Genomic DNA, 72089 nt, shown 5'->3' with positions numbered 1-72089 from the left:
GGCAATGAGCCACGTTAAGAGTCACGTTAACTTAGTTAACGTGAACTCTAACGTGGAAGAGAGGAACAATGCCAACGTTAGTGACACTCACCTTTGTCACTAACGTTGGATCAACTAGCATTGCCCACATTAGTGGTCACGTTAAGACCACTAACGTGAAAGTTAACGTAGAGCTGAGATTGATGAGCCAACGTTAGTGACACTCACCTTTGTCACTAACGTTGGAAGATGGCATTACTACCACGTTAACTTATTTAACGTGAGCTCTAACGTGGAGAGTAGGGGCACTTTGAGCGTTAGTTACAAAGGTAAGTGTCACTAACGCTCTCGACGGTAAGGCAATAACGTGAACTCTAACGTAGGGACAAAGGGTTATAAGCCAACGTTATTGGGAAAGGTGAGTCCCAATAACGCTAGCGAAAATTTACAAAGGCAACGTTAGTGGTCACGTTAGTGCCACTAACGTTGGAGTTAACGTTGGGGTTGGAACGTGAGTGAAAATTGTGATTGCCACTAACGTTCTTGAATCCATAATTTCACTAACGCCCATGCCTAATTCATACTTCTCTGCAAGCTGGGCCCACTAAAGATTGGAACTGCTTCAACTCAAGATCAAAAGCCCACATCCAAGACTTGAAGAACTCACTAGAAGATCAAGAGGAGTAGTATATATAGGAGTAGTTTTGAACTATAGGGAAGCTTGGCACTTTGGAGAACTACTCTCTGTATATTTACTTTTCTGCACTTTTAGCTGGGATGTATTATTTTCTGCCACTTTCCATTTCTAGAGCTATGAACAACTAAACCCCTTTCATTGGGTTAGGGAGCTCTGTTGTAATTTGATGGATCAATTATAGTTTTCATTCTCTTCTTCCTTCTTCTCTTTTGAATTACTAGAAAGCTTTCGATCTTAATTCAATTGGTTAGTTGTCTTGGAAAAGAAACTCTCCATAATTGGATCTCCTCTGAGCCTTGGAAAAGGGATGAGGAGATCATGCTAGAAATGCTTTCTCATGTTGGACCAAATTGGGGTCTGGGCGGATATAGTGACATGTAATCCTCCCAACACTTTGATTTGGAAATACATGTGGTATAATCAGTGACCATACTTCATCTCTTCCCATGAGAAATTAAATCAAGGAATTGGGCAATTTTTCAAGCTTAGAGAGTTTGGATTACTGGTGGACGAAATTGTGATCACATCAATGTAGTATTCTTTGTTGTTGTATGGAATCATTATTATGGCACCTATGTGTGGACACAACTCCGTTCAACTAACCAGCAAGTGTACTGGGTCGTCCAAGTAATACCTTACGTGAGTAAGGGTCGATCCCACAGAGATTGTTGGTATGAAGCAAGCTATGGTCACCTTGTAAATCTCAGTTAGGCAGATTCCATGGTTATGGGTTTCGAAAATCAATAATAAATAGAAAATAAAAAGGGATAGAAATACTTATGTAAATTAATAGTGGGAATTTCAGATAGGCATGTGGAGATGCTAGAATCCTTTCGAATCTCTACTTTCTTATTGCTTTCATCCAATCCTTCTTACTCCTTTCCATGGCAAGCTGTATGTAGGGCATTACCATCATCAATGGCTACTTTTAATCCTCTCGGGAAAATGGTCCTATGCGCTGTCACTGCACGGCTAATCGTCTGGAGGCATCACCCTTGTTGATAGCTACATCCCATCCTCTCAGTGAAAATGGTCCAAATACTCTGTCACAGCACGGCTAATCATCTGTCGGTTCTCAATCAGGTTGGAGTAGAATCCCTTGATTCTTTTGCGTCTGTCATCACGCCCAGCCTTCAGGAGTTTGAAGCTCGTCACAGTCATTCAATACCGGAATCCTACTCGGAATACCACAGACAAGGTTAGACTTTCTGGATTCCCAGGATCCTACTCGGAATACCATAGACAAGGTTAGACTTTCCGGATCCCCATGAATGCTGCCATCTATCTAGCTTATACCACGAAGATTCTGTTGAGGAATCTAAGAGATATGCGCCCGGCCTAAGGTAGAACGGAAGTGGTTGTCAATCACGCACGTTCATAGGTGAGAATGATGATGAGTGTCACGGATCATCACATTCATCAAAGTGTTGTGCAACGTATATCTTGGAATAAGAATAAAAGTGAATTGAATAGAAAGTAATAATAATTGTATTGAAACTTGAGGTACAGCAGAGCTCCACACCCTTAATCTATGGTGTGCAGAAACTCCACCGTTGAAAATACATAAGTGAAAGCTTCAGGCATGGCCGAATGGCCAGCCCCCTGAATGATCAAAGGACCGAATAATCAAAGGCTAAACAGTCAAAAGATTAAACTGTCAAAAGATAAGACGTCTAATACAATAGTAACTTATCCTATTTATACTAGACTAGCTACTAGGGTTTACATGAGTAAGTAATTGATGCATAAATCCACTTCCGGGGCCCACTTGGTGTATGTTTGGGCTGAGCTTGATCTATCCACGAGCTGAGGCTTCTCTTGGAGTTGAACTCCAAGTTATAACGTGTTTTGGGCGTTCAACTCCGGATCATGACGTGTTTCTAGCGTTTAACTCTAGACAGCAGCATGTACTTGGCGTTCAACGCCAAGTTACGTCGTCAAATTCCGAATAAAGTATGGACTATTATATATTGCTGGAAAGCTCTGGATGTCTTCTTTCCAAGGCCGTTGAGAGCGCGCCATTTGGAGTTCTGTTGCTCTAGAAAATCCATTTCGAGTGCAGGGAGGTCAGATTCCAACAGCATTAGCAGTCCTTTTGTCAGCCTTTTTCAGAGTTTTGCTCAAGTCCCTCAATTTCAGCCAGAAATTACCTGAAATCACAGAAAAATACACAAACTCTTAGTAAAGTCCAGAAATGTGAATTTAACATAAAAACTAATGAAAATATCCCTAAAAGTAGCTTGAACTTACTAAAAACTACCTAAAAACAATGCCAAAAAGCGAATAAATTATCCGCTCATCACAACACCAAACTTAAATTGTTGCTTGTCTCCAAGCAACTGAAAATCAAATAGGATAAAAAGAAGAGAATATACTATGAACTCCAAAATATCAATGAATATTAATTCTAATTAGATGAGCGGGACTTGTAGCTTTTTGCTTCTGAACAGTTTTGGCATCTCACTTTTTCCTTTGAAGTTCAGAATGATTGGCTTCTCTAGGAACTTAGAATTTTGGATAGTGTTATTGACTTTCCTAGTTAAGCATGCTGATTCTTGAACACAGCTACTTATGAGTCTTGGCCGTGGCCCTAAGCATTTTGTTTTCCAGTATTACCACCGGATACATAAATGCCACAGACACATAACTGGGTGAACCTTTTCAGATTGTGACCCAGCTTTGCTAGAGTCCCCAGTTAGTGGTGTCCAGAGCTCTTAAGTACACTCTTTTTGCTTTGGATCATGACTTTAACCACTCAGTCTCAAGCTTTTCACTTGGACCTTCATGACACAAGCACATGGTTAAGGACAACTTGATTTAGCCGCTTAGGCCTGGATTTTATTTCCTTGGGCCCTCCTATCCATTGATGCTCAAAGCCTTGGATCCTTTTTACCCTTGCCTTTTGGTTTTAAGGGCTATTGGCTTTTTCTGCTTGCTTTTTCTTTTTCTTATATATTTTTTTTCGCCATTTTTTTTCGCAAGCTTCTTCTTTTTCACTGCTTTTTCTTGCTTCAAGAATCAATTTCATGATTTTTCAGATCATCAATAACATTTCTCTTTGTTCATCATTCTTTCAAGAGCCAACAGTTTTAACATTCATAAACAACAAGATCAAAAATATGCACTGTTCAAGCATTCATTCAGAAAACAAAAAGTATTGTCACCACATAAATTTAATTAAATTAAATTCAAGGACAATTTTCAAAATTTATGTACTTCTTGTTCTTTTGAATTAAAAACATTTTTCATTTAAGAGAGGTGAAGGATTAATGGATTTTATTCATAGCTTTAAGACATGGTTACTACATACTAATGATCATGAAGTAGAGACACTAAACATAGATAAACATAACATAGAAACCGAAAAACAGAAAGAAATAAGAACAAGGAATGAATCCACCTTAGTGGCGTCTTCTTCTTGAAGGACCAACAATGTCCTTAAGCTCTTCTATGTCCCTTCCTTGCCTTTGTTGCTCCTCCCTCATTGCTCTTTAATCTTCTCTTATTTCATGGAGAATGATGGAGTGCTCATGATGTTCCACCCTTAATTGTTCCACATTGTGGCTCAAATCTTCTAAGGAAGTGTTGAGTTGTTCCCAATAGTTGTTGGGAGGAAAGTGCATCCCTTGAGGCATCTCAGGGATTTCTTGATGATGAGCTTCCTCATGCATCTCTTGAGAACCGTGGAGGGTCTCTCTTGCTTGCTCCATCCTCTTCTTGGTGATGGGCTTATCCTCTTCAATGGAGATGTCTCCTTCTATGATAACTCCAGCTGAGTAACATAGATGGCAAATAAGGTAAGGAAAAGCTAGCCTTGCCATGGTGGAGGGCTTTTCGGCTATTTTATAGATTTCATTGGAGATGACTTCATGAACTTCTACTTCCTCTCCAATCATGATGCTATGAATCATGATGGCCTGATCCACAGTAACTTCAGATCGGTTGCTAGTGGGAATGATGGAGCATTGAATAAACTCCAACCATCCTCTTACCACAGGCTTGAGGTCCAGTCTTCTTAGTTGGACTGGCTTGCCTTTGGAGTCTCTCTTCCATTGAGCTCCTTCCACACATATGTCCGTAAGGACTTGGTCAAACCTTTGATTAAAGTTGACCCTTCTAGTGTAGGGGCGTGCATCTCCTTGCATCATGGGCAAGTGGAACGCCAATCTTACATTCTCCAGACTAAAATCTAAGTATTTCCCCCGAACCATTGTGAGATAATTCTTTGGACTCGGGTTCATACTTTGATCATGGTTCTTAGTGATCCATGCATTGGCATAGAACTCTTGAACCATTAAGATTTCGACTTGTTGCATGGGGTTGGTTAGGACTTCCCAACCTTTTCTTCGGATTTCATGTCGAATCTCCGGATACTCATTTTTCTTGAGCTTGAAAGGGACCTCATGGATCACCTTCTTCTTTGCCACAACATCATAGAAGTGGTCTTGATGGCTTTTGGAGATGAATCTTTCCATCTCCTATGACTCGGAGGTGGAAGCTTTTGTCTTCCCTTTTCCTTTTCTAAAGGATTCTCCGGCCTTAGGTGCCATTGATGGTAATGGAAAACAAAAAGCTTATGCTTTTACCACACCAAACTTAAAATATTGCTCGCCCTCGAGCAAGAGAAGAAAGAAGAGAAGAAGAAGAAGAAGAAAATGGAGGAGAGTGAGGGGAGATGGATTCGGCCAAGGTATAGTAGAGGGGGTAGTGTTGTGTGAAAATGAAGTAGAATGGAAGGGTATATATAGGGAGAGGGGAGAGGGTAGGTTCGGCCATTTAGGGTGGGATTGGGTGGGAAAATGTTTTTGAATTTTGAAGGTAGGTGGGGTTTATGGGGAAGAGTGGGTGGATGTGAGTGGTGAATAAGTGATTGGGAAGAGAGATTGAGGTGATTGGTGAAGGGTTTTTGGGAAGTGTGACATGGGGAAGAGTAAAATAGGATTAGGAGGTAAGGTGGGAATATAGTAGGTGGGGATCCTGTGGGGTTCACAGATCCTGAGGTGATCCTGTGGGGTCCACAGATCCTGAGGTGTCAAGGAATTCCATCTCTGCACCAAATAGGCATGTAAAATGCCTTTGCACACCATTATGGCGTTTAAACGCCGAGTGGTGCACGTTCTGGGCGTTCAACGCCCATGTAAAGCATGTTTCTGGCGTTGAACGCCAGTTTCCTGCTTGTTACTGGCGTTCAGCGCCAGTTTTTTCTCTAGGCACATTCCTGACGTTTAAACGCCAAGATGTTGCTTGTTTCTGGCATTCAGCGCCAGATTCATGCTCTGTTCTGGCATTGAACGCCAGCCAGATGCTCCTTACTGGCGTTGAACGCCAGTCTGTGCTTCCTCCAGGGTGTGATTTTTCTTCTGCTGTTTTTGATTCTGTTTTTAATTTTTATATTTTTTTCGTGACTCCACATGATCATGTACCTAATAAAACAAAAAATAAAAATAAAATAACATAAAATAAAAATTAGATAAATAAAATTGGGTTGCCTCTCAACAAGCGCTTCTTTAATGTCAATAGCTTGACAGTGGCTCTCATGGAGCCACAAGGTGATCAGGTCAATGTTGTATAGTCCCAACACCAAACTTAGAGTTTGGATATGGGGCCTTAACACCAAACTTAGAGTTTGGTTGTGGCCTCCCAACACCAAACTCAGAGTTTGACTGTGGGGGCTCTTCTTGACTCTGAATTGAGAGAAGCTCTTCATGCTTACTCTCTTTTGTCACAGAGGAATGGCCATGTGCCTTAAACACAAGGTAGTCCCCATTCAATTGAAGGACTGATTCACCTCTGTTGACATCTATCACAGCTCCTGCTGTGGCTAGGAAATCTTGATGTGCGGAAAACAATCCGACACAAAACTCACCGGCAAGTGCACCGGGTCGCATCAAGTAATAATAACTCACGGGAGTGAGGTCGATCCCACAGGGATTGAAGGATTAAGCAATTTTAGTTTAGTGGTTGATTTAGTCAAGCGAATCAAGATTTGGTTGAGTGATTTGTGATTTGCAGAATTTAAATTGCATGGAAAGTAAAAGGAATGGGTAAATTGCATGAAATTAAAGGGAACTAAAATTTAAAGTGCTGAATCTTAAAGAGCAAGAAATTAAATGGCAGAAACTTAGAACACAAGAAATGTAAATTGCAGAATCTTAAATTGCAAGAAATGTAAATGGCTTGAATTGTAAAGGGAATTGGGAATTGGATTTGCAGAAATTAAACAAGGAAAAGTAAATTGCAACAAACAGAGAAAATAGAAGATGACTTGGATTGAATCGAATCTTAAAACGGAAATGTAAATGAGATTTAAAAGCATTAAACAGGGAATGTAAAATTGAAATTCAGATCTCAGGACCCAAGAGACTAGATAACCAAGTCTAGATCTCAATGCCTTCCTAGATCCAACAAAAACAATTGCAAAGGAAATGAGGAATTGTAAATTGCAAAGAAAGTAGAAGAAGAAGCACTTAGCCGAAACTGAAATTCAATTAAGCAGTAAAATGAAACAGAGAGATCTTAGGATGAGATTGAAACAGAATTCCTTCAATTCTCCAACCCAAGATCCAAGCAAATGTAATTGAAATTGAAAGCAAGAAAACTAAGAGGAAGAGAAGTGAATTCTCCTTCCCCGAGACTAAGAAATTAAAGATCACTCAATACCAAAAGCTCTCCGAAAACTATTCTAAAAATTAAAAGGGAAAGCTCCCTATGAAAACTAAAAAGAAAAGCCTCTCTATGAAAACTAAAGGGAAAGCTCCCTATGAAAACTAAAAAGAAAGCTTTTTGAACGACTTGAATTCTATCCTATTTATACACTTTCTTCAAATGATCTTCAAGCCTTGAGTTGGGCCTTTGCTCTTGGTGGAATTGGGTTGAGAGAGGCCTTGGTTGATTGCTCTTGGAGTTTGGAGAGGAACCGAAGTGAACCAAGTGAACCGGGTTTGAATGTTGCAAAAGTTTGAGTAAAAGTTTGAGTAAAAGTTTGAGTAAAAGTTTGAGGCTAACTTTTACTCCAACTTTTCACCTCAGCTTCCTCATTTTGCTGATACCAACGTTGGTGCAAAAGTTAGGGATCTAACTTTTGCTCCAACGTTGGCCTCCTTATGTGCACTTATGGCGCCAACGTTAGCCCAAAAGTTAGAGGCTAACGTTGGCGCAAACTTTTGGTGCCCAGGGAGTGATTTTCATGTGCCAACGTTAGCCTAAAAGTTAGGGGCTAACGTTGGCGCAAACTTTTTACCCAAAAGTTTGTGCAAAAGTTTGAGGCTAACTTTTGGTCCAGCTTTTTGCTTCCTGGTTCATTTTCACTTATTCCAAAAGTTTGAGCTAAAGTTTGAGGCAAACTTTTGCTCAAACTTTTTGTCCTCTCTTCCTCCTAGCCATTCCTTCTTGCTTCAACCTTTCTCCAAGCTTTCTTCACCTATCATTAATCAACCAAACACATCAAAGCTATGCTCAAAATCATGAGATATTCATTCTTTCATAATATGTGACATTATAGCATAAAACCTCATGAAATTGTATTAATTCATCTATGGTTGATTAAATCAAAGGAAACATGAAAATCTACCCAATTTGGCTTGCTTAGAGCTCAAGAAAGTACATAATTCAATTGAAAACAAAAGAAAAAGGCTAGTGAAACTAGGCTAAGATGACCTGTCATCACAACACCAAACTTAAATCTTGCTTGTCCCCAAGCAAGTAGTAAAACATAAGAAAAATTACTAAAAGCAGAGAAGTGTATAAGCCTTTTATTGGAAGACATTGAATACTGGTAAATGGAGTTTTTATGCATGGTATCTTAGGGATTTTTATTCTGGGGCTGAGACATCAACATTCCTTTGGATCCTTACTTGAATTACAAAAAAAAATGAGACTTGTTATTAGCTTGGTCCTTAGCTTTTCTTGTTCTTTTCTTGGCTGAGGCTTAATGCTATGTGGTAAGGCAACTTTTTAGAGTAAGCTTTCAGCCAGCATTCCCGCCCCAGTTGGTTCAAGATGCTAGGTGTTGAAACACCCCTATGGACTTATTTGCTCAAGCCTCTCCTTAGCACACACACATCACAGGCATTTAGCTTGTTTTGTTCATCTCTGTTTGTTCTTTGGAAATTGATGCCCAGCACCTCTTTGGGTTACTAAATGCTTTGTCTCAAAGTAGCTCTTGATGGTGGACTTTTGGTTGGCAATCCCGGGTTAGTTAACCCAAGTTGCCGGGTGATGAAGCACCCCTTAGAACCTAGTTATCCAAGCTTATCTTTGTACAAAAAGCATCACATGCATATATCCAAATCTCAAGCTATTGATGCCCAGCCTTGTTTATTTCTTTTTGCTTCTTTTTCTTGCATTTTCTTTCTTTTATTTTGGACTTTTTTCTTTTGTCAAGTATCATGAAATGTAACTCAAGTTCATATCACAAAGTCATGCTAACATTCAGCCTTATTCATAAATCAACTAATGAACCAGCACATACCACCACATAACCTCATTTTGTCTCATATCATGCTAGACTTTTACTCTTTCTCTATTTCACAGTTATTTTTCTTTTATTCAAGCATGAGGAACAAAGCATATAATTCAAGTAAGATGAAAGTGAATCAATCACTTAGACTAGTAAGCCATAATAGCATGAAACCAAACAAACTCGCAGACAGTAAATGTATCTAAGAAGACACTAATCAACAGGGGACATTTGCACTTTCAATTAACATACTTGAACTAGAATCAGTCAGAGAACAATACAACCTCTTGGAGTCTATTTGTTTTCTCTGTGTCATCATTATTGTTGGGTTCTATATCCTTCCTCTGTCCATGATGATGTACTTTTTCCTCCAAGAGATTGAATGACTTCCTACAAAAGATATTGAAAGTTGCTTGTTCCCCAAGCACTTGAGAGGCAGTTAGCATGCATGTATGCTTGTGATTCTGTGAACCTAAGTTGGTGTGGGAACACCAAACTTAGTTCCTTGCCTACTTCTATATGTAGCAAAATAAATACATGCATGAAACATCAAGTACTTTTATTAAGGAAATAAACTATGAACTGAGAAACAAACTATGAACCAGAAAACAACCAAAAACTAGAAACATGACGATTGTTAAGCAGTTTCTCTGATGGTTTGGAGCCGATACTGATCATGCTGAGGGTGCAATGTGTTCTTAATGAAATTTTTGGTGGAACACCAAACTTAGCATCCAACATTCACCCCTTAACTATTTTGGTGTGCAACACCAAACTTAGCTCTTTGCAATACAGAGAAATCTACTCAACTCTTTTATTAAATTAGCTGTGAAGAGAAAATTACCTCAGGTTGGGTTGCCTCCCAACAAGCGTTTCTTTATTGTCACTAGCTTGACATGTTGTTCTTCACTTTCTTCCTCTTCTTCCAGTTGGTTAAGAGGAATGACCTCAAGGGGGGGAAAGTTTCAGCTGTTGTCCCCTTTCTTAGTCTCTTCTCAGCAAGCCTCCTTTTGTACACAGCTTGATTGAGCTTGCTTGCTAGTTCAGGGGAAGGATTGTTTGCAGTTGACCTTCTCTTGAATGTTGTCCTTTGTAGCTTGGTCACAATCCTCTTCTCGGTGCTTTTGTTAATTGCCTTCACTTTCTTGAATCCAAGTCTTGGTGGATGTGTGATTGTAGGAGTCTTCTTTTCATTAAGAGCCTCTTGTGTTAGTGGTTCCTTGAGCTTTTCCTCTGTGCACTTCTCTACTTCACTTGAGTGTGAACGTCCGTGATTATCCTCCTCACTTTCTTGTTCTTCCACTTCCTCTTTTACACTCAACATTTGTTTTAATAGCTCTATCATGGAGGAGGTTTGTTGATCTTCCCAACATTTCTTCATCTCCTCTTCATATCTTTCAATCATGGATTCAATTGTTGAGCCATTTTGTTTCAAGGAGGTTTGAGAGAGTTGTGAGTTTTCATTTTCCCTTGTCATCTCAAGTGGCTTCTGTGAATATGCAAGGTCAGGTTCAAATGTTTCCTCTACCTCATTTTTCATTGAAATTTCTCTTGACACAGAGGCTTCCTCATCTTGCTTTTCCACTTCCTCACCCACAAATTTGTCTTCATCCTTACTGTTTGATGGTTCTAAGTTCCTCTTTGTTTGCTCTAAGGGTCCATTCATCTCCTTAAGGATGGTTTCTTCCCAAGATTGGGGTTGTGTGAAGCTTTCCACGACTTTTCTGTGTATTTCAATGGCTTTGAGTTGGCGTTCTAAGGGTTCTTTGGACCATTGAAGGTAATCCTCAACTGCTAATTCAAGAGATGAAGGTTGAGAGTAATTTTGGTGACGTGAATGTGTTATGGTGAAGTTGTGTTGAGGGGTGTGGAATGAGTTGTGTGATTGATGGGATTACTGGTATGGATTTTGGAGGAAACTTTGTGTTGAGGCATAATCAAGTGATGAAGAACTTTTAAATGAGAAACTGGGACGTGAGGGTGGATGCTCTTTCATTCTATGGTGATACTCCCATCTACTATGAGGATAATAATATGAATTATTTTGTAGTGGTGGTTGGTATCCCATATGATTCTCCTGCTCATCTTGTGTCTCTGAAGTAAATCTCCATGGATTGGAGTACTTATAATTTGTATTTTCTTGGTGATATTCTCAGCCACCATTAGAGATTGGTGATGGTAGGTAATATCCCCTAAAAATTGTTTGATCATAAGATGAGTTGAACTCCATTTGAACTTTGGAAAACACAACACCATTGAAAATTGAAATTACTCATATCAGAGATGAGAATTTCTTAATGAGGCATAAACTCAAACACCTTGGTTTCAATCTAAAACAGAGAACAAAAATAAAGAAAATGCTTGATCTAGACCACCACCTCACTTAATCATTGTCAATCTATTCAATCCCCGGCAACGGCGCCAAAAACTTGATGTGCGGAAAACAATCCGACACAAAACTCACCGGCAAGTGCACCGGGTCGCATCAAGTAATAATAACTCACGGGAGTGAGGTCGATCCCACAGGGATTGAAGGATTGAGCAATTTTAGTTTAGTGGTTGATTTAGTCAAGCGAATCAAGATTTGGTTGAGTGATTTGTGATTTGCAGAATTTAAATTGCATGGAAAGTAAAGGGAATGGGTAAATTGCATGAAATTAAAGGGAACTGAAATTTAAAGTGCTGAATCTTAAAGAGCAAGAAATTAAATGGCAGAAACTTAGAACACAAGAAATGTAAATTGCAGAATCTTAAATTGCAAGAAATGTAAATGGCTTGAATTGTAAAGGGAATTGGGAATTGGATTTGCAGAAATTAAACAAGGAAAAGTAAATTGCAACAAACAGAGAAAATAGAAGATGACTTGGATTGAATCGGATCTTAAAACGGAAATGTAAATGAGATTTAAAAGCATTAAACAGGGAATGTAAAATTGGAATTCAGATCTCAGGACCCAAGAGACTAGATAACCAAGTCTAGATCTCAATGCCTTCCTAGATCCAACAAAAACAATTGCAAAGGAAATGAGGAATTGTAAATTGCAAAGAAAGTAGAAGAAGAAGCACTTAGCCGAAACTGAAATTCAATTAAGCAGTAAAATGAAACAGAGAGATCTTAGGATGAGATTGAAACAGAATTCCTTCAATTCTCCAACCCAAGATCCAAGCAAATGTAATTGAAATTGAAAGCAAGAAAACTAAGAGGAAGAGAAGTGAATTCTCCTTCCCCGAGACTAAGAAATTAAAGATCACTCAATACCAAAAGCTCTCCGAAAACTATTCTAAAAACTAAAAGGGAAAGCTCCCTATGAAAACTAAAAAGAAAAGCCTCTCTATGAAAACTAAAGGGAAAGCTCCCTATGAAAACTAAAAAGAAAGCTTTTTGAACGACTTGAATTCTATCCTATTTATACACTTTCTTCAAATGATCTTCAAGCCTTGAGTTGGGCCTTTGCTCTTGGTGGAATTGGGTTGAGAGAGACCTTGGTTGATTGCTCTTGGATTTTGGAGAGGAACCGAAGTGAACCAAGTGAACTGGGTTTGAATGTTGCAAAAGTTTGAGTAAAAGTTTGAGTAAAAGTTTGAGGCTAACTTTTACTCCAACTTTTCACCTCAGCTTCCTCATTTTGCTGATACCAACGTTGGTGCAAAAGTTAGGGATCTAACTTTTGCTCCAACGTTGGCCTCCTTATGTGCACTTATGGCGCCAACGTTAGCCCAAAAGTTAGAGGCTAACGTTGGCGCAAACTTTTGCTCCCCCTATGTGTTTTTCATGCACCAACGTTAGCCCAAAAGTTAGGGGCTAACGTTGGCACAAACTTTTGGTGGCCAGAGGGTGTTTTTCATGTGCCAACATTAGCCAAAAAGTTAGGGGCTAACGTTGGCGCAAACTTTTTGTCCTCTCTTCCTCCTAGCCATTCCTTCTTGCTTCAACCTTTCTCCAAGCTTTCTTCACCTATCATTAATCAACCAAACACATCAAAGCTATGCTCAAAATCATGAGATATTCATTCTTTCATAATATGTGACAATTATAGCATAAAACCTCATGAAATTGCATTAATTCATCTATGGTTGATTAAATCAAAAGAAACATGAAAATCTACCCAATTTGGCTTGCTTAGAGCTCAAGAAAGTACATAATTCAATTGAAAACAAAAGAAAAAGGCTAGTGAAACTAGGCTAAGATGACCTGTCATCACAGGTCTTCCAAGGATGATGCAATCATCCTCTTCCTTCCTAGTGTCTAAGATTATGAAATCAGCAGGGATGTAAAGGCCTTCAACCTTTACTAACACGTCCTCCACTATTCCATAAGCTTGTCTTAATGACTTGTCTGCCAATTGTAATAAGAACAAGGCAGGTTGTACCTCAATGATCCCCAGCTTCTCCATTACAGAGAGTGGCATAAGATTTATCCCTGACCCCAGATCACATAGAGCTTTTTCAAAGGTCATGGTGCCTATGGTACAAGGTATTAAGAACTTGCCAAGATCTTGTTTCTTTTGAGGTAAAATTTGCTGAATCCAGGTATCTAGTTCACTAATGAGCAAGGGAGGTTTACTTTCCCAAGTCTCATTACCAAACAACTTGGCATTCAGCTTCATGATAGCTTCTAAATATTGAGCAACTTGCTCTCCAGTCACATCTCCATCCTCTTCAGAGGAAGAATAGTCTTCAGAGCTCATGAATGGTAGAAGAAGATTTAATGGAATCTCTATGGTCTTTATATGAGCCTCAGATTCCTTTGGATCCTTAATAGGAAACTCCTTCTTGCTTGAAGGAAGTCCCAGGAGGTCTTCCTCACTAGGATTTTCGTCCTCCTCCTCCCTTGTGCATTCGGCCATATTGATTACATCAATGGCCTTGCACTCTCCTTTTGGATTCTCTTCTGTATTGCTTGGGAGAATACTGGGAGGAATTTCAATGACTTTCTTACTCAGCTGGCCCACTTGTGCCTCCAGATTTCTAATGGAGGATCTTGTTTCACTCATGAAACTGAAAGTGGCCTTTGATAGATCAGAGACTAGATTGGCTAAATTAGAGGTATTTTGTTCAGAATTCTCTATCTGTTGCTGAGAAGATGATGGAAAAGGCTTGCCATTGCTCAGTCTATTGCGTCCACCATTGTTAAAGCCTTGTTGAGGCTTTTGTTGATCCTTCCATGAGAAATTTGGATGATTTCTCCATGATGGATTATAGGTGTTTCCATAAGGTTCACCCATGTAATTGACCTCTGCCATGGCAGGGTTCTCAGGATCATAAGCTTCTTCAGAAGCTGCCTCTTTAGTGCTGTTGGATGCATGTTGCCATCCATTCAGATTTTGAGAGATCATGTTGACCTGTTGAGTCAACACTTTGTTCTGAGCCAATATGGCATTCAGAGCATCAATTTTAAGAACTCCTTTCTTCTGAGGTATCCCATTATTCACGGAATTCCTCTCAGAAGTGTACATGAATTGGTTGTTTGCAACCATGTCAATGAGTTCTTGAGCCTCTTCAGGCGTTTTCTTTAGGTGAATAGATCCACCTGCAGAATGGTCCAATGACATTTTCAAAAATTCAGATAGACCATAATAGAATATATCTAATATGGTCCATTCTAAAAACATGTCAGATGGACATCTTTTGGTCAGCTGCTTGTATCTTTTCCAAGCTTTATAGAGGGATTCACCCTCTTTTTGTTTGAAGGTTTGAACATCCACTCTCAGCTTGCTCAGCTTTTGAGGAGGAAAGAATTTATCCAAGAAGGCAGTGACCAGCTTATCCCAGGAATCCAGGCTATCCTTAGGTTGTGAATCCAACCATATTCTAGCTCTGTCTCTTACAGAAAAAGGGAAAAGCATGAGTCTGTAGACTTCAGGATCAACTCCATTCGTCTTTACAGTCTCACAGATCTGCAAGAACTCAGTTAAAAACTGATAAGGATCTTCAGATGGAAGTCCATAAAACTTACAGTTTTGTTGCATTAAGGCAACTAGCTGAGGTTTCAGCTCAAAGTTGTTGGCTCCAATGGCAGGAATGGAGATGCTTCTTCCATCAAACTTGGACGTTGGCTTTGTGAAGTCACCAAGCATTCTCCTTGCATTATTATTATTTTCGGCTGCCATCTCCTTCTCTTGTTCGAAAATTTCTGAAAGGTTGTTTCTGGATTGTTGTAATTTAATTTCTCTTAGTTTCCTTTTCAGAGTCCTTTCAGGTTCAGGATCAATTTCAACAAGAGTGCCTTTTTCCCTATTCCTGCTCATATGAAAGATAAGAAAACAAGAAAAAGAAGAGGAATCCTCTATGTCACAGTATAGAGATTCCTTTATGTTAGTAGAAGAAGAAAGGGGAGAAGAATGTAGAAGAGTGGGTTCGGATATTTAGATGGAGAGAGGTGAAGAGAAGTGTTAGTAATTAAATAATTAAATAGAATAAGAAAAGAGAGGGAGAATTTCGAAAATAATTTTTTTTTAAAAAAAGGGTTAGTGATTTTCGAAAATTAGAGATAAAATGTAATTAAAATTAAAACATGAAACAATTAGTTAATTAAAAAGAATTTTTGGAAAAGGGGTGAGATATTTTCGAAAATTAGAGAGGAAGAAGTAGTTAGGTGGTTTTGAAAAAGATAAGAAACAAACAAAAAGTCAAATAGTTAGTTGAAAAAGATAATAAAGTCAAATTTGAAAAGATAAGAAGATAAGAAGTTAGATAAGATATTTTGAAATCAAATTTTGAAAAAGATAAAATTTTTGAAAAAGATAAGATAAATAGATAAGATAAAAAGATATGGTTGAAAAAGATTTTAATTTTAAAATTAAAATTAATTACTTAACTAACAAGAAACTACAAGATAAGATTCTAGAACTTAAAGATTGAACCTTTCTTAACAAGAAAGTAACAAACTTCAAATTTTTGAATCAATCACATTAATTGTTAGTGTAATTTCGAAAATATGATATAAAGATAAGAAAAAGATTTTGAAAATAATTTGAAAAATATTTTTTGAAATTTTCGAAAAATAGAAAAAATTGAAAAGGATATAATTTTTGAAAAAGATTTTGAAAAGATAAGATTTTTAAAATTGAAAATTTGACTTGACTTGTAAGAAACAACTAATTTTGAAAATTTTTGGCTAAGTCAACTCAAATTTTCGAAAATTATGAGAAAAATAAGGAAAAGATATTTTTTTATTTTTGAATTTTTAATTATGAGAGAGAAAAACACAAACATGACCCAAAACATGAAAATTTTGGATCAAAACACAAGATGCATGCAAGAACACTATGAATGTCAAGATGAACACCAAGAACACTTTGAAGATCATGATGAACATCAAGAACATAATTTTGAAAAATTTTTGATGCAAAGAAAACATGCAAGATACCAAACTTAGAAATCTTTAATGCATGGATTCTAACAAACGAAAAATGCACATGAAAAACAACAAACAACACAAACAAGAAAACATCAAGATCAAACAAGAAGACTTACCAAGAACAACTTGAAGATCATGAAGAACACTATGAATGCATGAAATTTTCGAAAAAAAATAATGCATAAATTTTAAAAACATGCAATTGACACCAAACTTAAAATTTGACTCAAGACTCAAACAAGAAACACAAAATATTTTTGGTTTTTATGATTTATTAATTTTTTTGAATTTTTATTAATTTTTTTTTCGAAAATATTTTTGAACAAAAACAAAAAAGAAAAGAAAAATTTTGAAAAAGTTTTTGAAAAGAAAATTACCTAATCTGAGCAACAAGATGAACCTTCAGTTGTCCAAACTCGAACAATCCCCGGCAACGGCGCCAAAAACTTGGTGGACGAAATTGTGATCACATCAATGTAGTATTCTTTGTTGTTGTATAGAATCATTATTATGGCACCTATGTGTGGACACAACTCCGTTCAACTAACCAGCAAGTGTACTGGGTCGTCCAAGTAATACCTTACGTGAGTAAGGGTCGATCCCACAGAGATTGTTGGTATGAAGCAAGCTATGGTCACCTCGTAAATCTTAGTTAGGCAGATTCAATGGTTATGGGTTTCGAAAATCAATAATAAATAGAAAATAAAAAGGGATAGAAATACTTATGTAAATCAATAGTGGGAATTTCAGATAGGCGTGTGGAGATGCTAGAATCCTTTCGAATCTCTACTTTCTTATTGCTTTCATCCAATCCTTCTTACTCCTTTCCATGGCAAGCTGTATGTAGGGCATCACCATCATCAATGGCTACTTTTAATCCTCTCGGGAAAATGGTCCTATGCGCTGTCACTGCACGGCTAATCGTCTGGAGGCATCACCCTTGTTGATAGCTACATCCCATCCTCTCAGTAAAAATGGTCCAAATGCTCTGTCACAGCACGGCTAATCATCTGTCGGTTCTCAATCAGGTTGGAGTAGAATCCCTTGATTCTTTTGCGTCTGTCATCACGCCCAGCCTTCAGGAGTTTGAAGCTCGTCACAGTCATTCAATACCGGAATCCTACTCGGAATACCACAGACAAGGTTAGACTTTCCGGATTCCCAGGATCCTACTCGGAATACCACAGACAAGGTTAGACTTTCCGGATCCCCATGAATGCCGCCATCTATCTAGCTTATACCATGAAAATTCTATTGAGGAATCTAAGAGATATGCGTCCGGCCTAAGGTAGAACGGAAGTGGTTGTCAGTCACGCACGTTCATAGGTGAGAATGATGATGAGTGTCACGGATCATCACATTCATCAAAGTGTTGTGCAACGTATATCTTGGAATAAGAATAAAAGAGAATTGAATAGAAAGTAATAATAATTGTATTGAAACTTGAGGTACAGCAGAGCTCCACACCCTTAATCTATGGTGTGCAGAAACTCCACCGTTGAAAATACATAAGTGAAAGCTTCAGGCATGGCCGAATGGCCAGCCCCCTGAATGATCAAAGGACCAAATAATCAAAGGCTAAACAGTCAAAAGATTAAACTGTCAAAAGATAAGACGTCTAATACAATAGTAACTTATCCTATTTATACTAGACTAGCTACTAGGGTTTACATGAGTAAGTAATTGATGCATAAATCCACTTCCGGGGCCCACTTGGTGTATGTTTGGGCTGAGCTTGATCTATCCACTAGCTGAAGCTTCTCTTGGAGTTGAACTCCAAGTTATAACGTGTTTTGGGCGTTCAACTCCGGATCATGACGTGTTTCTGGCGTTTAACTCCAAACAGCAGTATGTACTTGGCGTTCAACGCCAAGTTACGTCGTCAAATTCCGAATAAAGTATGGACTATCATATATTGCTGGAAAGCTCTGGATGTCTTCTTTCCAACGCCGTTGAGAGCGCGCCATTTGGAGTTCTGTAGCTCCAGAAAATCCATTTCGAGTGTAGGGAGGTCAGATTCCAACAGCATCAGTAGTCCTTTTGTCATCCTTTTTCAGAGTTTTGCTCAAGTCCCTCAATTTTAGCCAGAAATTACCTGAAATCACAAAAAAACACACAAACTCATAGTAAAGTCCAGAAATGTGAATTTAACATAAAAACTAATGAAAACATCCCTAAAAGTAGCTTGAACTTACTAAAAACTTCCTAAAAACAATGCCAAAAAGCGTATAAATTATCCGCTCATCAATTACCAAGGAATTGGAATCTAATCACCTAAGATTGCCAAGGAGATCAATAGATGCATTGATTGAGGAAGAGATGAAAATGAACTTGATCTGGAGAATACAACATCTCCTGAGCCCAATGAATTCCCCATTTCTGATCTTACCCATTCTCTTTTTTTTCTGTCATTTATTTTCATGCTCATTACCCCAAATCCCCATTTAAAATTCTGCACTTTATTTTCTACTATTTACTTTTCCGTCATTTAATTTTCTGCAATTCTCAAACTACACTCTGTTTAGCTCAACTAGCATACTCTTCCAACTAAAGTTGCTTGACCAATCAATCCCTGTGGGATTCGACCTCACTCTATTGTGAGTTTTTACTTGATGACAAATTCAGTATACTTGCCGAAGGAAAATTTGTTGAGAGACAAGTTTTCGTGCATCAAGTTTATGGTGCCGTTGCCGGGGATTGATTTTGTCTCAACAATGATTAAGTTGGAAGCTCACTAAATTGAGCATTTTTCCTTTGTTTGTTTACTTTATTCAGTCATTTATTTTCACTTTGTTTAACTTCTTCCTCATCCTCTATACCCTCTCTGTTTTTCTTTCTTTCTTTTTTATTATCTACAATTCTTCTCACTAACCCGCTAACTGTTTGATAATTTGCATCACTCACACTAACAATCACTCTAACAAGAATAACCTCTTCATTTTATCTCTTGCTGTGTGTTTTGTTAGTTGTATGACAGGGAAAAGAGGGGGAACCTCAACTTCCTTCGATTCAGAACTTGAGAGAACCCTTTGGAGATTAAGGAGGGAAGCAAGAGGGAAACGAGTTGTTGGTGCTGAGGAAGAGGAAGAGTACTTTGAACACAACATGGAACAGAACTTGAAAAACAATCATGAAGAAGAAGCTCACAACCATGCTAGAGAAGGCCCTGCAAATCATGCTGGGCAAGAAAGGAGAGTTCTAGGCTCCTACATCAATCCAAATCCAGGAAATTGTGGAAGTAGCATCTAGAAGCCCACCATACATGCCAACAACTTTGAACTAAAACCCCAGCTCATCACCCTTGTTCAGAACAACTGCTCATTTGGAGGAAGTGCTCAAAAAGACCCCAATCAACATCTAACCACCTACCTGAGAATTTATGACACTGTGAAGTCTAATGGAGTCCACCCGGATGTCTATAGGCTGCTATTGTTCCCTTTTTCACTCAGGGACAAGGCATCCAAGTGGCTCAAATCCTTTCCAAAGGAGAGCTTGACAAATTGGGAAGATGTGGTGAACAAATTTTTGGCAAGATTTTATCCTCCTCAAAGAATTAACAGGCTGAGAGCTGAGGTGCAGACTTTCAGGCAACAAGATGGTGAGACTCTCTATGAGGCATGGGAGTGGTTCAAGGACTTAACAAGAAGATGCCCACCAGATATGTTCAATGAATGGGTTCAACTTCACATTTTCTGTGAAGGCCTTTCCTATGAGTCAAAGAAGGATGTAGATCATTCATCAGGGGGCTCTCTAAACAAGAAGAAAACCATTGAAGAAGCCATAGATGTCATTGAAACAATAGCTGAGAATGACTACTTCTATGCCTCTGAAAGAAGTAACACTCGAGGAGTAATGGAGTTGAACCACATGGATGCATTGCTAGCTCAAAATAAGATGATCACCAAGCAGCTAGCAGATCTCACCAAGAAGGTGGAGGAAAACCAAGTTGCAGCACTCATTACTTCATCACCAACTCAAGAAGGAGTGAATATAGGAGAAGAAGGTGACTGGGAACAAGTTAACTATGTTGGAAACTCACCTAAACAAATCCATGACCCATACTCCAAAACCTACAACTCTAGATGGAAAAATTACCCCAACTTTGGTTGGGGAAATCAATAAGACCAAGGTCAAAACCAGAGACGCCACAACCTCAACTCCAACAACAATGCAACTCACCAACATACCTCACAGAGATCCTATCAACAACCACCTAACCACCCTTCTCAACCACCTAATCTCAACCCACCATCACTAACAGAGGATAGACTTTCAAAAATTGAGACTCTACTTGAAGATATATGTAGAGAAGTCCAAGTTAACAAGGTGTTTAAGGAAGAAGTGCGAGCCAATATCAAAAACCAAGGAGAAAACATCAAGAGACTGGAGTCCTAAGTAGGGTATCTATCTCAACAAATTCCCAAACCCACTGATGGATTTCCCAGTGATACTGAGAAGAACCCAAGAGGAGAAACAAAGAAAGTAAGGTGGGAAGAATGTAAGATGATCACCACAAGTGATGAGAGGAGTATGAATGAAGTAGAACACCTCCAAGAAAATCAAAAGGGAAATCAGGAAGAAAGGAGCCATGCACCTCAACCCACACTCAAGGAAGAGCTGAAGAAGAAGGAGACACTTAACCCATATGCACCCTTCCCCCAAAGGCTTAAAGGTGGTGTAGCAGGGAGAATGTATTCAAGATTCCTCGACATGTTTGCATCTCTTGATGTAAATATACCATTTATTAAAGCCCTCCAGCAATTACCTTCCTACATAAAGTATATAAAGGAGCTGTTAGCCAGAAAGAGTTCATTGAAAGGTGGACAAACAATAAAGATGAATATGGATTGCAGTGCTCTCATTCAACCAGGGCCACCCACAAAAAGGAAGGATCCAGGGAGTTTCCATATTCCCTGTGCTATAGGAGAAACAATGATTGATAAAGGACTCTGTGACCTGGGAGCGAGCATCAACTTAATGCCTCTATCCCTCATGAAAAAGCTTCAAATCAATGAGCTAACACCCACAGATGTAATCATTAAGTTGGCTGACAAAACTCAAAAATAGGCAATAGGAGTGGTTGAGAATGTGCTAGTGAAGGTTGGGAACTACTTCCTCCCCACAGACTTTGTTGTCCTGGAAATGGCTGAGAACCCTGATGTGGGTGAAAATTGGTGAATTAAAAATTATTAAAATGGTTGTGTTGTAAGTATAGTTCTTAACTCACCAAAATCTGCCTATCAATTTAAAATGTGTCACAGAAAATTTAAATTAAAAATTACTAGGAGTATGAATCCCAGGTTGTCTCCCAACGAGTTGCAGAAAGTGTGCTATTTTATTAATCAGAGGTTTTCAAAGAAGTGAATTTTGTAACAGGAAAATTTAAAGTTAATAGAATTGAATAATGTAAATAAAAAGCCTTGACTGGGAGTAGATCAGTTAGAATCTCTAATGTTGCTGGAATTTTCTCAGTGTAATTGATAATTAAAGATTGGTTTGTTTAATTATCCTTTACTAAGTAAGGGAAAGTCAAACAAATTGGAATGCTATGTCTGTTCACAAGTTGCAATTCAATTAATAAAAATGAGTTGCTATTAGTGACTAGAGAGCAATCTAATAATTATCCCAATTACAAATTCTCTTTCAATCCTTCCAACTCAAGAGTTCCTTTCAATCAACTCCCCATCAAGTGAGGGGGACTACTCGCTCATTGTAAATAACAAATCCATAACATATGAAAAGGAATTAAAAGAAGACATGATTATTGGAATGTAAAATGGATTAAAATGAAAGGAATAATTCTCGTATTAAGTAATCATAAAAATATTTAAATGATAAAATTGAACAAAGCAAAGAACATGGAAGAATAAAACCAAGTTAAGAAAACGAACTAGAGTGACGAAGTCTTGATGAGGCAATGACTCTTCTCAATATCCCAATGCCAAAAATAGTAGAAAAATAAAATCCTAAAAGTATCAATTGTTTTTAGAGAAGGAAAACCTAGAGGAGGAGTAAAACTAGATCTAAAAACTCCAAACTGTGTAGAATGAATGTTGTGTTTGTTTCTGCATATTCTCTGGTTCTAGTCTGCTGTTCTGGGCCGAAAACTGGGTCGAAATAGGGTCTAACATTGCCCCCAACGAATTTTGCAGATTATACAGATCGCACATGTCACGCGATCGCGTCACTCATGCGGACGCGTCACTCGCGCTTTTCCATGCCACGCGTTCGCGTCGTCCACGCTACCGCGTCGCTTGAGCTTTTCCAATCCGTGCGGCCGCGCGATCCATGCGGCCGCGTCACTGTGATTTGCTCTCCTTCGCGCGGTCGCGTGAGCCATGCGACCGCGTCACTTCTCGCTGGTTATCTCCTCAAATTCTTGTGTTCCTTCCATTTTTCGCTAGCTTCCTTTCCAATCTCTAACTCATTCATGCCCTGTAAAGTCTGAAACACTCAACACACAGATCACGGCATCGAATGGGATAAAGGAGAATTAAAAGTACATAATTAAAGTCTTTAGGAAGCAGTTTTCAAACATGTAATGAATTCAGGAAGGAAATCTAAATGCATGCTATTTTAATGAATAAGTGGGTAAGGATCACGATAAAACCACACAATTAAACATAATATAAACCAAAAAATAGTGGTTTATCAAACCCCATTTACCCTATCATTCTGGGAAGACCATTCTTAGCCACAGCCAGAGCACTCATAGATGTGGAACAAGGAGAGCTAGTGTTGAGAATACATGATGATCAGCTCACTTTCAATGTTTTCAACCTCTCACAAGAAGCAGATCATGATAACAAAGAGCTGATGGAGGAGCCAAACAAGGAAGCACAAGCACCACACATAAGGACTCCTATGGTTAATAACCAATGTAATCAGAAGGAACAACAGCCAAGTGTAATCCAAAAGGAACCAGACCTACTAGAATCACATGAAATAGACAACAAAACCATTCTCAAAAAGGAAACCACAAGGAACAAGTTGGCATCAACAGACACAAGAAAAAAGGTCCCAAGGGGATGGAAAAAGAAGAAAATCCCTACAAAAGATTTCTCACCATGAGATGAAGTGGTCTCTACATACTTCCCATCTATACCACCTCACCTCCCCACTATTCCATTCCAGCTTCCTCCAGTGTACACCATCAACAAAATCTTGTCCCTAGAGCATATGGAGCTTATCAATAAGGCCAATGGACATAGGTTCATTGCAAGGGGGGAAGATTTCAAGCACTATCAGCCACCTTGACAAGGACCAAACGTCAAGCTAATGACGCTAAAGAAGTGCTTCATGGGAGACAACCCATGTTCTATGCCCTCTTCCTTTAATTTCTAATAGTAATAATAAGGCAAATTTCATGGAGTTTTACATCAATTTTGACGACCAATATAAGACCCCTTTACATGCAGCATATAGTACATGACAAGTTTGGTGTTCAAGGCACAACAAGTGGGCTTGAACACACTTTATGAGGAAAAATTATTCCCCAAACTTGTTGTACCATATGATCACTAACAAGTTTGGTGTACCAACGTTGCATGCATGGGAAATCTAGTGGTTGATTGATTTGCATTCATGGAAAGCATTTAGCCATTTAAAAACAAAAGAAAAAGATTTTTTTAGCTAGCTCACACCTGAAGTTTTCCCACCAAAAATTTCAATTAACCATTTGCATTCCTTTTTTTTTCGTGTATAGGGAATCAAAAAGGACATTGATGGTACTTGATAGGACAATTAAGGAAGGGAGATTCGGCCACTATACCAAGGAAATCTCACACTTGTCTTCAAGGGGAATATCTTTGGAAGTGTTGCCATGCAACATTGGGAGTTGGATAGCTTGGGAGACCGAACCAAGACCCTCATAAAAGAGGTGATCCTTGTGCTCATTCAATACCCAAACCCAACCGTCCACTATCAAACAATACCATCAATCCACACCCTTCAATCATTTGCCATATTCCTATATAAACCTCTTCACACAACCTCTCCGTACACACTTCTTACTCTCTTTCCTCTCCCTTCTTTTTCTCGGATACACACACTTTATCCTCCTCCAAAAAGTTTCATACACTCTCCTAGCCACGTCTAGTGAACCGCAACCACTCATCAACCATCTTGCATGGCATCATCAAGTTCCAAGAGGCGAAAAGGAAAGGAACCCATAGAGCAGCCTCCTTTTGATGAAAAGCGATTTAGAACCTTCTTCCATGCACTACAATTTGGTTGGATGGCTGACAAAGAAATCATATATGAATTAGGCTTTCAAGTCACACGAACTGAGTGCCCAGAAATCAAAGAAAAGGTGGAAAAATGTCGATGGGAGCTCCTCACCGACCCAATTACAAAGGTAAACGCAACTTTGGTGAGAGAGTTTTATGCAAATGCAGTTAGACATGATAAGGCGGATAAATTCTATACAAGTTTCGTAAGAGGAGTCATGGTGGATTTTAGTCCCATGAGCATCATGAGAGTGCTGAAGTTACGAAGCATACTGATGAGCGGATAATTTGTATACTTTTTGGCATTGTTTTTAGTATGTTTTTAGTATCTTTTAGTTAGTTTTTAGTATATTTTTATTAATTTTTAATTAAAATTCACTTTTCTGGACTTTACTATGAGTTTGTGTGTTTTTCTGTGATTTCAGGTATTTTCTGACTGAAATTGGAGGTTCTGAGCAAAAATCTGATCCAGAGACTGAAAAGGACTGCAGATGCTGTTGGATTCTGACCTCCCTGCACTCGAAGTGGATTTTCTGGAGCTACAGAAGCCCAATTGGCGCGCTCTCAACGGTGTTGGAAAGTAGACATCCAGGGCTTTCCAGCAATATATAATAGTCCATACTTTGTCCAAGATTTGATGGCCCAAACCCGCGTTGCAATCCGGCCTCAGAAATTCCAGCGTTAAACGCCGGAACTGGATTAAAAGTTGGAGTTAAACGCCCAAACTGGCACCAAAGCTGGCGTTTAACTCCAGAAAAGGTCTCTACACGAATTTCCTTGATTGCTCAGCCCAAGCACACACCAAGTGGGCCAGGAAGAGGATTTTTCTGTCATTTACTCATTTCTGTAAACCTTAGGAGACTAGTTTACTACATATAGGACCTTTTTACATTGTAATCAGCACCGAATGCTACTCTAAGACATTGTACACGTTTCTTCCACAGTATGAGTCTCTAAACCCCATGGTTGGGGGTGAGGAGCTCTGCTGTGTCTTGATGGATTAATGCAATTACTACTGTTTCCTATTCAATCATGCTTGCTTCCATTCTAAGATAACACTTGTTCTTAATCCGGATGAATGTGATGATCCGTGACAATCATCATCATTCTCAACCATGAACACGTGCCTGACAAGCACCTCTGTTCTATCTTAGATTGAGTAGTTATCTCTTGGATTCTTCGGAGTCTTCGTGGTATAGGCAGGACCTGATGGCAGCATTCAAGAGAATCCGGAAGGTCTAAACCTTGTCTGTGGTATTCTGAGTAGGATTCAATGATTGAATGACTGTGACGTGCTTCAAACCTGTAATCTACTGGGCGTTAGTGACAGACGCAAAAGAGTGATTCTATTCCGGTAGAGGAGGGAACCAAACCGGTGATTGGCGGCACTGTGACAGAGTGCTCTGCATTAGCTTTCACTGCGCGGATGGGAGGTAGCTGCTGACAACAGTGAGACCCTACACGAGCTTGCCATGGAAGGAGACATGCGTGTTTGATGAAGAAGACAGTAGGAAAGCAGAGATTCGGAAGATGGAGCATCTCCAAACCTCAACCCATTCTCCATTACTGCAGTACAAGTAACTATTACATGTTCTTTTGCTTCTTACAATCAATCCTGATACTTTCTAATCTCCTAACTAAGATTTACAAGATAACCATAGCTTGCTTCAAGCCGACAATCTCCGTGGGATCGACCCTTGCTCACGCAAGGTATTACTTGGACGACCCAGTGCACTTGCTGGTTAGTTGTGCGGGATTGCAAAAGTGTTATTGCAATTTCGTGCACCAAGTTTTTGGCGCCGTTGCCGGGGATTGTTCGAGTTTGGACAACTAACGGTTCATTTTGTTGCTTAGATTAGGACTGTTTTCTTTTTGGTGGTTTAGAGTCTTTTAGTTGAGTCTAGTTCATATTCTAAGTTTGGTGTCAATTGCATGCTTTTTGTTTTTCTTTTAAATTTTTGAAATTTTCTTGTTCTTAGTCCCTTTTTGATTCTTAAAAGTTCTAAGTTTGGTGTCCTCTTTGTGTTTTTCTCTTTAAAATTTTCGAAAATATTAGTGTTTGATTTTCTAAAATTTTAAGTTTGGTGTCTTTTTGTGTTTTTCTCTTTCCTCTTTTTAAAAATCAAATCTTTTTCATAAAAATTTTCAATCATATCTTCTTAATTGCTGTCTTCAAAATCTTTTTCTTTACTAATTGATTCAGTTCTCAACTTGCTCTGATCTTATTTTATTTTTTATTTTCGAAATTTTATTTTATTTCCCTTTTAATTTTCGAAATTTTTATTTTAAATTTCTTTTTATTTTAATTTTTTTTTTTCGGTTATTTCAAAATAAAAATAAAAATAAACAAAATTCATCTCTTTGCAATTATTCTCATTTCCCTTTTGTCTATTATGGACTCAAGTGGAATTAACCAGTCCAAAAGGACTCTGGGGTCCTATGCCAACCCCAGTACAGCTGCATGTGGGAGTAGCATCTGTATACCTCCCATCAAAGCAAGCAGCTTTGAGCTAAACCCTCAACTCATTATCATAGTGCAGCAAAATTGCCAGTATTCCGGTCTTCCAGAGGAAGAACCTACTGAGTTTCTGGCACAGTTCTTACAAATTGCTGACACAATACATGATAAAGAGGTAGATCAGGATGTCTACAGACTGTTACTGTTTCCATTTGCTGTAAAAGATCAAGCAAAAAGGTGGTTAAATAACCAACCTACAGCAAGCATAAAGACATGGAAACAGTTATCAGAAAAATTCCTGAATCATTTTTACCCTCCAAAAAGGATGACACAGCTAAGGCTGGACATCCAAGGCTTTAAACAAGAGGATAATGAATCTCTTTATGATGCCTGGGAGAGGTATAGAGGTATGCTAAGAAAATGTCCCTCTGAAATGTTTTCAGAGTGGGTACAGTTAGACATTTTCTACTATGGGCTTACAGAAAAAGCTCAGATGTCTTTAGACCACTCAGCTGGTGGATCTATACACATGAGAAAGACAATTGAAGAAGCTCAAGAGCTTATAGACACTGTTGCTAGAAACCAATACTTGTATTCTAGCAATGAGTTTGTTCCAAAGGAGGAGGCCATGGCATTAGTCACTGATCCTAATCCTCAGGAACAGATGAATGAGCTCAATCAACAATTGCTCCTGATGACAGAACAGTTAGCAGAATTTAAAGAAATGCTCCATGATACTAAGGTTGCTAACAAGAGCATAGAACTGCAGTTGAATCAAGCAAAACAGCAAATATCTAAACAAATAACAGAAGAATGTCAAGCAGTTCAACTGAGGAGTGGGAAAACACTGAAAGCCACTGCTCAAAAGAGCAAGAAGTCAATTAAGGAACAGTTGACAGAGGATGACCAAGCCACTGTTCAAAATCCCTCTGAGGACATTGAGAGCCCAGAGAGGAATATTGGCGTTCAAACGCCAGAAAGGGAAGGGAACTTGGCGTTAAACGCCCATTCCTTGCCCAGTTCTGGCGTTCAAACGCCAGAAAAGGGGGAAAAGCTGGCGTTTAACGCCCAAATTCCTCCCAATCCTGGCGTTCAAACGCCCAAGGAGAATCAGGCACCTGAGGGTCCTGATGATTACTCCCCTAACAAGGCTTCTTCAACCATTTCTGTAAGGAATAAACCTGCAGCATCTAAGGTTGAAGAATATCAAGCCAAGATGCCTTATCCTCAGAAACTCCGCAAAGCGGAACAGGATAAGCAATTTGCCCGCTTTGCAGACTATTTAAGGACTCTTGAAATAAAGATTCCTTTTGCAGAGGCACTTGAGCAAATACCTTCTTATGCTAAGTTCATGAAAGAGATCTTAAGTCATAAGAAGGATTGGAGAGAAACTGAAAAAGTGTTTCTCACTGAAGAATGCAGTGCAGTCATTCTAAAAAGCTTACCAGAAAAGCTTCAAGATCCTGGAAGCTTTCTGATACCATGCACATTGGAAGGCACTTACACCAGGGTGGCCTTATGTGATCTTGGAGCAAGTATTAATTTAATACCTGCATCCACTATCAGAAAGCTTGGGTTGATTGGAGAAGTCAAACCAACCAGGATATGCCTCCAACTTGCTGATGGTTCCATTAAACACCCATCAGGCATAATAGAGGACATGATTGTCAAGGTTGGACCATTTGCCTTTCCAACTGACTTTGTGGTGCTGGAAATGGAGGAGCATAAAAATGCAACTCTCATTCTAGGAAGACCTTTCCTAGCAACTGGACGAACTCTCATTGATGTACAAAAGGGAGAAGTAACCTTGAGAGTCAATGAGGATGAGTTCAAGTTGAATGCTGTAAAAGCAATGCAGCATCCAGACACCCCAGAGGACTGCATGGGCGCTGACATTATTGACTCTCTGGTAGAAGAGATCAATATGGCTGAAAGCCTAGAATCAGAGCTTGAGGACATCTTCAAAGATGCTCAAACTGATCAGGAAGCGCCAGAGGAGGCAATGGAATTTTCGAAAATTCCTCAGGAGGAAGATAAGCCTCCTAAGCCTGAACTCAAACCATTACCATCATCCCTGAAATATGCATTTCTGGGAGAGGGTGACACTTTTCCAGTGATTATAAGCTCTGCCTTAAATTCACAGGAAGAGGAAGCACTAATTAAAGTGCTAAGGACACACAAGACAGCTCTTGGGTGGTCCATAAGTGATCTTAAGGGCATTAGCCCAGCCAGATGCATGCACAAGATCCTATTGGAGGATAATGCCAAACCAGTGGTTCAACCACAAAGGAGGCTAAATCCTGCCATGAAGGAGGTGGTGCAGAAAGAGGTCACTAAATTACTAGAGGCTGGGATTATTTATCCTATCTCTGATAGCCCCTGGGTGAGCCCTGTCCAAGTTGTTCCCAAAAAGGGAGGCATGACAGTGGTTCATAATGAAAAAATGAACTGGTTCCTACAAGGACAGTCACAGGGTGGCGCATGTGTATTGACTACAGAAGACTCAATACAGCCACCAGAAAGGATCATTTTCCTTTACCATTCATAGACCAAATGCTAGAAAGACTAGCTGGTCATGATTACTACTGCTTTTTGGATGGCTATTCAGGCTACAACCAAATTGCAGTAGACCCTCAGGACCAAGAGAAAACAGCATTCACCTGCCCTTCAGGCGTGTTTGCCTACAGGAGAATGCCTTTTGGTCTGTGCAATGCACCTGCAACCTTTCAGAGGTGCATGCTCTCTATCTTCTCAGATATGGTAGAGAAATTTCTGGAAGTCTTCATGGATGACTTTTCAGTATATGGAGACTCATTTAGCTCCTGTCTTAACCACTTATCACTTGTCCTGAAAAGATGCCAAGAGACTAACCTGGTTTTAAACTGGGAGAAATGTCACTTTATGGTGACTGAAGGAATTGTCCTTGGGCACAAAATTTCAAGCAGGGGAATAGAGGTGGATAAGGCAAAGGTAGAGGTAATTGAAAAATTACCACCACCTGCCAATGTTAAGGCAATCAGAAGCTTTCTGGGGCATGCAGGATTCTACAGAAGGTTTATTAAGGATTTTTCGAAAATTGCTAAACCTCTGAGTAACCTGTTAGCTGCTGACACACCATTTGTGTTTGATACACAGTGTCTGCAGGCATTTGAGACCCTGAAAGCTAAGTTGGTCACAGCACCAGTAATCTCTGCACCAGATTGGGCATTACCATTTGAACTAATGTGTGATGCCAGTGATCATGCCATTGGTGCAGTGTTGGGGCAGAGGCATAATAAACTTCTGCATGTCATTTATTATGCTAGTCGTGTTCTAAATGATGCACAGAAGAACTACACAACCACAGAAAAAGAATTACTTGCAGTGGTCTATGCCATTGACAAGTTTAGATCCTACTTAGTGGGGTCAAAGGTGATTGTGTACACTGACCATGCTGCTCTTAAATACTTACTCACAAAGCAGGATTCAAAACCCAGGCTTATCAGATGGGTGTTGCTTCTGCAAGAGTTTGATATAGAAATAAGAGACAGAAAAGGGACAGAGAATCAGGTAGTTGATCATCTGTCCAGAATAGAGCCAGTAGTTGGGGCGTCCCTCCCTTCTACTGAGATCTCTGAGACTTTCCCAGATGAGCAACTCTTTGCCATTCAGGAAGCTCCATGGTTTGCAGATATTGCAAACTATAAAGCTGTGAGGTTCATACCCAAAGAGTACAGTCATGTGCAGAGAAAGAAACTAATTTCAGATGCCAAGTACTACCTTTGGGATGAACCATATCTCTTTAAGAGATGTGCTGACGGAGTGATCCGCAGGTGTGTACCCAGAGAAGAAGCACGAAAGATCCTATGGCACTGCCATGGATCACAGTATGGAGGACATTTTGGAAGTGAGCGAACAGCCACTAAAGTTCTCCAGTGCGGCTTCTACTGGCCTACTCTCTATAAAGATTCCCGAGAGTTTGTGCGTAACTGTGACAGTTGCCAAAGAGCTGGTAACCTGCCTCACGGATATGCCATGCCTCAACAAGGGATATTAGAGATAGAGCTGTTTGATGTATGGGGAATTGACTTCATGGGGCCATTCCCACCATCATACTCAAACACTTACATTCTGGTGGCAGTGGACTATGTATCCAAGTGGGTAGAAGCAATTGCTACACCCACTAATGATACCAAGACTGTGCTGAAATTCCTCCAGAAAAACATTTTCAGCAGGTTTGGCGTCCCCAGAGTGCTAATCAGTGATGGAGGCACTCATTTCATCAATAAACAGCTATACTCTGCTATGGTTAGATATGGAATCAGCCATAAAGTGGCAACTCCATATCATCCACAGACAAATGGGCAAGCTGAGGTCTCTAACAGAGAACTAAAAAGAATCCTAGAACGGACTGTGATGTCCCGAAGAAAGGATTGGGCAAAGAGCTTGGATGATGCTCTGTGGGCATACAGAACAGCATTCAAGACTCCTATAGGCACCTCTCCATACCAATTGGTGTATGGGAAGGCCTGCCATTTGCCTGTGGAACTGGAACATAAAGCCTACTGGGCAACCAGATTCCTAAACATGGATGCTGATGAGCGGATAATTTGTATGCTTTTTGGCATTGTTTTTAGTATGTTTTTAGTATCTTTTAGTTAGTTTTTAGTATATTTTTATTAGTTTTTAATTAAAATTCACTTTTCTGGATTTTACTATGAGTTTGTGTGTTTTTCTGTGATTTCAGGTATTTTCTGGCTGAAATTGAGGGTTCTGAGCAAAAATCTGATCCAGAGACTGAAAAGGACTGCAGATGCTGTTGGATTCTGACCTCCCTGCACTCGAAGTGGATTTTCTGGAGCTACAGAAGCCCAATTGGCGCGCTCTCAACGGCATTGGAAAGTAGACATCCAGGGCTTTCCAGCAATATATAATAGTCCATACTTTGCCCAAGATTTGATGGCCCAAACCCGCGTAGCAATCCGGCCTCAGAATTCCCAGCGTTAAACGCCCAAACTGGCACCTAAATGGGAGTTAAACGCCCAAACTGGCATAAAAGCTGGAGTTAAACGCCAGGAAGAGTCTCTACACGAAAATTACTTCATTGCTCAGCCCAAGCACACACCAAGTGGGCCCGGAAGTGGATTTTTATGTCATTTACTCATCTCTGTAAACCTTAGGCTACTAGTTTTCTATAAGTAGGACCTTTTACTATTGTATTTTCATCTTTGGATTGTTTTTGATCCTTTGATCATCTTTGGACATCTAGTTCTTAGATCAGATCTTGGTTCTTCTGGTTCCCTCTCTAGGGGCCGAAACCAATGATCACACTGTTCTTATGTATTTTCAACGGTGGAGTTTCTACACACCATAGATTAAGGTGTGGAGCTCTGCTGTACCTCGAGTATTAATGCAATTACTATTGTTCTTCCATTCAAATTCCACTTGTTCTTTATCCAAGATATCACTTGTTCTTCAACATGATGAAGGTGATGATTGACGCCCATCACCATTCTCACCCATGAACAAGGTGACTGACAACCATTCTTGTTCTACAAGCATCTGAGGCTTAGTGAATATCTCTTGGATTCTTCGGAATCTTCGTGGTATAGGCAGGACCTGATGGCAGCATTCAAGAGAATCCGGAAGGTCTAAACCTTGTCTGTGGTATTCTGAGTAGGATTCAATGACTGAATGACTGTGATGTGCTTCAAACCTGTAACCTACTGGGCGTTAGTGACAGACGCAAAAGAGTGATTCTATTCCGGTAGGGGAGGGAACCAAACCGGTGATTGGCGGCACTGTGACAGAGTGCTTTGCATTAGCTTTCACTGCGCGGATGGGAGGTAGCTGCTGACAACAGTGAGACCCTACACGAGCTTGCCATGGAAAGGAGTAAGAAAGGATTGGATGAAGACTGTAGGAAAGCAGAGAGACGGAAGGGAAGGCATCTTCATACACTTGTCTGAAGCTCTTACACCAATGATATACATAAGTATCCCTATCTTTATCTTTTATGTTATTTTCGTTCATCACCATATCCATTTGAGTTTGCCTGACTGAGATTTACAAGATGACCATAGCTTGCTTCATACCACCAATCTCCGTGGGATCGACCCTTACTCGCGTAAGGTATTACTTGGACGACCCAGTGCACTTGCTGGTTAGTTGTGCGAAGTTGTAGTGATCACAATTTCGTGCACCAAGTTTTTGGCGCCGTTGCCGGGGATTGTTCTTGTGTATGGACAACTGACGGTTCATCTTGTTACTTAGATTAGGTATTATTTTTCTTCAGAGTTCTTAAGAATGAATTCTAGTGTTTCAAGGTGATGTTCTTATCATCACCAAAGCTGATTGATCATCATCAATTTAGCTCTTGAATGCAATGTCCTGCTGAAGCTTAGCCGGCCATGTCTAATTCCTTTAGACTAAAGCTTTAGACTAACATTGCATGATTCCTGGAATTCTCATTAAGAATTTTGATACCTTTATTTTCCTTTTCACTTAATTTTCGAAAAAGCCAAAAAAATTACAAAATCATAAAAACCAAAAATATTTTATGTTTCTTGTTTGAGTCTAGGGTCTCATCTTAAGTTTGGTGTCAATTGCATGTTTCTGTTCTTATTGAATTTATGCATGTGTCTTAATTGATCTTCAAGTTGTTCTTGATGATTTCTTTGTTTTGATCTTTGAATTCTATTGACTTGAGTGTTTTGTTGTTTCTTATATGCATTCTCATTTTGTTAGTGTCAGTAGTGTACAAACTGCTAAGTTTGGTGTCTTGCATGCATTGTTATTTGATTCTTGTTGCATTTTAATTTTTCCCTATTATTAAAAATCCAAAAATATTTTTAATTTGTGTCTTTTCAAGTCAATAATACAGAGAATTGAAGATTCAGAACATACTGCAGAGGAATCACACAGAAAAAGCTGGGCATTCAAAAATGCCCAGTGAAGAAGACAGACTGGCGTTTAAACGCCAGCCAGGGTGCCTGGTTGGGCGTTTAACGCCCAAAAAGGTATAGGTTTGGGCGTTAAACGCCAGAATGTGCACATTCTGGGCGTTTAACGCCAGGATGGCAAAGGGGGAAGATTTTGTTTTCAAAATCAATTTTTTTCAAGTTTTCAAAGTTTTTCAAAATCAAATCTTTTTCAAATCATATCTTTTCAATCAAATGTTTTCAAAATTAATTTCTTTCCTTTTTCAAAGATACTTACTAACAATTAATGATTTGATTGAACATTTTTTGCCTTTTCTGTTAAGGAAGGTTTTATGTTTGAATCATATCTTTTCTTGTTAGGCAAGTCATTAATTTTTAAAATCATATCTTTTCAAATTGTTTTCAAATCATATCTTTTAAAATTGTTTTCAAATCATATCTTTGAAAATTGTTTTCAAATCATATCTTTTCAATCACATGTTTTTAAAACCAATCATATCTTCTTAACCACATCTTTTTCAAAATAGTTTTCAATCAAATCTTTTTGATTTCTAATTTCAAAATCTTTTTCAAAAATCACTTGATTTCTTTTCCACTTTTATTTTCGAAAATCAATTAGTGTTTTTCAAAAATGTTTTCAAAATCTTTCACTTAATTTTCGAAAATTACTTCCCTTCTTCTCACATCCTTCTATTTCTGGACTAACACTATTCTTTAATGCAAAATTTGAACTCCATCTTCTTTGATGAGTTCGAATTTTCTACCTCTGTCTTCCATTTTTCTTTTCCTCTGACACTTAAAGGAATCTCTATACTGTGACATAGAGGATTCCATATTTTCTTGTTCTATTCTCTTTCATATGAGCAGGAACAAAGACAAAGGCATTCTTGTTGAAGCTGACCCTGAACCTGAAAGGACCTGACCGAATTCTTCAAAGAAGAAGAAGACATGGCAGCCGAAAACAACAACAATGCCAACAATGCAAGGAAGGTGCTGGGTGACTTTACTGCACCTACTCCCAATTTCTATGGGAGAAGCATCTCTATCCCTGCCATTGGAGCAAACAACTTTGAGCTTAAGCCTCAGTTAGTTTCTCTAATGCAACAGAATTGCAAGTTCCATGGACTTCCAATGGAAGATCCTCATCAGTTTTTAGCTGAATTCTTGCAAATCTGTGACACAGTCAAGACTAATGGGGTAGACCCTGAGGTCCATAGACTGATGCTATTCCCTTTTTCTGTAAGAGACAGAGCTAGGACTTGGTTGGACTCACAACCTAAAGAAAGTCTAGACTCATGGGAAAAGCTAGTCAATGCCTTCTTGGCAAAGTTCTTTCCACCACAAAGATGGAGTAAGCTTAGAGTGGAAGTCCAAACCTTCAGACAGAAGGATGGAGAATCCCTCTATGAAGCTTGGGAAAGATACAAACAATTAATCAGAAAATGTCCATCTGACATGCTTTCTGAATGGAGCATCATAGGTATTTTCTATGATGGTCTCTCTGAACTATCCAAGATGTCTTTGGATAGCTCTGCTGGAGGATCTCTTCATTTGAAGAAGACGCCTACAGAAGCTCAAGAGCTCATTGAAATGGTTGCAATTAACCAATTCATGTACACTTCTGAAAGAAATCCTGTGAACAATGGGACTAGTTAGAAGAAAGGAGTTCTTGAGATTGATACTCTGAATGCCATTTTGGCTCAGAACAATAATGGTGGAAGAAACAGGTTTAGCAATGGCAAGCCTCTTCCACCATCTTCTCAGCAACAGACAGAGAGTTCTAAGCAGAGTACTTCTGACTTAGCAACAATGGTCTCTGATCTAATAAAGACCACTCAAAGTTTCATGAATGAAACAAGGTCCTCTATCAGAAATCTGGACGGACAAGTGGGTCAGCTGAGCAAGAAAATTACTGAACTCCCTCCTAGTACTCTCCCAAGTGATACAGAAGAAAATCCAAAAGGAGAGTGCAAAGCCATAACCATGGCCGAATTTGGAGAGGAAAGAGAGGAGGTGGACGCCACTGAGGAAAGCCTCAATGGGCGTGTACCAACCTCCTCTGAGTTCCCCAATAAGGAACCATGGGAATCTGAGGCTCAAAATGAGACCATAGAGATTCCATTGGACTTGTAGAGAATGTTTTGGTTAAGGTTGAGGACCATTACATCCCTACTGATTTCATGGTCCTAGAGACTGGGAAGTGCATGGATGAATCCATCATCCTTGGCAGACCCTTCCTAGCCACAGCAAAGGCTGTGATTGATGTTGATAGAGGTGAACTGATCATTCAAGTGAATGAAAAATCCTTGATGTTTAAGGCCCAAGGACATCCCTCTATCATCATGGAGAAGAAGCATGAAGAGCTTCTCCCAAATCAGAGACAAACAGAGCCCCCACAGTCAAACTCTAAGTTTGGTGTTGGGAGGCCACAACCAAACTCTAAGTTTGGTGTTGAACCCCCACATTCAAACTCTAAGTTTGGTGTTGGGAGGTTCCCACATTGCTCTGATCATTTGTGAGGCTCCATGAGAGCCATCTGTCAAGCTATTGACATTAAAGAAGCGCTTGTTGGGAGGCAACCCAATGATTATATTTTATATATTTTCTTTTGTTATTTTATGTCTTTTGTAGGTTGATGATCATAAGAAGTCACAAAATCCATTGAAAAAGCAAAAACAGAATGAAAAACAGGAAGAAAAACAGCACACCCTGGAGGAAGAACCTGCTGGCGTTTAAACGCCAGTCAGGCTAGCAGATGGGCGTTTAACGCCCAGTCTGGTGCCATTCTGGGCGTTTAACGCCAGAAAGGGGCACCAGACTGGCGTTTAACGCCAGGAATGGGCACCAGCCCGGCGTTTAACGCCAGAAATGGCTCAAAACGTGGATTTTGATGCTATTTGGTGCAGGGATGACTTTTCCTTGACACCTAAGGATCTGTGGACCCCACAGGATCCCCACCAACCCCACCACTCTCTCTTCTTCTTCACCCATTCACCAATCACCTCAATACCTCTTCACCACTCACATCCATCTCCCCCATTTCTTCTTCTTCTACTCACTTCTTTCTTCTTTTGCTCGAGGACGAGCAAACCTTTTAAGTTTGGTGTGGTAAAAGCATTGCTTTTTGTTTTTCCATAACCATTTATGGCATCCAAAGCCGGTCCAACTGAGAAGGCATGACCTCAAGCCCATCACTAAGAAGAAGATGGAGCAAACAAGAGACCCCTCTCATCAAGAAATCCCTGAGATACCTCAAGGGATGCACTTTCCTCCACAAGACTATTGGGAGCAACTGAACACCTCCCTAGGAGAATTAAGTTCCAACATGGGACAACTAAGGGTGGAGCACCAAGAACATGCCATCCTCCTCCATGAAATTAGAGAAGATCAAAGAATCATGAGAGAGGAGCAACAAAGACAAGGAAGAGACATTGAGGAGCTCAAGCACTCCATAGGACCTTCAAGAGGAAGGAAGAACCGCCATCACTAAGGTGGACCCGTTCTTTAATCTCCTTGTTCTTTATTCTTCTGTTTTTCGAATTTTAGTGCTTATGTTTATCTATGTTTGTGTCTTATGATCATTAGTATCTTAGTGTCTATGCCTTAAAGCTGTGAATATGAATCCATCACCTTTCTTAAATGAAAACTGTTTTTAATCAAAAGAACAAGAAGTACAGGATTTCAAATTCATCTTTAAAACTAGCTTAATTAGTTTGATGTGGTGGCAATACTTTTTGTTTTCTGAATGTATGCTTAAACAGTGCATATGTCTTTTGAATTTGTGGTTCATGAATGTTAAAATTGTTGGCTCTTGAAAGAATGATGAAAAAGGAGACATGTTACTGAGGATCTGAAAAATCATAAAAATGATTCTTGAAGCAAGAAAAAGCAGTGAATACAAAAAAAAAAAAAAAAGAGAAAAAGAAGGAGAAAAACGAAAAAAAAGGGGAGAAAGAGAAAAAGAAAGAGAAAAAGAAAGAAATAAAGTTGTGATCCAAGGCAATAAGAGTGTGCTTAAGAACCCTGGACACCTCTAATTGGGGACTTTAGCAAAGCTGAGTCACAATCTGAAAAGGTTCACCCAATTATGTGTCTGTGGCATGTATGTATCCGGTGGTAATACTGGAAGACAGAGTGCTTTGGGCCACGGCCAAGACTCAATAAGTAGCTGTGTTCAAGAATCATCATACTTAACTAAGAGAATCAATAACACTATCTGGATTCTGAGTTCCTAAAGAAGCCAATCATTCTGAACCTCAGAGGATAAAGTGAGATGCCAAAACTGTTTGGAGGCAAAAAGCTACTAGTCCCGCTCATCTAATTTGGAGCTATGTTTCATTGATGATTTGGAGTCTATAGTATATTCTCTTCTTTTTATCTTATTTGATTTTCAGTTGCTTGGGGACAAGCAACAATTTAAGTTTGGTGTTGTGATGAGCGGATAATTTGTATGCTTTTTGGCATTGTTTTTAGTATGTTTTTAGTATCTTTTAGTTAGTTTTTAGTATATTTTTATTAGTTTTTAATTAAAATTCACTTTTCTGGACTTTACTATGAGTTTGTGTGTTTTCTGTGATTTCAGGTATTTCTGGCTGAAATTGAGGGTTCTGAGCAAAAATCTGATCCAGAGACTGAAAAGGACTGCAGATGCTGTTGGATTCTGACCTCCCTGCACTCGAAGTGGATTTTCTGGAGCTACAGAAGCCCAATTGGCGCGCTCTCAACGGCATTGGAAAGTAGACATCCAGGGCTTTCCAGCAATATATAATAGTCCATACTTTGCCCAAGATTTGATGGCCCAAACCCGCGTAGCAATCCGGCCTCAGAATTCCCAGCGTTAAACGCCCAAACTGGCACCTAAATGGGAGTTAAACGCCCAAACTGGCATAAAAGCTGGAGTTAAACGCCAGGAAGAGTCTCTACACGAAAATTACTTCATTGCTCAGCCCAAGCACACACCAAGTGGGCCCGGAAGTGGATTTTTATGTCATTTACTCATCTCTGTAAACCTTAGGCTACTAGTTTTCTATAAGTAGGACCTTTTACTATTGTATTTTCATCTTTGGATTGTTTTTGATCCTTTGATCATCTTTGGACATCTAGTTCTTAGATCAGATCTTGGTTCTTCTGGTTCCCTCTCTAGGGGCCGAAACCAATGATCACACTGTTCTTATGTATTTTCAACGGTGGAGTTTCTACACACCATAGATTAAGGTGTGGAGCTCTGCTGTACCTCGAGTATTAATGCAATTACTATTGTTCTTCCATTCAAATTCCACTTGTTCTTTATCCAAGATATCACTTGTTCTTCAACATGATGAAGGTGATGATTGACGCCCATCACCATTCTCACCCATGAACAAGGTGACTGACAACCATTCTTGTTCTACAAGCATCTGAGGCTTAGTGAATATCTCTTGGATTCTTCGGAATCTTCGTGGTATAGGCAGGACCTGATGGCAGCATTCAAGAGAATCCGGAAGGTCTAAACCTTGTCTGTGGTATTCTGAGTAGGATTCAATGACTGAATGACTGTGATGTGCTTCAAACCTGTAACCTACTGGGCGTTAGTGACAGACGCAAAAGAGTGATTCTATTCCGGTAGGGGAGGGAACCAAACCGGTGATTGGCGGCACTGTGACAGAGTGCTTTGCATTAGCTTTCACTGCGCGGATGGGAGGTAGCTGCTGACAACAGTGAGACCCTACACGAGCTTGCCATGGAAAGGAGTAAGAAAGGATTGGATGAAGACTGTAGGAAAGCAGAGAGACGGAAGGGAAGGCATCTTCATACACTTGTCTGAAGCTCTTACACCAATGATATACATAAGTATCCCTATCTTTATCTTTTATGTTATTTTCGTTCATCACCATATCCATTTGAGTTTGCCTGACTGAGATTTACAAGATGACCATAGCTTGCTTCATACCACCAATCTCCGTGGGATCGACCCTTACTCGCGTAAGGTATTACTTGGACGACCCAGTGCACTTGCTGGTTAGTTGTGCGAAGTTGTAGTGATCACAATTTCGTGCACCAGATGCACAGTTAGCTGGTGAGAAAAGACTGCTCCAGCTAAATGAGCTAGAGGAGTTCAGACTCAATGCCTTTGAAAATGCTAAAATCTATAAGGAAAAGGCAAAGAAATGGCATGACAAGAGATTGTCAAACAGAGTCTTTGAGCCAGGACAAAAAGTTCTGCTCTTCAACTCTAGGCTCAGACTGTTTCCAGGAAAACTCAAATCCCGTTGGAGGGGTCCATATGTGATTACAAAAGTGTCACCATATGGATATGTTGAGCTTCAGGATATTGATTCTGACAGTAAGTTCATTGTTAATGGACAGAGGATCAAGCACTATCTTGAAGGAAATTTTGAGCAGGAATGCTCAACACTGAGACTTGAGTGATTCTCAGTGAAAGTCCAGCTAAAGACAGTAAAGAAGCGCTTGCTGGGAGGCAACCCAGTCATTAGAAAGGTGTATGATTAGTTCTTACAGAGGCAAGTATCAAAAAATGAAGGAATTCACAGAGTTACAGAAGGATTCAGCTCAAAAAGCAGAGAAAATGAGCTTACTGGCGAAAAAACGCCAGTAAGGAGCATTTTGGGCGTTAAACGCCAGAATGGGCACCATTCTGGGCGTTTAACGCCAGGAATGGTACCTTTCTGGGCGTTAAACACCAGAATGGGCACCATTCTGGGCGTTTAACGCCAGGTGTGCAGCATCACTGGGCGTTCAAAAAAACGCCCAGTGAGGAAGGTTTTCTGGCGTTTAACGCCAGCCAGGGTACCTGGCTGGGCGTTAAACGCCCAAAAAGGGTAACAATTGGGCGTTAAACGCCAGAATGGGTGCCATTCTGGGCGTTTAACGCCAGTTTGGTGGGGGGACCACTTTTTCGTTTTCAACTCAAATTTTTTCAAACTTTCCTTTTCTTACCCAATCTTTTCTACATAAATGCACTTCAACCTTTCATCAATCACTTTCAAATCTTCACAAATCAAAACCATTCTTCAAATCTATTTCAACATAATCTCAAATCTTCTTCAAAAACTCACCCTTTTCTCAAATTTTCTCAAAATCTTTTCAAACTTCCTTTCAAATCTCTCTTTTTTTTTCGAAAATCTCTCCCCCCCACTCTATAAAGGAACGTCCCTCACCCTTCCTTCCTCACACCATTCGAATTTCCTCTCTCTCTCTTCTCTTCTTTCTTTTCTTTTTGCTTGAGGACAAGCAAAACCTCTAAGTTTGGTGTGCTTTTCCGTGATCACTAAGTCAAGATCATGGCTCCTAAAGGAAAACAAACCAACTCAAGAGGAAAGAAAGAGACTAATCCAAAGAACATTTGGAATGAAGAGAAGTTCTTAACCAAAGAACATGAAGACCATTATCACAAAATAATGGGTCTGAGATCAGTGATCCCGGAAGTTAAATTTGATCTGAAAGAAGATGAATATCCGGAGATCCAAGAGCAAATTCGAAACAGGGGTTGGGAAGTTCTGACCAATCCTGAGACAAAGGTTGGAAGGAACATGGTTCAGGAATTCTACTCAAATCTGTGGTTGACAGATAAGCAAAGAATGACTGGAACCGCTTACCATACCCACAAAACTATGGTCAGAGGGAAAGTTATGTACTTCCATCTGGACCAAATAAGAGAAATCTTCAAACTACCTCAACTACAAGATGATCCTGACTCCTTCAAAAGGAGGATGGTGAGAGTAGATAAAGGGTTGGATCAAATCCTAGAGGACATATGCCTCCCTGGGACTAAGTGGATAACCAATTCAAAGGGTGTCCCAAACCAACTCAAGAGGGGAGACCTCAAGCCAATTGCAAGAGGTTGGCTAGATTTTATTGGGCGTTCCATATTACCCACTAGCAACCATTCTGAGGTCACCATCAAGAGAGCAGTGATGATTCATTGCATCATGCTTGGAAAAGAAGTGGAGGTTCATCATGTGATTGCTTGTGAGATCTACACAATAGCAAATAAGAACTCCACTGAGGCCAAACTAGCTTACCCAAGCTTGATTTCCAAGCTCTGTAAAGAGGCTGGGGTGAAGATGGGGGTAGATGAGTTTATACCCATTGAACACCCAATCACCAAGAAGTCAATGGAAGGACAAGTGCAAGACAACTCCATCAAGAGGAGGGCGCAAGAATTCCTCCCTGAATTCCCAAGAATTGACTACTGGTCCAGCCTAGAAGCATCTGTTAACAAGCTGCAAGAGACTATGGAGCAACTGAAGGAAGAACAGCAGAATCAGAACTGCATGCTCTGCAAATTGCTGAAGGAGCAAGAGAAGCAGGGGCGTGAGATTCAAGAGATGAAACGCCAAAAGCTCTCCTCTCAAGCTGAGGGAGCATCCACTTCTCAAAATCAAGGTTGTTGAGTCCTAACTCTGTGAACACCTCTATCATTAGAAGCCTCTGTTTTTCGTTTTTCTTATTTTGTTTTCCATTCTTATTTTTATTTTTTTTATATCTATATTTGAGTCTTGTTCTTAGTTAATAATTAATAAAATTTAATTTTATGTCTTAAAGTTATGAATGTCCTATGAATCCATCACCTCTCTTAAAGGAAAAATGCTTTAATCACAAAAGAACAAGAAGTACAGGATTTCAAAATTTATCTCTGAAACTAGTTGAATTAGTTTGATGTGGTGACAATACTTTTTGTTTTCTGAATGAATGCTTGAACAGTGCATATGTCTTTTGAATTTGTTGTTTTAAGAATGTTAAATTTGTTGGCTCTTGAAAGAATGAGGAGAAAGAGAACTGTTATTGAGGATCTGAAAAATCATCAATTTGATTCTTGAAGCAAGAAAAAGCAGTGAAAAAAAAAAAAAAAAAAAAGGGGAAAGGAATAAAGTGGTGATCCAAAGCAATAAGAGTGTGCTTAAGAACCCTGGACACCTCTAATTGGGGACTTTAGCAAAGCTGAGTCACAATCCAAAAAGGTTCACCCAATTATGTGTCTGTGGCATGTATGTATCCGGTGGTAATACTGGAAGACAGAGTGCTTTGGGCCACAGCCAAGACTCATACACTGGCTATGTTCAAGAATCAATATACTTAACTAGGAGAATCAATAACATTATCTGAGTTCTGAGTTCTTATAGATGCTAATCATTCTGAACTTCAAAGGATAGAGTGAGGTGCCAAAACTGTTCGGAGACAAAAAGCTACTAGTCCCGCTCATCTAATTGGAGCTATGTTTCTTTGATATTTTGGAGTCTATAGTATATTCTCTTCTTTTTATCCTATTTTGATTTTCAGTTGCTTGGGGACAAGCAACAATTTAAGTTTGGTGTTGTGATGAGCGGATAATTTGTATACTTTTTGGCATTGTTTTTAGTATGTTTTTAGTATCTTTTAGTTAGTTTTTAGTATATTTTTATTAATTTTTAATTAAAATTCACTTTTCTGGACTTTACTATGAGTTTGTGTGTTTTTCTGTGATTTCAGGTATTTTCTGACTGAAATTGGAGGTTCTGAGCAAAAATCTGATCCAGAGACTGAAAAGGACTGCAGATGCTGTTGGATTCTGACCTCCCTGCACTCGAAGTGGATTTTCTGGAGCTACAGAAGCCCAATTGGCGCGCTCTCAACGGTGTTGGAAAGTAGACATCCAGGGCTTTCCAGCAATATATAATAGTCCATACTTTGTCCAAGATTTGATGGCCCAAACCCGCGTTGCAATCCGGCCTCAGAAATTCCAGCGTTAAACGCCGGAACTGGATTAAAAGTTGGAGTTAAACGCCCAAACTGGCACCAAAGCTGGCGTTTAACTCCAGAAAAGGTCTCTACACGAATTTCCTTGATTGCTCAGCCCAAGCACACACCAAGTGGGCCAGGAAGAGGATTTTTCTGTCATTTACTCATTTCTGTAAACCTTAGGAGACTAGTTTACTACATATAGGACCTTTTTACATTGTAATCAGCACCGAATGCTACTCTAAGACATTGTACACGTTTCTTCCACAGTATGAGTCTCTAAACCCCATGGTTGGGGGTGAGGAGCTCTGCTGTGTCTTGATGGATTAATGCAATTACTACTGTTTCCTATTCAATCATGCTTGCTTCCATTCTAAGATAACACTTGTTCTTAATCCGGATGAATGTGATGATCCGTGACAATCATCATCATTCTCAACCATGAACACGTGCCTGACAAGCACCTCTGTTCTATCTTAGATTGAGTAGTTATCTCTTGGATTCTTCGGAGTCTTCGTGGTATAGGCAGGACCTGATGGCAGCATTCAAGAGAATCCGGAAGGTCTAAACCTTGTCTGTGGTATTCTGAGTAGGATTCAATGATTGAATGACTGTGACGTGCTTCAAACCTGTAATCTACTGGGCGTTAGTGACAGACGCAAAAGAGTGATTCTATTCCGGTAGAGGAGGGAACCAAACCGGTGATTGGCGGCACTGTGACAGAGTGCTCTGCATTAGCTTTCACTGCGCGGATGGGAGGTAGCTGCTGACAACAGTGAGACCCTACACGAGCTTGCCATGGAAGGAGACATGCGTGTTTGATGAAGAAGACAGTAGGAAAGCAGAGATTCGGAAGATGGAGCATCTCCAAACCTCAACCCATTCTCCATTACTGCAGTACAAGTAACTATTACATGTTCTTTTGCTTCTTACAATCAATCCTGATACTTTCTAATCTCCTAACTAAGATTTACAAGATAACCATAGCTTGCTTCAAGCCGACAATCTCCGTGGGATCGACCCTTGCTCACGCAAGGTATTACTTGGACGACCCAGTGCACTTGCTGGTTAGTTGTGCGGGATTGCAAAAGTGTTATTGCAATTTCGTGCACCACATACCCTTTGCAGAGGAGAGCTATCACTCAAGAATGGACAACAAACCCAACCACGACCAGATTATACAGGATATCTGTGTGCAAGGAGCAGATTGGGACAGAGACCCCAATAGGAAACCCAGATTTATAAAAAAAGGAGACCTCCTCCCTGAAGCCAAAGGGTGGTTTGAAATCGTAAGAAGATCTATCCTCCCAGCAGAAAACAACTCAGAGGTAAACCTTAAGAGAGCAACAATAGTGCAATGCCTAATGAAGGGAGGAGAAATCAAGGTTCATGAACTCATAGCCCAAGGCATTCGGAAGCTTGCTGAGAAGAGCGATTCTGGAGGAAAGTTGGGTTATCCCAGCACTATTCTCCATCTTTACAACCATGCTAGGGTGATATTCGAGGATGAAAACCCCGAGTGGATAAAGGTTGGCCTTCCAATCACTTATCGTCGGATGCATGCTGCTGCAACTCCACTACCTCAGCAAAGGGTAAGAAAGAGGCCAGCCCATCAAAATGAAGAAGGACAACATCCACAGGAGCAAGCCCCAACCACCTTAAGCATGCACCAATTACAAGAGGCTATCGATACCTTATCTAGGCAATGCATGGAAAATCAGAGGGCACAGAAGGAGTTTCAAATGCAATTAATGGACCGCCAAGAAGAATCACTCTCTAGATGGATGAATCAGCAAGGGGAATGGCAAAAACAATTAATGGACCAGCAATTGGAACAAGGGAGACAATGGGGTGAATCCTTCCATAACCTGAACCAGAAGCAAAATCAACAACAAGAAGCCATCCAAAGGCTAATCAACATCCAAGCACATCAAGGTGCACACATTCATGAGATGCATAGGAAATAAAGAGAACAAGCAGATCTTTTCGATGAATACAGAACATTCTCGGAAGGAGTCTACATGAGTGAGACTGGATATCATGTGAATACCCAAGCCAGGCTTGGGTACCAAGTCGGACAACTACCTGTATTGCATCCTGGGATCACAAAATATGAGGATGTAAAGTATGAATTAGCATGAGTGGAGCGCAAAAGGGCCAAACAGAGTCATGAGTCCGTAAGGAAGGCAATGGAAGATTGAAAAATTGCTAGAATGAATCGGATGAGAGGAAGCACAAGCGGACAAAGTGAACATAAAGAGGACAAGGAAGTAGAAGAACATGAGCATTCTAATAAGTGAAAGGTGGTGAAGTTCCTTCTTAGTTCAATCTTTTTCAATGCTTTAAATAAAGAAAATCATGTATGAAATAGAACATGCTTCCATGGTAGCTTAGGATTTTTAATTCTGCATTTAAGTTTTTCATTGCTTAAGTTTATGTTTATTGAGCTTAATGTCTCTAGTGTTCACTACCACCTTTCTTACTTGTATGCTTGTCCTTTAAGTTAATCAAAAAGAAAATGCTATGAAAAGAACAAGAGTAGAGTTATTTTGTGAAGTAGGTTCTGAATGTTTGTGGTAGAATGATTAGTAAGCTAAGTTGGTTCACCAAACAAGGAAAGAAGGCAACTATCTACTCTGAATCCTATGCTTGAAACACATCCTATGAGACTAACTAAATAATAAGATCCCAATAAAAAAAGGGGAAAGAAACACAATAAGAAACAATGCTAGGCACCAAGGGTTTTAAGATTGAGGCATGTGTCTGTAGTGTTCATGTGCAAGGGATATGCTTGGATGAATATGCTCTTAGGGGTGCCTCATCACTTGGTAACTTGGATTAACTAATCCGAGATTATCAGCTGAAAGTCCACTATCAAGAGTGACCTTTGCTACAGAACACTTAGTAACCCAAAGAGGTGCTGGACACCAAGGTCTCAAGAAAGAAAAATAACAAACCATGTGCCTGTGGTGTGTATGTATGAGGGAAAGAGGCTTGGGGGAGTAAGTCTGTAGGGGTGTCTTAACACCTAACACCTTGAGCCAACTGGTTCGGGAGTGTTGACTGAAAACTTATCATAAAGAGTCGCCCTCTTACAGAGCACTTAGCCAAAAGAAGAATGTAATAAACCTTGGAAAAGAAGGAATGATCAACAATTTAAGAAGTCTCAAAGGAGGTAATCAAGAGAGTGACCAAGGACTTGATAAAGGCCTGAAACCTAGTAAAGGAAAAAACCTAAGTTGCTATGCAAGAAACCCCAAAAACCAGGAATTCTACTTCTATATTATCTTCTTGCTCTTTCATTCATTCTTCCTATGTTTCAGTACTTGCTTAGGGACAAGCAAGCTTTAAGTTTGGTGCTGTGATGCCAGGGCATCTAGGCCAGTTTCACTAACCTTTTCTTTACTGTTTTAAGGTAGTTTCATGCATTTTCTTAGTGAATAAGGCAAATTTTGGGTGAAAATACACTTACACCTTGATTCAAGCAACTATTGTGAATTTCACATGATTTCATAAGGATTTTGCTAGGATTGAATTATAAATTGATGATGCATAATCTCATGACTTTGGCTAGAGCTTTGATGCACTTTATTTGCTTGATTTCAAGACAAAGGAAGCAAGGAAGAACCACGTTAGTACTCACGTTAATCTAGTTAACGTGACCACTAACGTGGAATGGTAAATAGCTTGCAACGTTAAGGAGAAAAGTGATCACCAATAACGCCCGCAAAGCCATCATAAGCCCACGTTAATTGCCACGTTAACTAAGTTAACGTGGTAGTTAACGTGGAGACAAAAGAAAGCTCCAATATTAGTGGTAAACGTGAACACCACTAACGCTCCAAGAATTGGCAATGAGCCACGTTAAGAGTCACGTTAACTTAGTTAACATGAACTCTAATGTGGAAGAGAGGAACAATGCCAACGTTAGTGACACTCACCTTTGTCACTAACGTTGGATCAACTAGCATTGCCCACGTTAGTGGTCACGTTAAGACCACTAACGTGAAAGTTAACGTAGAGCTAAGATTGATGAGCCAACGTTAGTGACACTCACCTTTGTCACTAACGTTGGAAGATGGCATTACTACCACGTTAACTTAGTTAACGTGAGCTCTAACGTGGAGAGTAGGGGCACTTTGCGCATTAATGACAAAGGTAAGTGTCACTAACGCTCTCGAAGGTGATGCATAACCACGTTAAAAGCCATGTTAGTTACACTAACGTGAACTCTAACGTAGGGACAAAGGGTTATAAGCCAACGTTATTGGGAAAGGTGAGTCCTAATAACGCTAGCGAAGATTTACAAAAGCAACGTTAGTGGTCACATTAGTGCCACTAGCGTTGGAGTTAACGTAGGCTATATGGGGTTGGAACGTTAGTGAAAATTGTGATTGCCACCAACGTTCTCGAACCCACAATGTCACTTAACGTTAACTTCACTAACGCCCATGCCTAATTCATACTTCTCGGCAAGCTGGGCCCACTAAAGATTGGAACTGCTTCAACTCAAGATCAAAAGCCCACATCCAAGACTTGAAGAACTCACTAGAAGATCAAGAGGAGTAGTATATATAGGAGTAGTTTTGAACTATAGGGAAGCTTGGCACTTTGGAGAACTACTCTCTGTATATTTACTTTTCTGCACTTTTAGCTGGGATGTATTATTTTCTGCCATTTTCCATTTCTAGAGATATGAACAACTAAACCCCTTTCATTGGGTTAGGGAGCTCTGTTGTAATTTGATGGATCAATTATAGTTTTCATTCTCTTCTTCTTTCTTCTCTTTTGACTTACTAGAAAGCTTTCGATCTTAATTCAATTGGTTAGTTGTCTTGGAAAAGAAACTCTCCATAATTGGATCTCCTCTGAGCCTTGGAAAAGGGATGAGGAGATCATGCTAGAAATGCTTTCTCATGTTAGACCAAATTGGGGTCTGGGTGGATATAGTGACATGTAATCCTCCCAACACTTTGATTTGGAAATACATGTGGTATAATCAGTGACCATACTTCATCTCTTCCCATGAGCAATTAAATCAAGGAATTGGGCAATTTTTCAAGCTTAGAGAGTTTGGATTACCAAGGAATTGGAATCTAATCACCTAAGATTGCCAAGGAGATCAATAGATGCATTGATAGAGGAAGAGATGAAAATGAACTTGATCCGGAGAATACAACATCTCCTGAGCCCAATGAATTCCCCATTTCTGATCTTACCCATTCTCTTTATTTTCTGTCATTTATTTTCATGCTCATTACCCCAAATTCCCATTTAAGATTCTGCACTTTATTTTCTGCTATTTACTTTTCCATCATTTAATTTTCTGCAATTCTCAAACTACACTCTGTTTAGCTCGACTAGCATACTCTTCCAACTAAAGTTGCTTGACCAATCAATCCTTGTGGGATTCGACCTCACTCTATTGTGAGTTTTTACTTGACGACAAATTCGGTATACTTGTCCAAGGGAAATTTGTTGAGAGACAAGTTTTCGTGCATCAAAAGGTGGCAAAAGCCTAGAAAGATAAGGCGGTTCCCCTAAAAGGATAAGATGACTTCACTCAGAAGATAAGATAAGATAACTAACTTATCTCTAGAAAGGTCACCCCACACTATTATAAATATACTAGAGCACCCAGGTATAACTCACACTCTGATTCTACACAAAATCCTGCCTAAAGCATGTGCTAACTTAAGCATCAAAGTCTCTTGTAGGTACCACCACCCTCCGGTGACGAAGGATCAGTAGCAACGCAAGTCCAACAAGTTGGACACGACAGCTTCGGCCACAACAGCAGATCTCATCCGAGATCGACCTTCAGTTTCAGGTAACCCTCGGAACATTGAGGCCGTTGTCGGGGAGCCTGGAAGTCATTCCATCATCATGGCAGACAACCTCGACAATGATCACAAACCCGGTTTAAAAATACAGATGCCACGTCAAAAGACACACCTCAACCCAACGGAGACAAGCAATCACTGAATACAGAAATCCTAGATGCTCTACAAGCCCAACAAGATCATCTTAAACAGCTCGAAAAAGAGGCTGAACATCAGCGGGAAGCCGAGAGGGACCTGTGATAGGAAACAAGACGATGCGGAGAGCTAGAGGATAAGCTTCTAAAGCTCGAGGCCAATCTCAAAGTCAGAATCGTCCGATCTAGTCACGAAGATAACTCCCACCAGGACCAAGATCTATTCACTAAAGAGATCATGAAAGCTAAAGTCCCAAAAGACTTCAAAGCCCCTGATATGATCCCATACGATGGTACGTCCGATCCAAGCCATCATCTCAGTAATTTCAAAAGTGGGATGTATCTCACGGATGCCTCAGATGCAATCCGCTGTAAAGCTTTTCCGACCACTTTAACCAAAACCGCAATAAAGTGGTTCGACAGCTTGCCCCCAAGGTCAATAGCAAGCTTCGATGACCTCGCCAAGAAGTTCCTAGCAAGATTCTCCATCCAAAAAGACAAAGCCAAGCACGCCCCAAGCCTATTAGGGATTAAGGAAGGAGATTAGGAGAGCCTCTGTATTTACATGGAAAGATTCAACAAGGCGTGTCTAGACATACAAAGTCTGCCAATAGAAGCAGCCATTATGGGTCTCATCAATGGTCTGCGAGAAGGACCCTTTAGCCACTCCATATCCAAAAAGCATCCAACAACTCTAAACGAGGTACAAGAATGGGCAGAAAAGTATATTAACATGGAGGAGAACTCTCGACTAGGAGAAAATTCAAAATTCGGATTCTCCTACCCCCCTCAGGGCAAGGCTAAAGAGTCCGGGAAAAAAGAAGGCCAACCTATGAAAAAAACCTAGAAAATACCACAACTACACTCCACTAAGAGTGTCTCTTGTGGATGTATACAGGGAGATATGCAACACTGAGAAGATCCCCCCACCTCGCCCAATCAAACACAAAAGAGGAGGGGGAAATCGAACAGAGTACCGCGAACACCACTGAGTCTACGAACACTCTACCAACGAGTGCTTCGACCTAAAAAATGTCATAGAGAAATTAGCAAGAGAGAGGTGACTAGATCGGTGCTTAGCTAATAAAATGGATGAGCCAAGAAAAAGAAGAAGGGATGAAGAGGTCGGACGAACTGAACGCCCACCTCACCCCCATGAGAGACATGCGCATATGATAAATAGGGGATTCACAGGAGGAGGGATTTCTAAATCATCCTGCAAAAGACACCTTAAAGAGGTATATCATGTTGGAGGGGAGGACAGGTCACTCAACCTCCCCACTATTACCTTTACCCAAGAGGACGCAACAAGCATCATCCCGGGGCATGACAATCCCATGGTCATCACCATCATACTGGCCAATGCTAATCTCCACCGAACATTGGTAGACCAAGGGAGCTCCACAGACATCTTGTTCAAAGCCGCCTTTGACAAGCTCGGCCTACAAGAGAAAGAGCTCAGAGCGTACACGAATAGCTTGTTTGGACTAGGGGGCACCCCAATTCGACCACTAGGATACATCTCGCTACATACAACTTTTGGAAAAGGAACCTGGTCAAGGATGCTAAGCATAAACTACATTGTAGTCGACGTTAGCTCAGCTTATAATGCCCTAATAGGTCAGACAACGTTGAACCAGCTCGCGGCAGTGGTCTCCACTCCATATCTATGCATGAAGTTCCCAACTCCAGAAGAGATTGCCACAATAAAAAGAGACACAGGAAGCTCAGGGGAGAAAGATCTCAAGCTGTGGAAGAGCAAGTGCAAGCTTTACTAGAGGCAGGGTTCATAAGGGATGTCAAATACCCATTATGGCTAGCCAACGTTGTCTTGGTGAAGAAGTCAAATGGCAAGTGGAGAATGTGTATTGACTACACCGATCTCAACAAGGCCTGCCCAAAAGATCCCTACCCGCTCCCGAACGTAGATACTCTAGTGGATGCCTCCTCAGGATACAAGTACCTCTCCTTCATGGACGCCTATTCAGGATACAACCAAATCCCAATGTATCCACCCGACCAAGAAAAGACCTCATTCTTAACCCCAAAAGCAAATTACTGCTATATTGTCATGCCATTCGTGCTCAAAAATGCAGGAGTAACCTACGAAAGATTAATGAACAAAGTCTTTCCTGATCATATCAGAAAGCTGATGGAGGTCTATGTAGACGACATGCTGGTAAAAACACAAAGTAAGGAATCGTTGTTGTCCGACCTCACCAAAGTGTTCGACACCATAAGAAAGCATGGAATGCGACTTAACCCCGCAAAGTGCACCTTCGCGGTAGAGGCTGGCAAATTCTTGGGCTTTATGCTCACACAAAGAGGAATCGAGGAGAACCCAGATAAATGTCGGGTTATAATCGACATGAAAAGTCCGAGCTACGTTAAAGAGGTACAACAGCTAATGGAAGACTGGTAGCCTTGTCCAGGTTTCTGGCCGGATCAGCCATACAATCTCTCCCCTTTTACGCAACATTAAGGAAAGGCAAGAGGTTTGAATGGACAATAGAGTGCGAGCAGGAATTTCAAGATTTCAAAAAATTCTTGGGGCAACCACCCATTTGTACCCAACCACAAGAAGGAGAAGCACCCATATTATACCTCGTAGTAGGAAGTAGGGCAATAGCCTTAGCACTAGTCAGAGAAGACGAAAGTGGACAACAACCCATTTACTTCATCAGCAAGGCTTTACAAGGGGCCGAGCTAAACTATCAAAAGATAGAAAAATTCGCCTACGCCCTCATACTCACTTTTCGACGGCTCCGCCCATACTTCCAAGCTCACACTATCAAGGTTCGGACCAACTAGCCCATAAAAGGCATCTTGCAGAAAACGGACTTAGCTGGAAGAATCTTACAATGAGCAGTCGAGTTATTCGAATTCAATCTTCAATATGAAGCTCGGACAGCCATCAAGTCCCAGTATCTGGCTGACTTCATTGCTGAGTACACCGACACCCCGGGAACTCCAACAAAAATGGAATCTCTACGTAGACGGCTCTTCAAATAAAACCGGGAGTGTCACATGTGTGATAATAAAAAGCGACCAGGGAACCCAAATTAAACTCTCAATAAAATTTGAATTCTCTGCCTCTAATAATCAGGCCGAATACGAGGCATTACTGGCTAGTTTGAGGCTGGCTAAGGAGGTGAGAGTTCAAAAGCTTTTCATCTTCAGCAATTCACAAGTAGTTACCTCACAAATAGAAGGAAGCTACCAAGCTAAGGACCCCACTATAAAAAAATATCTGGACAAGACCAGAGAAGATCTCGGACAACTCGAGGAATATAAGGTCCAACATATACCTCGAGAATAGAACACTCGAGCTTATGCACTCTCAAAACTAGCCAGCACCAAACTAGGAGGCAATAATAGAAGCCTCATTCAGGAAACATTACAAAGACCATCAATCTCGGAGGAAGAAAAGGTCCTAACCATATCAGGTCAGGATCAAGGATGGATGACCCCTATAATCAACTACCTCAAGTCAGAGATACTTCCCACAGATAAAAAGAAAGGAAAAAAGATAGTACGAGAGGTACAGTACTACACCATAGTGGACGACATCTTATATAGGAGAGGGATCTCAACACCCTTACTAAAATGTGTGCCAACCTCCAGTACAAGGGAAGTCTTGGAAGAAGTACAGAGTGGTATGTCTGGCAACCACTTATGGCCACGAGCTCTTTCAAAAAAGGTACTACGAGCCGGTTTCTTCTGGCCAACCTTACAAAAAGAAGCAACAGAGTTCGTCAAAACATGCCCACCATGTCAGAAGCATGCTAACTTTCATATCACTCCACCAGTGGAGCTCATCCGTGTTACGTCGCTCTGGCTATTCGCAAAATGAGGGCTCGACCTCCTTGGACCCTTCCCCCAGGGATCAGGACAAGTCAAATTTCTCATTGTAGGCATAGATTACTTCACCAAATGGATTGAAGCAAAGCCACTAGCTACTGCTACCGCCCAAAGAAGTCAGAAATTCTTATACAGAAACATTATCACAAGATTTGGGGTTCCTTACTCCATCGCCACGGATAATGGAACTCAGTTCACTGACGCCGGTTTCAGGAATTTGGTAGCTAAAATAAAGCACCAATTCACATCTGTAGAGCACCCACAAGCCAATGGACAGGCAAAAACCGCTAATAAAGTCATACTGGCTGGGATAAAACAAAGACTACAGGACGCAAAGGAGGCTTGGGCTGAAGAGCTCCCACAAGTCCTATGGGCATATCGGACAACTCCACACTCTACCACAGGAGAATCACCCTTTCGACTTGCGTACGGGATGGAGGCAATGATTCCAGTGGAGATAGAAGAAGGATCTTGCAAAAGGATCCTCTATAATGAAAAGCCGAACTCCCAAATACAAAGGGAGGAGCTCGACCTACTTCCAGAAGTTCGAGAAAAAGCTCGGATTAGAAAGGAAGCACTAAAGCGTCGAACGACTTTAAGATATAATCAGAAGGTAGTCGAATGAAGCTTCATCACCAACGATCTCATCTTAATCTGAAATGACATCGAAGCAAGTCGATCGGGAGAAGGGAAGATAGCAGCTAACTAGAAAAGACCCTACCGAGTTGTAGAAGTACTGGAAAAAGGTTACTACAAGGTGTCCGACCTCGAGGGGCGAGAGCTGCCAAGGTTATGACATGCTTGTAACCTAAGAAGGTACTATAGTTAGAAAGTAATAAAGTTCTTAGGTCAAGACGCACTCTTTTTCCTGAAAAGGGTTTTTGATGAGGCGTCAGGCCAAGAATTACAAGATTTCCCGACTTAGAATGGTAAGCACTCATATGTATATACTTCTGTTTATATTCCTATTTTCTATTTGAATAAAGTTTTTCAGATTCCCTAAAAAGTTTCCTACCAAGATGCATTAATCTAACCTCATAAAACGCAAATTCATCGTCCAATTACAAAAAGGTCGGCAAGGTGAAAACCAAATTCATCATCCGATTGCAAAAAGGTCGGCAAGGTGAAAACCAAATTCATTGTCCAATTACAAAAAGGTTGGCAAGGTGAAAACCAAATTCATCGTCCGATTACAAAAAGGTCAGCAAGGTGAAAACCAAATTCATCGTCCGATTGCAAAGAGGTCGGCAAGGTGAAAGCGAGAGAAGCGGATTAATGCAAGAAGTTATGAAAGAAATCCATAAAAAAGTGACCTGACGAGGTCTGACTAAAAATGGATTACTAAAAATAACTTAAGAAGGCCCGACAGAGAAGTCGGACCAATGAAAGGATCACTAAAAAGGGACCAAGACATCTCGCAAAGGCCACAAAAAGGCCAGGAATGCTTTGCTGAAAGGTACGAAGTCTTGAAAAAGGATACTACTTAAAAAGCAAACACACAAAGCAAAACGAAGCTAAAAAGTCTTCCAAACAAACTAGAAAGAAAAGGTTCCTCCTGGGAACACTACCTAAAAAGTTGTTGGAATAGGACTAAAAAGTTCAGACAAGTGAAGAAAAAAAGGTCGGCACCCAAGAAGGCACAACCTAAAGGGACAAATACGACCTCAGCAAAAACAAGTGAAAAGCCAGAAAGGTTGAAGAACAACTTAAAGGCTAAAAAATGTGTGCTAAAAGGGACACAACTTTACCAAAAAAAGCCACGATTCCAAGACAAGGCTAGCAAAATTGTTCGAAACTAAAAAAGGTTCTATGCAAAGAACACTAGAAAGTTGTCGGACAAGCTACTAACACCAAACCGCAAGGATAACTTTGCCAAAAGCAAATGGTTTATAAAAACTCAAAAGCAGGGATGATCCAAAAGAGGTCAGACAGAAAGGTACCAACTCTCTATAAAGATCCGCAAAGGTTGCAAGTAACACCCTAACTATCAAAATGTCACGCTTCCGGTTGCGCCACTCTGATAGCTCAAGTATTACGACGACTCTTCTAATATTTAATACTAAAATATAAGCCTGTTAAAACTAAAAAAAAACGCATAACCTTTCATAAATGCTTTTCGTGAAAACATAACCATACATGTACATACAAACCAAATACAATATCTTATTTTATATAAATACATATATATACATAACATTAGCTTACAAACATACATATCATAAATACCTATCCCTCTTACAAACTTCATAAAGATAAAGGCAAGGGAAAAATAATAGCTAAGATAATACAAAAATAACGAATAAACAGAAAAGGAATATAACTCTTCTGAAGCTTCGCCGTCCATATCCTAAAAAGGAATAACCTGTAGGGGAGTGAGAACGTCGTCCTCGCTTGTTCTCACTATAGGATTACAGAAATTGCTATAACAAGATACGTAAAATAGAATTTATTCTTAGAGTACAGTGATCATTGCTCGTCTCATGAGTCTTTCTAAAAACCCTAGGTACACCTTTGAAGTCTAGAAAATTCCTTTTTGAAGACTTAGTAAATTTCTCAAATAATTTAAAACAAAACCTTTTTCCTTTCTTATAAAATTTGAAAAGTTTTTCCTAGACAGTATGAATGACCAACATGTCCCAAACATATGTTTAATTATATGCTGTAAGAGTTTGATCTTTCATTCTTTTCTAGACCACAACCCTGAAAGCAGTTACCTACGCGGTATAAATGACCATTCCGTTCCAAGCGTAGGTTCATTAAGTCTATGCTGAATAGGTCAGATACTTTATACAAATTCAATCATCAACCAATTCAATCCAACACGGCCCCCGGCCCAAACAACTCAATCATCAACCAATTCATCACAAACCAACCAATCAAACACAATCACAAATAATGTAGTTCAAACACAATCAATAGCAATTACAACAGTTATAGCAGTTAGCAATTAACAATTAACATAAGTATTCACATAGGCAAACCAATTACAATATGCACACCCAAGTACTATCACACATAAATGCAAATGATGAATGCCTGCCCTACTGGCTGTGATATCACATTGTCGGTTCAGCTGCCAACCTGACACATCCCCATGGAGATGTTTTCCTTCGGATTCATGGTGTGGGAACCCTCGAGATATAGCGCTCAGATCACTATCCAGGGTTTTGCGCCTGTATGCTCTGATGATCCGAAGGGATGCAAGCGGGATCTATTGCCACCGACCTCACATCTAAGCACAAGCGGGATGAACCACTGCCCTTACGCTGCCGCCGCTACCTCGACAGGCGGGATCCAACCTCGGCCCTTGCCGGGCGCAGAGCGTTTCATAATCTCAATATAAAATAGTAGTCCAGTGGTTTTTCAGAAAAATAGTTCCAACACATCAATCAGGCTCAATATCTTACTTCAAAATCATTCTTGGCCCATTTACTTTTAAATAACAACCGTATTCAATTCACATCTTGCTAAGAATCACTTTTCAAAACGGAGCCACTTTCTACGTGTTTCCAACACTTCCAAACAATCACAAACCATGCCAAATTCAAAATCCCTTTGAAGGACTCAAAATCATTTATTTCTAAATCAAGATTTGGTCGTAAATTCCTCAGCAGAGTCTCAAGACTTCGGGGAAGAATAACCTAACTCCTTTCTTAAATTCCTTGAAAACCTCTGAAACTTTAACTTCTTGAATTGAATAAATAGAATAGAGATTGGCAAACTTGGTGAATTAGTCAAGCGGATCAATAATAGTGTGAAGTGCAGAATTGTAAATGGCATAAATGTAAATGACTAGAATATAAAGAAAAGCATTAAAGTGCAGGAATGGAAATTATAGAATGTAAATTGCTGAATCATAAATGACTTGAATGTAAATGGGAATGGGGAATTGCTGAAAGTAAAATTGAACTATAAAGAAATGGATAGATGAGAAAGGGGAATTCATTGAGATTGGGAGATGTTGCCTCTTTGGATCAAATCTAGCTTAGATTTCCTTCAATCATGCAACTCACTGACCTCTTGGCAATCATGATTGATTGAGCCCCAATCCCTTGGTGACTCAATCTCTCAGATCTTGATCAATAGCCAATTCCTTGGTCTAATTGCTCATGAAGAGAGATATGCTTGGTCCCTGATTATACCACACACCTTTGTAGAATTAGGTAGAGGGGGATTATATGTCACATATCCCGTCACCAAAACCCATAATCTACTCAAATGTGAGAAGAGATTTCAAGCATGGTTTCATGTTTCCTTTCCCAAGGTTCCCATGAAACCCAATTGCACTCAATCTCTTTCTCAAGATGATTGAATACTAAACATTAAGCACGAAATTCCTCCTAGCAAATCAAGAGAAGATGAAGAGAAGAAGAATTTCACTATTATCATTCCATCAAGTACAACAGAGCTCCCTCTCTCAATGAGAGGGAAATTAGCTACTCATAGCTTAGAAAGTACTCAAAAGTGGAATGTAAAAGTGGATCTAGAACTAACTGCTTAACCCCTTCTTCAGTACTCTTTTGGGGTATATATACTACTCCTAGTGAAAATAAAAGAATTAAAAAAGTGAAAAAGGAAAATTACATTTTGGAGGGACAAAAAGCACTTAATAAACATGACCCCTTAGCTGGCGTGTGGTTGGCGCTTCTCAGGTGTGTCATGTGCCTTGCAAAATGGCTTGGCGTGCCACGCTCAATCCTTCAAGTGGCACGCTGGTGCACGAAATTGTGATCCATTCTTTTCACAACTCAAACAGTCCCCGGTAATGGCTCCAAAAACTTGGTGCTCAATACCATGGTCTAAACATAATTTCACAACTTCGCACAACTAACCAGCAAGTGCACTGGGTCGTCCAAGTAATAAACCTTACGCGAGTAAGGGTCGATCCAACGGAGATTGTTGGTATGAAGCAAGCTATGGTCATCTTGTAAATCTCAGTCAGGCAGATTCAAATGGTTATGGATGATATATGAATAAAGCATAAAATAAAGATAGAGATACTTATGTAATTCATTGGTGAGAATTTCAGATAAGTGTTTGGAGATGCTCAGTCCCTTCCGTCTCTCTGCTTTCCTACTGTCTTCATCCAATCCTTCTTACTCCTTTTCATGGCAAGCTGTATGTTGGGCATCACTGTTGTCAGTGGCTACAGTCCCGTCCTCTCAGTGAAAACGTTCAACGCACCCTGTCATGACACGGCTAATCATCTGTCGGTTCTCAATCAGGTTGGAATAGAATCCATTGATTCTTTTGCATCTGTCACTAACGCCCAGCCTTCAGGAGTTTGAAGCTCGTCACAGTCATTCAATCATTGAATCCTACTCAGAATACCACAGACAAGGTTTAGACCTTCCGGATTCTCTTGAATGCCGCCATCAATTCTAGCTTATACCACGAAGATTCTGGTTAAGGAATCCAAGAGATATCCACTCAATCTAAGGTAGAACGGAGGTGGTTGTCAGGCACACGTTCATAGGTGAGAATGATGATGAGTGTCACAGATCATCACATTCATCAAGTTGAGGAACAAGTGATATCTTAGAACAAGAACAAGCTGAATTGAATAGAAGAACAATAGTAATTGCATTAATACTCGAGGTACAGCAGAGCTCCACACCTTAATCTATGGTGTGTAGAAACTCCACCGTTGAAAATACATAAGAACAAGGTCTAGGCATGGCCGTGAGGCCAGCCCCCATGATCTAAGATAGCATAAAATTACTCAAAGATAGCTACCCAGATGAGAATACAATAGTAAAAGATCCTATATGTAGAAAACTAGTAGCCTATGGTTTACAGAAATGAGTAAATGACAGAATAATCCACTTCCGGGCCCACTTGGTGTGTGCTTGGGCTGAGCATTGAAGCATTTTTGTGTAGAGACTTCTCTTGGAGTTAAATGCCAGCTTTTGTGCCAGTTTGGGCGTTTAACTCCCATTCTTGTGCCAGTTCCGGCGTTTAACGCCGGGCAGTTTTGAGCTGATTTGGAACGCCAGTTTGGGCCATCAAATCTCAGGCAAAGTATGGACTATTATACATTTCTGGAAAGCCCAGGATGTCTCTTTCCAACGTCGTTGAGAGCGTGCAAATTGGGCTTCTGTATCTCCAGCAAATCCACTTCGAGTGCAGGAAGGTCAGAATCCAACAGCATCTACAGTCCTTTTCAGCCTCTGAATCAGATTTTTTGCTCAGGTCCGTCAATTTCAGCCAGAAAATACCTGAAATCACAAAAAAACACACAAACTCATAGTAAATTCCAAAAAAGTGAATTTTAACTAAAAACTAATAAAAATATAATAAAAACAAACAAAAACTTGCTAAAAACATACTAAAAACAATGCCAAAAAGCGTATAAATTATCCGCTCATCACAACACCAAACTTAAATTGTTGCTTGTCCCCAAGCAACAGAAAACCAAATAAGATAAAAAGAAGAGAATATGCAATGAATTCCAAAAACATCTATGAAGATCAGTATTAATTAGATGAGCGGGGCTTTTAGCTTTTTGCCTCTGAACAGTTTTGGCATCTCACTCTATCCTTTGAAATTCAGAATGATTGGCTTCTATAGGAACTCAGAATCCAGATAGTGTTATTGATTCTCCTAGTTAAGTATGATGATTCTTGAACACTGCTACTTTATGAGTCTTGGCCGTGGCCCAAAGCACTCTGTCTTCCAGTATTACCACCGGATACATACTTGCCACAGACACATAATTGGGTGAACCTTTTCATATTGTGACTCAGCTTTGCTAGAGTCCCCAATTAGAGGTGTCCAGGGTTCTTAAGCACACTCTTTTTGCCTTGGATCACAACTTCATTAATTTTTTTCTTTTCCTTTTTTTTCTTTTTTTTTGTATTCACTGCTTTTTCTTGCTTCAAGAATCATTTTTATGATTTTTCAGATCCTCAGTAACATGTCTCCTTTTTCATCATTCTTTCAAGAGCCAACATTCATGAACAACAAATTCAAAAGACATATGCACTGTTCAAGCATACATTCAGAAAACAAAAGTATTGCCACCACATCAAAATAATTAATTTGTTATAAAATTCAAAATTCATACAATTCTTCTCTTTTTCAATTAAGAACATTTTTCATTTAAGAAAGGTGATGGATTCATTAGGACATTCATAACTTTAAGGCATAGACACTAAGACACTAATGATCATAAGACACAAACATAAATAAAAGATAAAGCATAATTTTCGAAAAACAGGAAAATAAACAAGGAAATTAAAGAACGGGACCACCTCAGTGATGGCAGCTTGTTCTTCCTGTTGAAGATCTTATGGAGTGCTTGAGTTCCTCAATGTCTCTTCCTTGTCTTTGTTGCTCCTCTCTCATGATTCTTTGATCTTCTCTAATTTCATGGAGGAGAACGGAATGTTCTTGGTGCCCCACCCTTAGTTGTCCCATGTTGGAACTCAATTCTCCTAGGGAGGTGTTGATTTGCTCCCAATAGTTTTGTGGAGGAAAGTGTATCCCTTGAGGCATCTCAGGGATTTCATGATGAGTGGGATCTCTTGTTTGCTCCATTCTTTTCTTAGTGATGGGCTTGTCCTCATCAATGGGGATGTCTCCCTCAAAGTCAATTCCAACTGAATAACAGAGGTGACAAATGAGATGAGGAAAGGCTAACCTTGCCAAGGTAGAGGACTTGTCTGCCACCTTATAAAGTTCTTGGGCTATAACCTCATGAACTTCTACTTCATCTCCAATCATGATGCTATGAATCATGATGGCACGGTCTATAGTAACTTCGGACTGGTTGCTAGTGGGAATGATTGAGCATTGGATAAACTCCAACCATCCCCTAGCCACGGGCTTGAGGTCATGCATTCTTAGTTGAACCGGCTTTCCTCTTGAATCTCTCTTCCATTGAGCGCCCTCTTCACAAATGTCTATGAGGACTTGGTCCAACCTTTTATCAAAGTTGACCCTTCTAGTGTAAGGGAGTTCATCTCCTTGCATCATGGGCAAGTTGAATGCCAACCTTACATTTTCCGGACTGAAATCCAAGCATTTCCCCCGAACCATTGTAAGCCAATTCTTTGGGTTCAGGTTCACACTTTGATCATGGCTCTTGGTGATCCATGCATTGGCATAGAACTCTTGAACCATTATTCGGATCTCCGCATATTCACTCTTTTTGAGTTTGAAAGGGACCTCGGGGATCACCTTCTTCATGGCCACAACTTCATAGAAGTGGTCTTGATGCACCCTTGAGATGAATCTCTCCATCTCCCATAACTCGGAGGTGGAAGCTTTTGCCTTCCCTTTCCTCTTTCTAGAGGTTTCTCCGGCCTTAGGTGCCATAAATGGTTATGGAAAAACAAAAAGCAATGCTTTACCACACCAAACTTAAAAGGTTTGCTCGTCCTCGAGCAAAAGAAGTAAGAAGAGAGTAGAAGAAGAAGAAATAGAGGAGATGGAGATGGCTTTGTGGTTCGGCCAATGGGGGAGAAGTAGTGTTTAGGTTGTGTGCAAATGAAGGAGTGAAGATGGGTTTATATAGGGGTGGAGAGAGGGGTAGGGTTTGGTTATGAATGGATGGGTTTGGGAGGGAAAGTGGTTTGAATTTGAATGGTGAGGTAGGTGGGGTTTGATGAAGGATGGATGTGAGTGGTGAAGAGAATAGTGGGATTTGATAGGTGAGGGGTTTTTGGGAAAGAGTAGTTGAGGTGATTGGTGAATGGGTGAAGAAGAAGAGAGAGGGTGGTGGGTAGGTGGGGATCCTGTGGGGTCCACAGATCCTGAGGTGTCAAGGAAAATTCATCCATGCACCATGTGGCGAGCAAATATGCTCTTTATGCCAAATCTGGCGTTAAACACCGGGCTGGTGCCCATTTCTGGCGTTTAACTCCAGCTTCTTGCACTTTCCTGGCGTTTAACGCCAGTCTGGTGCCCCTTTGTGGCGTTAAACGCCCAGAATGGTGCCAGACTGGGCGTTAAACGCCCATTTGCTGCCCTTACTGGCGTTTAAACGCCAGCAAGATCTTCCACCAGGGTGTGCTATTTTTCTTTCTATTTTTCATTCTATTTTTGCTTTTTCAACTGATTTTGTGACTTCTCATGATCATCAACCTACAGAAAACATAAAATAACAAAGGAAAATAGATTAAATATAACATTAGGTTGCCTCCTAACAAGCGCTTCTTTAATGTCAGTAGCTTGACAGTGGGCTCTCATGGAGCCTCACAGATACTCAGAGCAATGTTGGAACCTCCCAACACCAAACTTAGAGTTTGAATGTGGGGGTTCAACACCAAACCTAGAAGTTGGTTGTGGCCTCCCAACACCAAACTTAGAGTTTGGCTGTGGGGGCTCTGTTTGGCTCTGTTTTGAGAGAAGCTCTTCATGCTTCCTCTCTATGGTAACAGAGGGATATCCTTGAGCCTTAAACACAAAGGATTCTTCATTCACTTTAATGATCAATTCTCCTCTGTCAACATCAATCACAGTCTTTGCTGTGGCTAGGAAGGGTCTGCCAAGGATGATGGATTCATCCATGCACTTCCTAGTCTCTAGGACTATGAAATTAGTAGGGATGTAATGGTCTTCAACCTTTACCAACACATCCTCTACAAGTCTATAAGCTTGTTTTCTTGAATTGTCTGCCATCTCTAGTGAGATTCTTGCAGCTTGCACCTCAAAGATCCCTAGCTTCTCCATTACAGAGAGAGGCATAAGGTTTATACTTGACCCTAGGTCACACAGAGCCTTCTTAAAGGTCATGGTGCCTATGGTACAAGGTATTGAAAACTTCCCAGGATCCTGTCTCTTTTGAGGTAATTTCTTCCTAGACAAGTCATCCAGTTCTTTGGTGAGCAAAGGGGGTTCGTTCTCCCAAGTCTCATTACCAAATAACCTATCATTTAGCTTCATGATTGCTCCAAGGTATTTAGCAACTTGCTCTTCAGTGACATACTCATCCTCTTCAGAGGAAGAATACTCATCAGAGCTCATAAATGGCAGAAGTAAATCCAATGGAATCTCTATGGTCTCAGTGTGAGCTGATGAGCGGATAATTTATACGCTTTTTGGCATTGTTTTTAGTATGTTTTTAGTATGATCTAGTTAGTTTTTAGTATATTTTTATTAGTTTTTAGTTAAAATTCACTTTTCTGGACTTTACTATGAGTTTGTGTGTTTTTCTGTGATTTCAGGTATTTTCTGGCTGAAATTGAGGGATCTGAGCAAAAATCTGATCCAGAGACTCAAAAGGACTGCAGATGCTGTTGGATTCTGACCTCCCTGCACTCGAAGTGGATTTTCTGGAGCTACAGAAGCCCAATTGGCGCGCTCTCAACGGCGTTGGAAAGTAGACATCCTGGGCTTTCCAGCAATATATGATAGTCCATACTTTGCCCAAGATTTGATGGCCCAAACCGGCGTTCAAAGTCACCTCAAGAAATTCCAGCGTTAAACGCCGGAACTGGCACCTAATTGGGAGTTAAACGCCCAAACTGGCATAAAAGCTGGCGTTTAACTCCAAGAGGAGTCTCTACACGAAAATGCTTCAATTGCTCAGCCCAAGCACACACCAAGTGGGCCCGGAAGTGGATTTTTATGTCATTTACTCATCTTTGTACACCTTAGGCTACTAGTTTTCTATAAGTAGGACCTTGTACTATTGTATTTGACATCTTGGTAGCTATCTTTGAGTTTTATGCTATCTTAGATCATTTGGGAGGCTGGCCTCACGGCCATGCCTAGACCTTGTTCTTATGTATTTTCAACGGTGGAGTTTCTACACACCATAGATTAAGGTGTGGAGCTCTGCTGTACCTCGAGTATTAATGCAATTACTATTGTTCTTCTATTCAATTTCGCTTGTTCTTTGTCCAAGATATCACTTGTTCTTCAACTTGATGAAGGTGATGATTGACACTCATCACCATTCTCACCTATGAACAAGGTGACTGACAACCATTCTTGTTCTACAAGCATCTGAGGCTTAGTGAATATCTCTTGGATTTTTTAACCGGAATCTTCGTGGTATAGGCAAGAACTGATGGCGGCATTCAAGAGAATCCGGAAGGTCTAACCTTGTCTGTGGTATTCTGAGTAGGATTCAATGATTGAATGACTGTGACGTGCTTCAAACTCCTAGCAGGCGGGGCGTTAGTGACAGACGCAAAAGAATCAATGGATTTTATTCCGGCCTGACCGAGAACCGACAGCTGAATTCCGCTATGCTGTGACAGAGCATATGCAATCGCTTTCACTGAGAGGATGGGAGGTAGCCATTGACAACGGTGAAACCCTTACACGAGCTTGCCATGGAAAGGAGTAAGAAGGATTGGATGAAGACTGTAGGAAAGCAGAGAGACGGAAGGGAAGGCATCTTCATACGCTTATCTGAAGCTCTCACCAATGATATACATAAGTATCTCTATCTTTATCTTTATGTTTTATTCATCATCTATACCCAATTGAGTTTGCCTGACTGAGATTTACAAGGTGACCATAGCTTGCTTCATAGCAACAATCTCCGTGGGATCGACCCTTACTCACGTAAGGTATTACTTGGATGACCCAGTGCACTTGCTGGTTAGTTGTGCGAAGTTGTGTTTATGCCATGGTATTGAGCACCAAGTCTTTGGAGCCATTACCGGGGATTATTTGAATATGGACAGAGTAGTGATCACAATTTCGTGCACCAAGTTTTTGGCGCCGTTGCCGGGGATTGTTCGTGTATGGACAACTGACGGTTCATCTTGTTGCTTAGATTAGGTATTTTTTTTCGAAATTCTTGAAGATGAATTCTAGAGTTTCATGATGATTTGTTTAAATCTGGCTGGCTGAGAAGCCATGTCTAATCTCATTGGACCGAGGTTTCAACTTATCATCACAGAAGCTTATTGATTTTTATCAATCTTGCTTTTGGAGCAATGATCTGCTAAGGCTTGGCTGGCTTTTGGCCATGTCTAGTGTTTTGGACCGAAGCTTTCTTTGAAAGCTTGGCTGGCTGTGAAGCCATGTCTAATTCCTGGACCGGAGTCTTAGACTAGCATTGCACTGATTCCTGGAATTCTCATTAAGAATTTTGATATCTTTTTCCACTTAATTTTCGAAAATCACAAAAAAAAGTTTACAAAATCAAAAAAACCAAAAATATGTCCTGTTTGAGTCTAGTGTCTCATCTTAAGTTTGGTGTCAAATGCATATATTCATTCATGTGTCTTAAGGATCTTCAAGTAATTCTTGATGATTTCTTACTCTGATCTTTGAATTCTTTTGACTTGAGTGTTTATGTGTCTCATATAGTGTCAGTAGTATACAAACTGCTAAGTTTGGTGTCTTGCATGCATTGTTATTTGATCCTTGTTGCATTTTAATTATTAAAATTCCAAAAATATTTTTTTATTTGTGTCTTTTCAAGTCAATAATACAAAGAATTGAAGATTCAGAACATACTACAGAGGAATTATACAGAAAAAGCTGAGCATTCAAAAATGCCCAGTGAAGAAGACAGACTGGCGTTTAAACGCCAGCCAGGGTACCTGGTTGGGCGTTTAACGCCCAAAAAGGGTGCATTTTGGGCGTTAAACGCCAGAATGTATACCATTCTGGGCGTTTAACGCCAGGATGGTGCTAGGGGGAAGATTTTGTTTTCAAAATCAATTTTTTTTCAAGTTTTCAAAGTTTTTCAAAATCAAATCTTTTTCAAATCATATCTTTTCAATCAAATGTTTTCAAAATCAATTTCTTTCCTTTTTCAAAGATACTTACTAACAATTAATGATTTGATTGAACATCTCAAGTTTGTTACCTTTTCTGCTGAGAAAGGTTTAATGTTTGAATCATATCTTTTCTTGTTAGGCAAGTCATTAATTTTCAAAATCAAATCTTTTTAAAATTGTTTTCAAATCATATCTTCTCAATCACATCTTTTTTTCAAAATAGTTTTCAATCAAATCTTTTTAACTTCTAATTTCAAAATTTTTTTCAAAAATCACTTGATTTCTTTTTCACTTTGAATTTTCAAAAATTATCAAAATATTTTTGACATCTCTCTAATTAATTTTCGAAAATTCTCTTCCTTCCTCCCACATCCTTCTATTTATGGAGTACTACTCTCTCTTAATGCACAATTCAAACTCTATCTAATTAAAGTTCGAATTCTTCTCCTTCTTCTTTCTTCTATTTTTCTGTTCTTCTGACACCTCAAGGAATCTCTATACTGTGACATAGAGGATTCCACATTTTCTTGTTCTCTTCTCTTTCATATGAGCAGGAGCAGAGACAAAGGCATTCTTGTTGAAGCTGACCCTGAACCTGAAAGGACCTTGAAGCGAAAGCTAAGAGAAGCTAAGGCACAATTCTCTGTAGAGGACCTGACCGAACTCTTCAAAGAAGAAGAACCCATGGCAGCCGAAAACAACAACAATGCCAACAATGCAAGGAAGGTGCTGGGTGACTTTACTGCACCTACTCCCAACTTCTATGGGAGAAGCATCTCTATCCCTGTCATTGGAGCAAACAACTTTGAGCTTAAGCCTCAATTAGTTTCTCTAATGCAACAGAATTGTAAGTTCCATGGACTTCCAATGGAAGATCCTCATCAGTTTTTAGCTGAATTCTTGCAAATCTGTGACACAGTCAAGACTAATGGGGTTGACCCTGAGGTCTACAGACTGATGCTATTTCCTTTTGCTGTAAGAGACAGAGCTAGAATATGGTTGGACTCACAACCTAAAGATAGCCTGGACTCTTGGGAAAAGCTAGTCAATGCCTTCTTGGCAAAGTTCTTTCCACCTTAAAAATGGAGTAAGCTTAGAGTGGAAGTCCAAACCTTCAGACAGAAGGATGGAGAATCCCTCTATGAAGCTTGGGAAAGATACAAACAATTAATCAGAAAATGTCCCTCAGACATGCTTTTTGAATGGAGCATCATAGGTATTTTCTATGATGGTCTCTCTGAACTATCCAAAATGTCTTTGGATAGCTCTGCTGGAGGATCTCTTCATCTGAAGAAGACGCCTACAGAGGCTCAGGAACTAATTGCGATGGTTGCAAATAACCAATTCATATACACTTCTAAAAGGAATCCTGTGAACAATGGGACAAGTCAGAAGAAAGGAGTTCTTGAGATTGATGCTCTGAATGCCATTCTGGCTCAGAACAAGATATTGACTCAACAAGTCAATTTGATTTCTCAAAGTCTGTCTGGAATGCAAAATGCACCAAGCAGTACAAAGGATGCTTCATCTGAGGAAGAAGCCTATGATCCTGAGAACCCTTCAATAGAAGAGGTGAATTACCTAGGAGAATCCTATGGAAACACCTAAAATTCTTCATGGAGAAATCACCCAAATTTCTCATGGAAGAATCAAGAGAAACCTCAACAAGGTTTCAACAACAATAATGGTGGAAGAAACAGGTTTAGCAATGGCAAGCCTTTTCCATCATCTTCTCAGCAACAGACAGAGAATTCTAAGCAGAACCCCTCTGACTTAGCAACCATGGTCTCTGATCTAATCAAAACCACTCAAAGTTTCATGACTGAAACAAGGTCCTCCATTAGGAATTTGGAGGCACAAGTGGGACAGCTGAGTAAGAAAATTACTGAACTCCCTCCAAGTACTCTTCCAAGTAATACAGAAGAAAATCCAAAAGGAGAGTGCAAAGCCATAAACATGGCCGAATCTGGAGAGGAAAGAGAGGAAGTGAACGCCACTGAGGAAGACCTCAATGGGCGTGCACTGACCTCCACTGAGTTCCCAAATGAGGAACCATGGGAATCTGAGGCTCAAAATGAGACCATAGAGATTCCATTGGACTTACTTCTGCCATTCATGAGCTCTGATGAGTATTCTTCCTCTGAAGAGGATGAGTATGTCACTGAAGAGCAAGTTGCTAAATACCTTGGAGCAATCATGAAGCTAAATGACAAGTTATTTGGAAATGAGACTTGGGAGGATGAACCTCCTTTGCTCACCAAAGAGCTGAATGACTTGTCTAGGCAGAAATTACCTCAAAAGAGACAAGATCCTGGGAAGTTTTCAATACCTTGTACCATAGGCACCATGACCTTCAAGAAGGCTCTGTGTGACTTAGGGTCAAGTGTAAACCTCATGCCTCTCTCTGTAATGGAGAAGCTAGGGATCTTTGAGGTACAAGCTGCAAGAATCACACTAGAGATGGCAGACAACTCAAGAAAACAAGCTCATGGACTTGTGGAGAATGTTTTGGTAAAAGTTGAAGACCATTACATCCCTACTGATTTCATAGTCCTAGAGACTGGGAAGTGCATGGATGAATCCATCATCCTTGGCAGACCCTTCCTAGCCACAGCAAAGGCTGTGATTGATGTTGATGGAGGTGAACTGATCATTCAAGTGAATGAAAAATCCTATGTGTTTAAGGCTCAAGGATATCCCTCTGTCACCATGGAGAAGAAGCATGAAGAGCTTCTCTCTAATCAGAGACAAACAGAGCCCCCACAGTCAAACTCTAAGTTTGGTGTTGGGAGGCCACAACCAAACTCTAAGTTTGGTGTTGAACCCCCACATTCAAACTCTAAGTTTGGTGTTGGGAGGTTCCAACATTGCTCTGAGTATCTGTGAGGCTCCATGAGAGCCCTGTCAAGCTACTGACATTAAAGAAGCGCTTGTTGGGAGGCAACCCAATGATTATATTTTATATATTTCTCTTTGTTATTTTATGTCTTTTGTAGGTTGATGATCATAAGAAGTCACAAAATCCATTGAAAAAGCAAAAACAGAATGAAAAACAGGAAGAAAAACAGCACACCCTAGAGGAAGAAATCACTGGCGTTTAAACGCCAGTGAGGCTAGCAGTTGGGCGTTTAACGCCCAGTCTGGCACCATTCTGGGCGTTTAACGCCAGAAAGGGGCACCAGACTGGCGTTAAACGCCAGAAAAGGGCAAGAACCTGGCGTTTAACGCCAGGAATGGGCACCAGCCCGGCGTTTAACGCCAGAAATGCCTCAAAACGTGATTTTGAGCAACAATTGGTGCAGGGATGACTTTTCCTTGACACCACAGGATCTGTGGACCCCACAGGACCCCCACCACCACCCTCTCTCTTCTTCCCCCATTCACCAATCACCTCAAAACCCCTTCACCTATCAAATCCCATCTTTCTCTTCACCACTCACATCCATCCTTCATAAAACCCCACCAACCTCACCCTTCAAATTCAAACCACTTTCCCTCCCAAACCCACCCATAATGGCCGAACCATATCACCCCCTCTCTCCTATAAATACCCTTCTTCACTCCTTCATTTTCACACAACCTAAACACCACTTCTCCCCCTCCTTGGCCGAATACACTAAGCCATTCCCTTATTCCTCATTTCTTCTTCTTCTACTCTCTTCTTTCTTCTTTTGCTCGAGGACGAGCAAACCTTTTAAGTTTGGTGTGGTAAAAGCGTTGCTTTTTCGTTTTCCATAACCATTTATGGCATCCAAGGCCGGAGAAACCTCTAGAAAGAGGAAAGGGAAGGCAAAAGCTTCCACCTCCGAGTCATGGGAGATGGATAGATTCATCTCAAGGGTGCATCAAGACCACTTCTATGAAGTTGTGGCCTTGAAGAAGGTGATCCCCGAGGTCCCCTTTTCACTCAAAAAGGGTGAATATTCGGAGATCCGCCATGAGATCCGAAGAAGAGGTTGGGAAGTGCTTACCAACCCCATTCAACAAGTCGGAATCTTGATGGTTCAAGAGTTCTATGCCAATGCATGGATCACCAAGAACCATGACCAAAGTGTGAACCCGGATCCAAAGAATTATCTTACTATGGTTCGGGGGAAATACTTGGATTTTAGTCCGGAAAATGTAAGGTTATCATTCAACTTGCCTATGATGCAAAGAGATGAACATCCTTACACTAGAAGGGTCAACTTTGATCAAAGGTTGGACCAAGTCCTCACAGTCATATGTGAAGAGGGCGCACAATGGAAGAGAGATTCAAGAGGCAAGCCGGTTCAATTGAGAAGGCATGACCTCAAACCCGTGGCTAGAGGATGGTTGGAGTTCATCCAACGCTCAATCATTCCCACTAGCAACCGGTCCGAAGTTACTCTAGACCGGGCCATCATGGTTCATAGCATCATGATTGGAGAAGAAGTGGAAGTTCATAAGGTTATAGCACAAGAACTCTATAAAGTGGCGGACAAGTCTTCCACCTTGGCAAGGCTAGCCTTTCCTCATCTCATTTGTCACCTCTGTTATTCAGTGGGAGTTGACATAGAGGGAGACGCCCTTATTGATGAAGACAAGCCCATCACCAAGAAAAGGATGGAGCACTGATGAGCGGATAATTTGTATACTTTTTGGCATTGTTTTTAGTATGTTTTTGTTATGATTTAGTTAGTTTTTATTATATTTTTATTAGTTTTTAGTTAAAATTCACTTTTCTGGACTTTACTATGAGTTTGTGTGTTTTTCTGTGATTTCAGGTATTTTCTGGCTGAAATTGAGGATCCTGAGCAAAAATCTGATCCAGACACTCAAAAGGACTGCAGATGCTGTTGGATTCTGACCTTCCTGCACTCGAAGTGGATTTTCTGGAGCTACAGAAGCCCAATTGGCGCGCTCTCAACGGAGTTGGAAAGTAGACATCCTGGGCTTTCCAGCAATATATAATAGTCCATACTTTGCCCAAGATTTGATGGCCCAAACCGGCGTTCAAAGTCACCTCAAGAAATTCCAGCGCTAAACGCCGGAACTGGCACCTGATTGGGAGTTAAACGCCCAAACTGGCACTAAAGCTGGCGTTTAACTCCAAGGAGAGTCTCTACACGAAAAAGCTTCATTGCTCAGCCCAAGCACACACCAAGTGGGCCCGGAAGTGGATTTTTATGTCATTTACTCATCTATGTACTAGTTTTCTATAAGTAGGACCTTTTACTATTGTATAAAGGAGGCTTTTAGAGACGTTTGGGTAGCTATCTTTGTTTTATGCTATCTTAGACCTTTGGGAGGCTGGCCATTCGGCCATGCCTGGACCCTGTTCTTATGTATTTTCAACGGTGGAGTTTCTACACACCATAGATTAAGGTGTGGAGCTCTGCTGTACCTCGAGTATTAATGCAATTACTATTGTTCCTCCATTCAATTCCGCTTGTTCTTTTACCAAGATATCACTTGTTCTTCAACATGATGAAGGTGATGATTGACGCCCATCACCATTCTCACTCATGAACAAGGTGACTGACAACCATTCTTGTTCTACAAGCATCTGAGGCTTAGTGAATATCTCTTGGATTCCTGATTGCACGATGCATGGTTGATCGCCTGACAACCGAGTGCTCGCCTGACAAACGAGCCAACCATTCCGTGAGATCAGAGTCTTCGTGGTATAGGCAAGAACTGATGGCGGCATTCAAGAGAATCCGGAAGGTCTAACCTTGTCTGTGGTATTCTGAGTAGGATTCAATGATTGAATGACTGTGACGTG

General features: G+C 40.3%; 3 non-coding genes across 3 annotated transcripts; all 3 read right to left on the bottom strand.

The window, feature by feature from the left end:
• Window positions 1–20051: 20051 nt before the first annotated feature.
• Window positions 20052–20158, bottom strand: LOC130952142 (small nucleolar RNA R71). The gene has a single exon (XR_009074323.1). It is a non-coding gene; the product is annotated as a small nucleolar RNA R71 (small nucleolar RNA).
• A 15294-nt stretch (window positions 20159–35452) lies between these two features.
• On the bottom strand, window positions 35453–35556 carry LOC130952217 (small nucleolar RNA R71). The gene has a single exon (XR_009074398.1). It is a non-coding gene; the product is annotated as a small nucleolar RNA R71 (small nucleolar RNA).
• A 31876-nt stretch (window positions 35557–67432) lies between these two features.
• On the bottom strand, window positions 67433–67540 carry LOC130952440 (small nucleolar RNA R71). Its single transcript, XR_009074621.1, has one exon. It is a non-coding gene; the product is annotated as a small nucleolar RNA R71 (small nucleolar RNA).
• Window positions 67541–72089: the final 4549 nt, after the last annotated feature.

The sequence above is a fragment of the Arachis stenosperma genome, chromosome 9, assembly GCF_014773155.1.
Source record: "Arachis stenosperma cultivar V10309 chromosome 9, arast.V10309.gnm1.PFL2, whole genome shotgun sequence".
NCBI classification, from domain to species: Eukaryota; Viridiplantae; Streptophyta; class Magnoliopsida; order Fabales; family Fabaceae; genus Arachis; species Arachis stenosperma.
This window is presented reverse-complemented; position numbering and strand designations above follow the sequence as displayed.